This window comes from Mustela nigripes, chromosome 8 (assembly GCF_022355385.1).
Source record: "Mustela nigripes isolate SB6536 chromosome 8, MUSNIG.SB6536, whole genome shotgun sequence".
Taxonomy (NCBI): Eukaryota; Metazoa; Chordata; class Mammalia; order Carnivora; family Mustelidae; genus Mustela; species Mustela nigripes.
In genome coordinates, this window is record NC_081564.1 from 41,058,714 (window position 1) to 41,130,802 (window position 72,089).

A 72,089-nucleotide genomic window follows, 5' to 3' on the forward strand; every position below is an offset into this window, starting at 1 on the left:
GACCAAAATGAATCTCATTTCTACATAGCAGGAAAGAATATATCTATTGTTAAAAGACACTATTTTCAATAAACAAAAAATTGTGCCCCCCTCAGAGAATAGCCTTCAAACTTTACACAAGGGTTTTTTTTTTTAATGGAAATAACAACAAAACAGACAAAACTTGATCAAAATCACTGAAAAAAAGTGAAAGAATACAGAGACACATAATGTCCATGAATAGAAAGATTCAAATTCACATAGGTATCAATTGCTTTCAAATATGTCTACTTATTTAATATAGTTATAATGAAAAATCTCAACTAGAGTCATAAATTTGAGAATCTGATCCCCAAATTTCTATGTAATATATTTATACAACACATATAACTTATTAATAAAGTATGCAGAACATATAAAGACTTCCTATGAACCAATAAGGAAAACACAAATGATCCAATAGAAAAAAAATGGGCAAAGATATGAAAAGGCATTTTAAATTAGTGGAAACATGAGTATCCCATAAATGTGTGAAAGCTGTTATTAACTCACACCCATCAGATTAGAAAATATTTAAAGTCTAAAAATAGCAAATGCTGGTAAGGTTGGGAAGTGATGTTAATAAGATTACAGTGCTGATGAGGATACAAAATGCTACACATTGGGAATACACAATTTATTTGAAAGTCCATGGAATTATTTAAAACTTTTAAATGGGTGAAATAAATATTTTAAATGAATCTCTAAAAAAAAAAACTTTATTAAACTTCCCAAAATAGAAAGTTTTTATGAAAATCTGCAATAAAAACCAGAAAATAAAAAAGAACAAAAGTTCAATCAATAAATCTACAACCTTTTGTTATTTTATACATACATAGTAATTATTGGATAAAGTACATACTCAAAACCTCAATTATATGCTATTTGAAAAGCTAACAATGTGATATATGGCAAAACTGCACTCAGAGTTGTATTAACTATCATAATTTCATATATCACTTGAAAAATAAAAATCAATACAAATAAGTTTCACAATCCTAAGAAAATGACACATTTTTAATCAGTGAAATAACATTTATTTTTAAAGAGTAGAGCCAATATAAACAGCTAGTTCTTGGGCAAAAATAAGATAAACACAAATCTAATAAAAGAAAGACTAATTTAACTGAAAAAAATTACAAATGAAAACAAGAGTTTGACAGAGTTTATATTTTTAATATTAACCAAATATTATTTATAATCTTATGCTAATGAACTTGAAAATTCCAAATGGGTAAGTTTCTCTGACTGATTCAATAAGCAGTGGAAAACCTGAATAATTTAAGAATAATGGAAGGAGAAACCAAAAAACTCTCCATGGGTCAAACAATTTTCTCTAAAATGAGCTGAGTAGCCAGATGACTTACGCATGAGAGCTTTCAAACTTCGAAGGGGTTAGAATTCCCATAGCATATAAATTCTCACAGCATATAAAAACATAGAACATGGCACAATTTATTTTACAAAGGTTGTATAAGTTACACAATAAATCTTGACGAAGATAGCACAAAATCTAACCTGCAAAACAACCTCCTTTCTGAATAAATATACAAAAATGATATACTAACAAAATAACAGTGGGATTGGAGGGAAGGTTTCTGTAAGAAGAAGAACGTAATGAAGCGTCACTAAGACTTTATGGAGGACTAAAGCAGGAACATGGCTATAAAGCACCATAGTTACAGGTCAGAGAAATAAGAGAAACTTACTCTTTCGTGGAGGTACATATATCCCAACAGAGGAGATTAACTCAGATATGAATCCAGCTCTAGAACCAACTAGCTGTTCATCATTGAGCAAGTTGATTAATGTCACTACTTTTGCCTTTCATCCCTTGTGTTTCAAATGAGAAAGTCAGCACCTCAAAGGTATCCTGTATGCACTGAACTGGGTAAAACACATAATGCTTTTTATATAATTCTTGGGATATAGTATATGCTCATAAATGATAGTAATTTTTATCATTAAAATGACTAGCATTAGTCTTGAGAATAAAAATGGTACCACATCGGCACAAGAATCAAAAGACCAGTCAATGAATCAGAAAGCTAAGAAATAGAACAAGTATTTGAAATTACTCAGTTTATTTTTTTAAAGATTTTTTTTTTAAATTTATTTAGCAAGTGAGAGAACAGCAGCAGAAGAGCAGAGGGAGAGGGAAAAGCAGGCTCCCAGCTGAGCAGGAAGCCCTATGTAGGGCTCCATCCCAGGACCCTGGGATCACAACCTGAGCCAAAAGCAGATGCTTAACTGACTAACCCACACAGGCACCCCTGAAATTATTCAGTTTACTATAACCATGCTGGCAGATGTTGCTGAGTAAAAATAAGGATTATTTTTAAATGATAATGTGATAATACCAAATTTATTGGTCAATCATCTATTATTGCATCATTTGCCTTCATGAGGTTTAATGGCATCAGCCGTGCAGACCTGATTGAGAACAAGCTAAACATTTTTTTTCTTTTCTTTCTGTTTTTAGAGAGGCAGGTGGGGCAGGGGGAGAGGGAGAGGGAGAGAATTTTAAGCAGGCTCCACACCAAGCACAGAACCCAACATGGGGTTCAATCTCACAACCCTGAGATCATGAAATCAAGAATGGGAACCCTGAGCCGAAATCAAGAGAGCCAACTGAGCCACCCAGGTGTCCCAGAACAAGCTAAAAACTTAACAATATCCTTATCCAAGGTCTTATCATGATACCTGAACCATTTTTAGGACTTTGCAGAAGTTCTTACATAAAACGAATTCTTGATTTACAGAAGATAATATAAGGAAGATAAGTAAGAATTTTGTGGATAACTCAAAAAACTCAAAAAAAAAAAAAAAAAGTGAAAACTAGTAACAAAGCCCAGATCACCAGCCCGAATGATATTAGAATGATGTGCTCACTCCCTTTCTCTAGTAAGAAGTGTGAATAGGAGGACTATATTTTCTGTTTCTTCTCACTTGAGAAGATACTCTACCTCTCCATGGAGTTTACAAACCATCTTTATAGTCTAACTGGAATCCAGAAACACAGCGGACGTTTAGCTCATCTACAAAGCAGTGCTGTGCCCTCCTTATCTCTCCTCCTCTCTTGCCCTGCCTCCAGCTCCTCTGCTAGCTGACCCTGCAGTTAACAAATGGTAGAGCCAGGATAAGAACCCAGGCTCTCTGTCTCTAAATTCTGCACTCTGAACTGTGATAAGATGCATCTCCAAACGCACATCTGTGGTATCTATATTTTTGACATTAAATAGCTTACCATCTTTACAAGATAAAATCCAAACACTCAACATGGGCTCACAAAGCCTCTTACCTCTCCACACAACCCCACCTTAATTCCCCATCTCAACGTGCTGCACTGCTTCATTTCATCAGAACATGCGCTGCCTTCCCTGGCTTCTGGGCCCAAAGTTACTCCCTTTGCCAGGCATGCTGTCCTCTCTCCTCTTTACCTGGCTAACTCCTTGAGATAACTTACGACACAAATTAGATGTCACTTCTCCAAGAAATCTCTCCTGAGTTTTCTAAGACTGAACTGTGTGTCTGTCTAATCAAATGTGGCCATGTCACAGTCGGACAGAACTATAGTGATATGCCTTATTTGCTTTTCTTTATCTTCTACTCCAGGGACAGGAACCATGTCTGTCTGTCTGCAGGGGTAGCCTGGGACTGGCACAGCTCTTAATACAGAGTTAAGTGCTTTAAAATATTGGCTGAACTAATAATTATTAATAATAATAAATGAGAGGATAGAAAATAAACATTCACATTATGGTTTCAGAGGCCTCTATCTCTGTATCTGTGAGTCCTAGATTAAGTGGGGAAATCTCAAAGATTGAGTACCATGGAGCACCTGCATTGTTGGGTTTTATTTGCATCACTGGAATTGAAAAGAAATGAAAAGCATGGTGCTTCTTTTGTTGCAAAGCCCTTCCCAGCAAGGAAGAACAAATCCGAAGGAACTCTTTATATCTGTCAGTCCTAAAAATACAACAGAAAGTATGAATTGTTTTCATGAGAAGAGTGTCTGAATTGAAAAAGCTAAGAAATTACTAAAACTTTTCTCCCATATAAAAATCCTGCCTTTAAACACCAGTGTTTTCATAACCCTGCTATTCCATTAAAGAAGATAGATATGAAAGATTAAAAACCATGCGGAGAAGCTACATATTCTTGAAAGGATTGTTTGGGAAAGAAAAAATTAAAGAACTGACTCATCACATAATATCTGGGTCTCAAAACTTTTCTCTAATACTCTGATGCAGGTCATAAAGGAAACAATGGCTGCACCATCTCTTTCTACCAAGCTATTGCATGCAAGCACTTCTGACTGGATGCTACCAACTCCTGGGCTACATTTTTTTTTTTTTTAAGATTTCATTTATTTATTTGTCAGAGAGATAGAGTACAGGCAGGCAGAGTGGCAGGCAGAGGCAGAGGGAGAAGCAGGATCCCTGCGGAGCAAGGAGTCCAATGTGGGACTCGATCCCAGGACCCTGGGATCATGACCTGAGCTGAAGGCAGCCGCTTAACCAACTGAGCCACCCAGGCATCCCTGGGCTACCATTTTTTAAAGCACACTGATGCTAAAGAAGAATCCCTACTTACTAGTCACTGAGGGGAAGATACCAAAGACTAAGCAAAACCCCAGGCATAAGAAAAATGTTGCTATTCTTGATACTTAACAGGTGAAACATTTTCTGTACCTTGTCTTGGTACCCTCATGAAAAAAAGCCACAGCTGTTCACCTCTGCTCACTTAGGAACATTAGAGCTCTCTGACAACAGAAAAGAGGTTCAAGTCCTCTCATTCATGACATGAATGGCATCCACCTTCAAGAGGTTTGGACAAGAATCTGGGATAGAATGTAAAGGCCTTCCCTACTACGCTGACATTCATTGGATCACTGAAGAATTTCTTCACATTCATGATTCACCTCCTGAAAGATATTTCTTTTGTTTTGGAAAAAAAAAAATGTAAATTCCAGTCACAGAAACATTTGGTAAGACAGAGTGCTCTTTCACAGCTTAACTCTTTTAGCATATATTTTTGGCATTTTTCACAAAGTAAGTCTTGCTACTAAGGTCTGTAGAGTTTGATTACAGTGTTCTAAAAAATTACATTGCTTCTTTTTCCCCCACCAAGCATCTCTTTCTGCAGAAGGAAAATGCAGGAGGAAAACTCTGAACTTTCCAACGTTAGAGTGTATCTGCAAACAAAAGCCAAATTTAACAGCCTTCTAAATTTTTCTACAGGCAAGGAGCTATAGACTATCAGAAATATGCTTGAACTCTGCTAGACAAACTGCTCAGAGCTTAAAATTGAATGTGCCAACTTTGATGGAGAAGGCCTTATTGACTTTAGTAAAAGAAAAGATTACATGTGAATTCAACACCAAGTCTTACTAAACTCTGTTTTTCCCCTGGCGCAAACTACCTGTGTTTGCAGAGCCAGATTAAGAGGCAGGCCAGAAGTGACAGCTGCCACAGACATTTCTATCTCAATTTCTAAGGAAAACAGAAGCAACACTTAAATAAGGTTGGAAGCTGTTACCAATTATTCAGGTTTCCTGTGTAATTCCTCAAGTATTTGGTGAAATAGAAAATGATCCCATTTCTGCTGATGTTAAATTTTAAAAAGAAAGACACTCTTCTAAGAAGACTATCTCTATCGATATTTCTTTAGAATATTTCTGCTGTATTTCTGTAACACACAGATTTGAGGGACATGGCACGTCCGCCTTGCCTCCAGTACTAAACCTAGTCCCCTGAGATGGATCTTGAGTCAGCAGAAATTCGGCACTGGCATAACGCATGGTACAACAAGTGGAAACAAGGGATTCACATCAATCACAATATGTCACGTTGAAAGGATTTAATGTTCCTCAAGAACTTGCCTGGTTCTTATAAAAATTATTATTCGTATCACTCATGTTCTATTTTGAAGATAAAGTCAGATAATTTTTACTGAAAGAAAATCAATTTCTTCCCGTGCATACCGATCAGATATTGACTATTCAAGTAATATTACTTTGAGGAAGCAACAATTTATTTGCTTCTCATGGAGCACCTGTCTCCTCCAGGACAGCTTCTTTGCCCACGTAACTATAAGAATCTGATTGTGTTTGCTACTAAAGAGTCACAACAGCTAATTATCCAAACATCACAATATAACCATAATTTTTTTGTTCCTTAAAGTTACACTTTGAGTTACATGTTTCATCACTTCTTAGAAATTCCATGAAGTAGAAGGAATCCTAGATCACAGCTGTCCTGTATCATTCTAGATGTCTATATTGGCACCTGATGATAAATTCAGCTGTGCAATGGTGTCAGTCTTTGACACTGATTCATTCATTCTACAAATATTTTGTGTGCAAATCTTATGTTTTAGGTACTGTGGTAAGTGTCATCCAAATTAAAAATTCCAAGTCATCTGGATGTTGAAAATGATATGCCATGTCAAAGATGACTTTTTAATTTTAAGCTATTCAAGTCAGAACTCAACAATTTTCTTATTGAAAATTACAAAGAAGCAAATTTAGATTTTACTTTATCTGCATAATTTGTATTTATTGATATTTTTCTCTTTTGTCATTCTTTTTTGCTTGAAAAAAGAATTTAAAAGAAATAATTTTTTATGAAGAACAAAGTTTCATTAGATAGTGTTCTTGTGAAATAAGTGAGTTTTCAGTAGAACAAAATTCATTATATGCTAAATATTCTTTTACATATGGTTAAGTGCACTTCTTAAAGAGAAATCTTTCAACTCTTAACTGATTCTCATAAAGGTTTTGATTCATAGAATTTTAAAACCACGGTTTCTAGTTTTGACATTAAAAATCTGTAGAAAGAATTCCTCTACCAAATGGAAAACAGTAACGAAATTCTAAGCAAAAATTCAAGTAAGAAAATCATTATCAACAAATGTATGTGCATTTACATTCACTACCATATGCACAGTTAAAGAATCAATTAATATAACTTCCAATTTTTGAGGCTTCTGCAGAAATTCCTGAAACACAACTAATAGTGCACAACTAATAGTGCACAACTAATAGTGCACAACTAATAGTGCACAACTAATAGTTCAGTGTGCTTTTTGGTAAAACCATAGCATTCCCCTTGTTAAGACTTCCTTTTATTTAAAAATATCTGGAACATTTGCAAGTATTTTAAATCTATGTGTTTAGAAGTTCATGAACTGACAGTATTGAAATGTTTTAGTGTTCTAAGTCTTCACCCTTAATCCTCATTACCACAATGTCCAAAAGATATGCATGACAATGTATGTCAAAAACTCTGCCTAATTCACCTAATTTTGCTGTCATGCCACTCAGTTTCACATTTCTCCCACTGGTGCTATTTTAGTGCAGTATTTTATTAAAATCAAACTCAATTTTTGGCAATGAGCTTAATTTAATCCTTTGTAAATTGGTCTTAAGCATCTCTTCAACATCAATGAAATTTTTAAATCCCTTTTATTAAAATAGACTTCTGCATATTCTAAATGCTTCTTTTTCTTAAGATTTTGTTTATTTATTTGAGAGAAAAAGAGAAGGCACAAGCAAGGGGAAGGGCAGAGGGAGAAGCAGGCTCCCCACTGAGCAGGGAACCTGATGTACAGAGCTGGATCCTAGGGCTCCAGGATCATAACCTGAGCCAAAGGCAGATGCTTAACCAACTGAGCCACACAGGTGCCCCTCTAAAGGCTTCTTAATAAGAACTTCATGACCAGTTATCTTATTATGAAGTTGAGGAAACATCATTAACTTCTGAATTTTCATACCCTTATAGAAATCAACTAGGAACTCATAAATTAAAATGTGTCCTTTCGGGGCGCCTGGGTGGCTCAGTGGGTTAAAGCCTCTGCCTTCAGCTCAGATCATGATCTCAGGGTCCTGGGATCAAGCCCCACATGGGGCTCTCTGCTCAGCAGCGAGCCTGCTTCCCCCTCTCTCTCCCTGCCTGCCTCTCTGCTTACTTGTGATCTCTGTCAAATAAATAAATAAGTAAAATGTGTCCTTTCAGTTAGCCTAATCTATTTCCAATATCATGGGAAAACTAATAGATATGTAATCATAGAAGTAATAAGTTTATCATGCCTTCTACACTATGAATGATAAATTTCATATACATTCTATATTCTCTAACTTGTTTTTAGTAAACTGACAACTTTTTATTTACAATTCTATCATTATTTCAGAATTTTCTCCAAAATTCCTATGACTTCAGTACATATCACATTTTCTTAATTTTTCTATCCCCAGAAGTTCCTTCCCTATCAGACAATATTAATTTATCATATATGTGTTGGCAGAAAAAGAATAGAATTACTAATAGAATTTCACATTTGCTACAGCATTAGATCCAGCTTTTATAAGTTAATACATTGTTGTTATAATTTAACTTTTTGTACCTTAAAGCTAAATTTTAAGTAACATAATTCATCACTTCTTAGAAATACCATGGGGTGCCTGGGTGGTTCTGTCGGTTGAGTGTCTAACTCTTGGGTCATGGAATCAAGCCCCATATTGGACTCCACAGTCTACGCATACTCTGCTTGGGATTCTCTCTCCCCCTTTTCCCTTCCTCCCACTCATTTGCTTGCTCTCTCTCAAATAAATAAATCTTTAAAAGAAAAAGAAATAACATAGTGGAAAGAATTCTAGATCAAAGCTGTCCTTGTATGTATTATCCTGTATGTCTCTATTGGTACCTGATGACAAATCAGTTGTGTAACATTAAACCTCAATTGATAGCATCAGCTGATTCATTAAGTGAAATCTTAAATATTTGTGAATGATCTTAATATTTATTTTGGTATATTACAGTCAAAATATTACAACACTAAGAAATAAATCACAATGTAACACAGCTGAAATATTCAACCATCAAAGCATAATAAGAAATGTATGCATCACATGTACACAACCATAGGTAGTGCCATTTGGTAAAATATCAGAGAGCTAGACGTGGCACTATTAAACTAACAAGATCAACTGCATTTACCAAATGCCTTCACTTACTTTTTGATATTTGTCAATATTTTCAACATTGAATTTCAATTCAAAAGTTCTTGATGTTGTTCAATGAAAATTTATAATTTTTAAACTACAGATGAACAGATAGAACAATGATTTATGTTCTGCCATTTGCATATACTTTTGAAAGTGCTATCATTTTTAAGACAATGTCAAATAAGAGATTTTACCATCTGAGAAGTTGGGGGAAATTATATTATGCACCACGATTCTCAATATCTCTATTATGTCTTGCCTTTGACCCCCAGGGATAAATAAGGCTACTCTCTACTCTCTCTAAAATGTCAAGAATATCTAAGTATATAGACAAAATTAAACCTCCTTACGTTTTCACTAATTGAATTTCCATTTGACAGTCAATATGTTAATTCTGTAGCTAATTTAAATAAAGCCCCATGATAAAGATCTTTTATATTTAGTTTCAAATCCTATGCTTATGATCCTAGTTTCCCTCCTGATATAAACAAAATATGTTCTAAATTTATCAGATGATAGATAAATATAGTAAGTAATTATAAGAAATATCCAAAATCATAGAAAATAGGAGAGGTCCAGGAATAAAACAGTATATCTAGATGGTTGATTGGGGGAACACAGGTGCCAAATAAATTAAAATGGTGAGATTAGCGATAATTCCAGAAAAAAATTCTAAAATGGGTTATTTATGCAGAGTGGGTGACTTCTGACCATTTAAGAAAAGTATTCTTAAGTGCATCATTTGCTAAATAACTTTTTCATTTGTAATAGACTATTTCTATTGCATTTTTCCTAAGGAAATATCCAATTTAAACTCTGGAATTTTGAGGTCACTACTATTTTTCTTAGAGAGCTTTACCATGTGGTTATTAGCATGTATTTAGCTGAACCTAACTTTTAATTAAACTAAGGATTAAACTAAGGATTAAGAATTTACCATTTGAGAGACAGCTACCTGCACTACCCTCCTTCCAACATTATTGCATTATTTCAACTCTATGAGTCAACATTTTTCCTTCTGTTGTATTCTGATATCTAGATTAACCCAACTGGGATAATTCTTTTCCTCATTGTTTTTAAGTCTCATTGAAGAACAAAGACTTATTTTCTTATGTGTAACTTTAATATGTAGGTCAAAGGGAACTCTAAAAATTTAAAACAGAGATTTGGTGCCCTTCCATAAAAGAGAAGCTGAGGAGAAAACGCTATATGATGAGGAACAAGGAATATAGAGAAAATGTACCAAGAGGGAAAATTTTAGAGTTTGAATAAGAACATTTACCACAATTTCTCCCCAACTACTGCTGTAATTATTTCATAAAGTAGACAAAGGAAACAAAAGGTGATTGCTTTATTCCCCAAAGTATGTAGCCCATAGTTAGGTTCAAGTGGGAAAATTAGCTTGGCCCTGGCACTGAAATTGTGCTTCTTTCTCCTTTATCCAGGAACTGAATGTATTCACGTTAATTGCAGACAGAAGAGTTTGAAGAGAATAAGTCCAGATGCTACAGTTTTGTTTATGCATGGAAAATAAAAATGACACAGAGTCCTCGAAACTTACAGATGCTTATGGCATGAAATACAAAGAGAGAACATGAGAGTTTCTTAAGGTAGGCAGAAGGAAGGGGGCTGGATGCCTTCTGCCAATTCTGTCTTCTTTACTGACTCCTCTCCCATTAGTGAAACCTTGGAATGATCATCCTCTCCAAAAATGTCACCTGAGGAAGACTGAAAAAATCATTCCAGCAAACATTTTAATAAAATAGGAAGAGGAAAACAAAAGAGAAAGAAGGTATTTATAATATTTCATTTGAAATTAAGCAGAAAATCTGCTACCTGAAAATCTTTATATTGCTTTCACTCTGAGTTAACAAGCTAATCGCAATTACTTTAGATTTATCTGATGGATTAAGCAACCATTCCTTATCCATTCACTCTAGCATTCACCAAACAAGCAGCCTTTTAAAAATTTTAATAAGTATAATAAAGGCAATCTTTCTGGGGAGATACTGAAAAGTTTCTGGACAAACGTTACTTAATTTCTTTATTCCACTAGTGATGTGGGAAATGTTTGGCTAATTATTTAATTTCAATATATAGATATAGGTATATATTTTACTGTGCTTTGCTTCTCAAAATGTAGTCAAGGACAAGCAATATCAGCATCCTCTAGGAGCTCAACAAAAATGTACATTCTCAGGCCCATCCCCACACCTATGAATCCAAATTGGCATTTTAGCAAGATAAGATCCCTGGGTGATTCACATGTACATTCACAAGAAGCACTACTCTAATTTCTCAAAAATGACTTACGAATGGTCCAAATATACCTTTTATCCTCCATGAAAACATTTTTAAAAGAGTTGCCAGTGTTAAAAATAAAATACTCAACTTAATAAACCTACAATACATTTTACATATCTATATTATTCTCAAGTGAATGGGATCAGAATGTAAATCACCAAAGCAAATGATGCAAATCATTTTATTTTATATCTTCCACCATTCACTCTTACAGAAGAATTGAGTTACTATAATTGAGGACTTGAGAATTGGCCATTGAGAAGCACTCTCAGATTGTGTTAGGATGGAGAGTGAACCCAGACAGTTCTCCTAAGGTTCTCCTAAACTGTCTGCACCACGGTGTTTCCACCCGGAAGAGCAATAGCACAATATTCCCACAGGCATTTAAGTAGCAGTATTAAATAGAGATGCACTGCAGATGTATCCAGGACAAGGGGAAGGGAGGGGGAGGAAGAGAGACCAAAATTCCCAATGAAGGATCTAAGATGAATTTTCTCAAGAAAAGATTGAAGTTGCTTGATACTACAAGGAGATATGAAGTAAGAAAAAATAGATCTTTTTCTCAGAGCAGGTAAAATAAGATCATTGTTTAATCTACATCAATATATTAAGTAACTTCTCTAGTTTTTTTTTTTTTAAAGATTTTATTTATTTATTTGACAGAGATCACAAGTAGGCAGAGAGGCAGGCAGAGAGAGAAGAAGGGAAGCAGGCTCCCTGCTGAGCAGAGAGCCTGATGCGGGGCTCAATCCCAGGACCCTGAGATCATGACCCCAGCCGAAGGCAGAGGCTTAAACCACTGAGCCACCCAGGCGCCCCAGTAACTTCTCTAGTTTTATAGCATTCACCCTATCCTAGGGTATATTTGAATACTTACAATTTACAGGTCATAAGAGACAGTTGTCTCCAAGTAGATTGTAATGTTATCTCAAGAACAGTGCCCCAATTTTTTTTTTTAAATGAGACTACAACCAATTCAATGTTTAGCTGGTATCAAGTTGGTCCAAGAGTACAAACTTCTACTTTTAAGATAAGTAAATTCTGAAGATGTAATGTACAGCACAGTGATAATAGTTAATCATTCTCTAGTATATACTTAAAAGGGGCTCAGTGAGTAGGTCTTAAATGTCCTCACTGCAAGAAAAAAATGGGAGTTACCCGATACAATGGACCTGTTGGCTAGCACCACGGTGATCATCATTTTTCAATAGAAAAGTGTACCAAATCAACAAGTTACACACCTGAAACTTACATAATGTTATTTGTCAATTATTTCTCAATAAAGCTGGGGAAGATACCTTAAAACTGAAACAGTGTTTCTAATCATCTCACCACAATTGAAATTGCCTCCCAAATCCCAGGGAGGCTATTTGATGCCTACCTTGTTAATCAGGAGCTAGAACAGAGGAGCAGTTTGGCAAGGGCAGCTGTAGGACAACTGACAGCAAATAACATAGCACTGATTTTCAGCATGTTGGATTCTTATCAAATCTCGTAGCTTATAGCCCATGGATAATTAATTATCATTTCTCCAATATAAGAAAGTAAACCACTGACTTTATAATTAGACTCTTTAAATAAATGAGACTGATAATAAAGAAATCTATATTTCTACAAAAATTTACAGTGACATTCAGAGATTTTGTTGCTCTTGCATACTGTTATAGGCTGAATGTCTGTGTCTCCCAAAATTCACATGTTGAAGCCCTGATCCCCAAAGTGATGATATTTGGGGTTTTTTTGTTGTTTTTTAAATTTTTATTTATTTACTTGACAGACAGAGATCACAAGTAGGCAGAGAGGGAGTCAGAGAGAGGAGGAAGCAGGCTCCCTGCCGAGCAGAGAGCCCGATGCGGGGCTCATCCCAGGACCCTGGGATCATGACCTGAGCCGAAGGCAAAGGCTTTAACCCACTGAGCCACCCAGGTGCCCCAGTGATGGTATTTGAAGGTGAGCACTGCAGGAGTTAATTAGGGTTAAGTAAAATCATGAGGGTGGTGCTCTGATCCTGTCGGAGTCCATCAGCTGGTGTCCTTAGAAAAGGGTAAGTGAATTCTTGTTCCAGTTCTAATTCTTCCACTTTAAATTTCAAATTCGATAAAGTGTGGAATGTTCACCAAGTGCCTCATATTTGTACTTTAATTGTTAATGACTTTGGTTAATAATTGCAAGTCATTTAAACTCATAGGACATCAATATCTCATATGGAAAATTGATTTGCTATGGGAATGTGCATCTCCTTTTTGTCTTATGCAATGTTAGGACAAATAAAAATAGATTTTAAAATATGCCAATAGATATGTTAAAGGTGATGCAAGTCTATTTATTAAAATAACACAATTATCATCAACTGAATGCTATCATTAACCCCTAGAATCTAGAGGCCAAATCAATGATACTTTCTGTATATTACTTTCAAATATCAGGGCAATCACAGTGTATTTCAGCAATAAAATAAGCTGAAAAGCAATATCAAAGAAAAGGTAACATTATATTAGATAGATTAAAAAATCTTAATAGGAAAAAAGAATAAATACTGAGATATTCAACTTACCTGAGGGATCTATTTATACCTATTATTATAGGTATTATGAAGAAGTCGACTGGCCAAATAAAAATTGAAAAGAAAATTTCAGGGAAAAAAAATCAACATTAACAGTACTTTGAGAAATAAAAGTATCAATTTAACATTGCTTATTGCCTCAGAATTTTGAAGTGAAAAACTATATGCTCAACTAATCAAAAACATTATCTCCAGAAATTTTATTTCTTTTGACAACAGTCCTTCATCTCTAAAAGTGCACCTATTGCTAGCTAAGGGCATTACATTGTGAGCTCCTTGGAGGCAGGCATAGTACCTAGGTCATCATTGTATCTGATCCAATGTTCAGTAAATGTCTGCAGAGTAAATATGGCTGTGCTGAATGTGCTGGCCTTGTATCATTATTTGAAATGTGTTGCGCCGTTGTTTGTCACAAACCATTAAACTATCTCAGTAATTGCTGTGCATATCCAAAGCCTGCCCTGAGGCTCCTATCACATCTAGGAGAAGCAGAAAGTCCATTGTCAATTCAAATATTAGCAACATTACTAGGAATGTTCAATTCAATTCACTGAAGATTTGCTAGGCGCTTGCTATACCTTTTTCATATACTAGATTTTATAAGAAAATAAAAGCAGTCCATATTTATCCCCTCATCTATGTGCCATTAAAACTATTTTCCAAGGGAAAATATGCTTCAATCATCTCCAGTAAGTCCCTGCAGCTCTTTTATTAGGTAACACAAGTCATAAAAAGGGCATAAATGGCAAGTTTGAACAAGCAGTAAACTATAAAGGATCTAAAGGAGTCAAAATACTAGGTGAGCAAAGGAAGGAAGCAAGAAGTTAAGCAGCACCACAACTAAAATAATAACTAAGAATGAAACTACTATACGGAGAATACAACAATGAAAACTACTGCTTGAAGGGAAAAAAATGACCTGTATCTTACAGGTAGTGGGTTATTATTATTTTTTTTTCTTTCCTTCTAATCTTCTAACAGTGATTTAGAAAAAAAGTGAATAAAAAAATTGCCGTAGGAATTGTGAAAAAATAAGGTCCTGCCCGTGACTCATTAGCCAGAAGCTTCTGTAATAAACAAGGGTAAGAGGAAATATCTTGATGAAGCCAAGACATCTGCTCCCAGTTCTAATTGTGTTGGATAGTTTGACTAAAGGGAGAGGGGTTTTTATCTAAATTAGTGGCTAGCATTTGCATTTTAATAGAACTTGTTGGAGGGTGTAGTAACTAAAACATTTGAGCTATTTCCCCAGGGAAGGATATAGAAATTAAATTCATTTGAAAATTCTTTTTCTAAAAAGATTTTATTTACTTATTTGAGAGAGGGGAGAGAGAGAGAGAGAGACCGAGTGAGGGGAGGGTAGAGGGAGAACAGAGCAGGGCCCAACACCAACACGGGCTCAATCCCAGGACCCTGAGATCATGACTTGACCTGAAGGCAGATGCTTAATGGACTGAGCCACCCAGATGCCCCCATTTCAAAATTCTAAAGCAATTAAATATAAGAACCCATTCTCATAAGACTGAGGCATGCCTAGTGAACAATTCAATACCAAATCAATAAATATTTTTAAATAAGAGATTCTTGACATCTTAAATTATCTCATCATAATCGAAAGAAAAAAACTGGACCCAGATTTACAAACAAATCAGGCAGTTTGAATGTCTTCAAACGAAGCTCAACTCCATCCCCAGTGATGACTGTCTGGCAGTCTTCTGTCTCCATCCCCAGGACTGTATTCTAAAAGAGAAGGCATCTAGACCTGCTGACGAATTTTCTGCCTTGTACTAAGGTATAGGTGTTCTCTAGTTGCCACACTGCTAGTTTACTTTTTTTTTTCATTTTCAGGAATGCCCATGCAATTCTAGTTTTTTTTTTTTTTTTCTTGTTGATACACTTCAGGTTTATAACTGAAGAGATACAAAAGATTTTAAGAAGTATGTTGTTCTGACAGTTAAGCTATTTCTCTTGTATGTTGATAAATGGCTGTTTAACAGTAATTAACCTAACCAGTAAATTTCATAGGATAATAATAATAACAATAATACAGTAACGATTATGTTCCTATAGGAAGATCAAGTATTTTGAAAATCGATGTATGTGTCCTCATTGTGCTTTTTACACAGAAGACAAGAAGCAAAAGGAAGGAATATATTTATCCTTTTCCCATTAATTGTATAAACAATTCATGCAGAAGTCAAGAAGTCAAGTAATTCTTCCCAGTTTTCTCAGTGAGTCAGGGGCAGACTCATGGAGACTGAGGCAAGCAGAAAAGAGGTATGTAGAGTATGTATGTATGTAGAGTATAGCTTATTAAATCAAAGTGAATATGCTTTCAGTATTGATAAATTTTTTTTAATTTGCATTTCTGTTGGTAGTTTCCACTTGGACAATATATTCTTCCTCTTGAAATTTTAATGTCAATTCAAATATATGCCAGAGAGAAAAAGAAAAAGAAAAAAGTCTACTTTGGTTGGTTTGAAACCCTGAGATCATGGATTTATTATTTATGAAGGCATCAATCCTGGAAAGCAGGTTAATATTTGTCTCTATTTTTACAAGTGAAAGAAATGAAATGCACAAGAAACTTTAGCAGTGGGAACTCGGAACTCTGGAGGGAGCACAGTGAAACCCTCCAGCTAGACAGTCCATTAGGTCCTGCAGGTCGTGTTCTTAGTCATCCACACTACTTGGACTTTCTTATGGTTATCATTTCCTAAAGGTCTGAAACCAAGAGAGCCCAGCCTCAAAAGAGTCTCAATCTGTTGGACTAAAACCAAATGTGGAAGACAGGAAGGAGAGGAACTCTTCTAATGAGTATAATGGCAAGTGAGTCACTTAAGGACAGAAAGTAGAATGGGAACAAAAAGTTTCCATTTTTCCTGTAACTCTTGCTTTTTTTTTTTTTTTTCATTCTTTCTGAAGATCATGGTGGTGTGTTACTTGTTATCTAATAGGCTGTGGAACTCAGTACACCTATCAAAAGAAAGTACTACATTCGGATGTCTAAGCTGGGCACCTATCTCTCCCATGAGATCAACAATTATCATTAGAAAATGCACAGAGGGTAAAAGGTGACAAATACAGGACTCTAAGAACAATGTACAGCATCAAACATTGTTACTATCATTCTTCAAAGTTCCACTGGAAAGCTTTTGTGAACACAGTGTTCTAGGACCAGGATATGAGAAAACTGTGTACCTAATGGAAAAGACTAAAAGTGCCACCTTCTGCTTACCAACTCAGAGTGAAGTTATTGTGAAGCAATTACAGACTTTTGTTTTAAAATACTGATACAAGTTAAATGAAATTTCTAACTTCTGAGAGTTCCCAAAGAGGAAGAACTTTCTGGCCAATCTGATGAGATGACAGAGGACCTGTCACTAAGCCAAGATTGTGTTTATGCACACTTCCCTGCAGTGTGCTCACAAAGGAAGCACAAAGTGTGCCTACCCTTCATGTAGGCAGTTAGTGTCTGGGCTAGAAAAGTAACAAGATGGGTGACATTCCATTGATTATTTTTATAGCATTCAACACCACAGCACATATGCTCGTTAGCCTAATGACCACCACAAATGCTTTGAGGATGCGTGGGTGGCTGACAATATATCAAAGCTCTATACACTCTGCCATGAAGCCACAGAGATAACGGGAAGCAGGGATAGGAAAAAGGTAACATGCAAAGTAAATATGGTAAAGGAAAGAAAGCAAGGTGTTTCTAGTAGTCTGGAGCAGAGGCGGTTGAAAAGATAGGCACATACTAGTAGTCTATTATTACTAGTCACTGGGAATCCAAAGTCATCCTCTGAAAGATTATACTGCATAGTCAGACAAAAATAAGTATTTCTGAAATAAGTAGCATTTCAAAATAGTTGCACCTTGTACCTGACTTTCCTCTGGCTGGCTTCAGAATGTTTATATAATCCTTATGGTATTTCCACTCATTTCAGATAACCGCATGTGGAAAAGAGAGTAGCTTCCAGATTTCACAAAAACAGCTAGAGACTAGTTGAAAATTCCTGAATTCAAATTGTGGAATGAGAGGCATATATTCAGCTTCTCTATAATTACTCTAGGTCCTACTACAAACTTCAGAAGTTGGAGAGTGAGTTTCTTATATTAATTTTAATTTCCCTTTCCCTTCTACTAAGAAACTCATAAAAAACTTATAAATACCAAACTATTCTAGGATTCAAAATACAGCATGCTCATTTGTTACTCTATTATGGTGTTTCCCCAAGCATTTTCCATGGAACACTTTTCCCTTTTGATACCAAAGAGTAAAAGATTTCATCTCAACATGACAAGAAATGTTTGAACTTTGAACTTACATACTCACAGTGACTATGAACATGTTAAAAATTTGAGAAGTCCTGCAATTAAAAGGAATGTTTGCACCAGAACAAAACACCACAAGAAAAGGCAAATGCATACCATTATTTCTTATGAATATAAATGCAAAAAATGCTCAATGAAAGCTAGCAACATATAAAAAGGATTCTACACCGGGGCACCTGGGTGGCTCAGTGGGTTAAGCCACTGCCTTCGGCTCAGGTCATCTCAGGGTCCTGGGATCGAGTCCCGCATCGGGCTCTCTGCTCGGAGGAGAGCCTGCTTCCTCCTCTCTCTCTCTCTGCCTGCCTCTCTGCCTACTTGTGATCTTTCTCTGTCAAATAAATTCTTGGAAAAAAAAAAAAAGGATTCTACACCATGATGAAGTGATATTTGTCCCAGGAATGCAAGGTAGGTTTAACATCTGAAAATCAACTGATCTATTTACATAAAGTGTCCAAAATAGGCATATCTACAGAGATAGAATGTAGACTGCCAGCTGCCCAAGGATGAGGCAGAATAAGGAGGGTGACAGCTGCAGGGTATGGGGTTCCTTTAGGGAAATGAAATGTTCTAAAATTGATTGTGGTGGTGGTTACACAGCTCTGGTGAGTACACTAGAAACCAATGATTTAAAAATAAGTGAATTTCTTTATATGTGAATTATATTTCTGTAAAGGTGTTACCAAAAAACAAACAAACAAACAACAACAAAAAAAAAACCCACACACAAAACAAACAAACAAAAAAACCCACTTTTCAGGTTTTTTATATAATCTCACTAACAACCCTAGAGTGATAATTATGGCAAGTACTATTTTTGCCTTTGAAATATTTTTTGCCTTTTTTCAATCCTTTTTTGGTCTTAAAAACTTCTACTCCTTTATTAATAATCAGCCAAAATGCCACTACCACTATAATCCCTTCCATGATTTCCTATCATAAAAGACAAGTATCTTTGAAACATTTTTGGCCATGAGCCACACATGAGTCCTGAAGGGATAGATGAGTAGACAGATGATAGATAGGTCATTTAAACTATCTTTTACGAAGCAAATACTACTATATGCAGTTCATCTTCTATGCATTTTATTCAAGTCTAGTCTATTTCATTTTTAATTGTTTTCATGGCACATTAAATTAATGACACTCTAATGAGTGGCAAGCTACAATTTGAAAAAGACTGTTCAAGATGAGTGGATCCCATGTTGTACATTTTAATATAAGTATCCCTTTATGTGTCAGTTTGCAATAGTGAATAATCTTACCCCGTATTACTGTAGTAATATATCATAGTCATTGTCCATAGGCTTCCTTCATCTCCATTTTGAATATTAGGGCTCTGCTCCTCTTTTGAATATTCTAATCCTGGGCTACACATGGAAGTAAATTTTTTGTGCCAGGGAAATAATGCTTTTTTGCAGAAAAGCTGCAATCTTTTACATAAAAATGATACTTGGTTCAAAATGCCCTGCTGCATTGCTAAGAAAATTGTTCTCTCCAATATGCTCCACGAAATGATGGTTGACTGTTTTGTTTACTATTCTTGCAATGGCTTCTGAGCTGTAACTCTGTCTTTCCTTCACTATTCTGAGTTTTATACGATCTAAACCAGCCCTTTTGTGTCCTGTTCCATGTTTCCCTTTTAATGTGAGCAGATTAGAAACATAGTGAAAGCAACTTCAACCTAAGTAGAGATATGGGTACAAAGTTTATTCTTACTCCATAATGCCATTAATTGCATCCTATGAATGTCTATCACAAGTAATTTTATAACTGAAATGAGTCATGCCCAGCAATAAGTAGGCTACCCAAACAACACAGTCTCAGATTTTCATTTTTCTTATTTTTATGCCTACTTATGGTGATGATTATCATTTCTGTATCCATTTTAAAAACAATAACATCCAAGCTTTAGATAAGTAATTCACACAAAGGGGGAATAATAAGAAATAGATACTGAATTTGACAATCACTTCTTTCTTTGATATAACGCTAGAACAATATTGGACATAAGTACTTCTAAGTTTATTTAACATATGGCAATAAAATTTACTTCTCTAAGATAACAGAGTGTGTGTGTGTGTGTGTGTGTAAGATATATATATATATATATATATATATATATATATATATATAGGCAGATAGACGGAGAAACAGAATAGAGACAGAAAGACAGAGACAGAGTTTTAGAAGGACCAGAGCACTTTTAAACATTATAAGTCACATGCCCTAGGTATTAGGAATTATCTCCTTTGGGAATAATTCCAGAATAATTGTCCATACAGAGACACTTGGTAAAAATATTGGGCATAATGGGGGTAAAGTGGGTTAAAGCTTCTGCCTTCAGTTCAGGTCATGATTCCAGAGTCCTGGGATCGAGCCCTGCATTGGGCTCTCTGCTCAGTGGGGAGCTTGCTTCCTCCTCTCTCTCTCTCTCTCTGCCTGCCTCTCTGCCTACTTGTGATCTCTTTCTCTGTGTCAAATAAATAAATAAAATCTTAAAAAATATATTAGGCATAAGATTTTAGAAATGAGTGGCCTTTGTTTAAATCTCACTTTTGTTCTTAGGGGTCTCTTCTCTCTGCAAATACTAACCCCATTCTTATAACTCTGTTTGATTTATCTAGATATTGCCTTGCTATATTTCCTTCAAACTATAATTTCATGTCTCAGAGCTTCATATCCCTGTTTTTAAAGCATTCCTATGACTCCTTCACTCATTCACATACCTTGGAAAATGTCTGCAAACATCCTATCTTCACTCTACCCCCTTGGGCTAGTCCTGAAAACCACAAGCTTAATGAGCACTTATGACTTTTGTATGTGCTATAGATTCTTCATAAGGTCACCAACTTCAAGGGACATAAAATCCAGCTGCAAAGGCAAAATCATTAATACCTACCAATAAAGAAACAATAATAAGAATTTGTGGCACACAACATAAGTGCTACAGGAATTTAGAAAAGAGAAAGTGTACTCAGACTCCTGATGGTTGGAGATCTTACATAACAGCGAAAAATTTCCATGTTCACATACATTATGTGAACAGGTAGGAAAGGAAGTATATCCCAAACAAAGAAATACATGTAGGAGGCTGTGGGTTCTGGTGAGAGGGACTTAATGCATTTGATTTCAATTGCATCTATCCTTTCTACTTATGTTATCTTAAACAAGTTAATTAATATATCTAAGCCAATCTTGTTCTTACCTCTATAATTGAGATGAAGTACCTACAGTGCTCGGCAATTAGTAAGGAATCAATACAGGTTTATTGCCTTCCTCTTCTAAAGAGGATTAATACAAGGATAGCTGTAAATAAGAAACAATTGCTACTTTATGAATTTGGGCTAAGAAATGTTTTTTAAGTGTTCAATTCTACTGTGAACATCTTAAATATACAGATAACATGGTAACAAGAATGTGAGCATTTTAAAAATCCAAATATCATAGACATTTATATTCAAATGACACAACATATGGCACGATAGTGTCTCTTGCCCCTTTGCTCCTTTTTACTCATGGCATCCTCATTACTTATGGGGAAGAGACATGTTGGCATAATTAAGTTATCAGACTATTGCTGTGAAAGACAAATGGTCTTAAAAAGTAGATCCTCCACTCTGTAGAATGTGACAATCCATAATACACAGGAATTGACTGAAAGGTCAGACTAAGCTGCAGGGAAGAGAGAGAAAAAAATACAGAACAGAGAAAATTCAAGGTGAAAAGATCCCTGAGTTGATGAGAAGGCCATTTGAAAGATGAATAAAGAATGCCTTTACCTTCCTGAAGTCTGGGAATATATTCCTGGTTGCCAGAAGTAGTGTAGGAGCCCCAGTCATTGAATCTGTGTTCCTTTCTAACACATATTGAAATTAAGGGCAGAATTTCCTAAAAATACAACCAAAGGGCAAATGGAAATAGGTTTGGGATTCCCATGATACTGCTGGCCCTGGCCCACCTTTCCCACCCATTTCCTGCTATGACATCAATATGCTGACAGTTTCTATCTTTTAAAGAAAAGAAACCCTTATCAAAAGATCAGTGTTTAAAAATGTCCATACTATAAGGACTAGGAGTGATATAATAGAGCAATAAATTAAATTTTGTGAAACCTGAGCCAAAGAAGTAACAAAATCTGAATGCTTAAGAAAGTTTACACCGCACTTATTCAATAGTACATATTAGGCAGTAAGAAGAGGATGGACAAAAAAGAAGAAAAAAAACATAAAATGAAGAAAACAAGCTATTCTAAAGAATGTGTGGTTGGGTTGTTCATCAAGTATCCAAGAACTGTTAATTAATATCATGCCAAGTTCAGCTATTATTCACAAGATCACTTCTGTGCTAACCTCAACTTAAAGAAAATGAAAATTGCTTCTCTTAAAGGGACCTCACAAGCTAATCTAGAAGTTAAACTTATAAAAATTGAAATGTGTACTTTATGGCAAAAATTTTAGGGAACTGATTGGATTATTTGTTCTTTGGGTGTTGAGTTTCCTAAGTTCTTTATAGATTTTGGACACTAGTCCTTTATCTGATATGTCGTTTGCAAATATCTTCTCCCATTCTGTCAGTTGTCTTTTGATTTTGTTAACTGTTTCCTTTGCTGTGCAAAAGCTTTTGATCTTGATGAAATCCCAATAGTTCATTTTTGCCCTTGCTTCCCTTGCCTTTGGCGATGTTCCTAAGAAAATGTTGCTGCAGCTGAGGTCGAAGAGGTTCCTGCCTGTGTTCTCCTCAAGGATTTTGATGGATTCCTTTCGCACATTGAGGTCCTTCATCCATTTTGAGTCTATTTTCGTGTGTGGTGTAAGGAAATGGTCCAATTTCATTTTTCTGCATGTGGCTGTCCAATTTTCCCAGCACCATTTATTGAAGAGGCTGTCTTTTTTCCATTGGACATTCTTTCCTGCTTTGTTGAAGATTAGTTGACCATAGAGTTGAGGGTCTATTTGTGGGCTCTCTATTCTGTTCCATTGATCTATGTGTCTTAGCAAACTCAACACCCAAAGAACAAATAATCCAATCAAGAAATGGGCAGAGGACATGAATAGACATTTCTGCAAAGAAGACATCCAGATGGCCAACAGACACATGAAAAAGTGCTCCATATCACTTGGCATCAGGGAAATACAAATCAAAACCAGGATGCGATATCACCTCACACCAGTCAGAATGGCTAAAATCAACAAGTCAGGAAATGACAGATGCTGGCGAGGATGCAGAGAAAGGGGAACCCTCCTACACTGTTGGTGGGAATGCAAGCTGGTGCAGCCACTCTGGAAAACAGCACGGAGGTTCCTCAAAATGTTGAAAATAGAACTGCCCTATGACCCAGCAATTGCTCTACTGGGTATTTACCCTAAAGATACAAACGTAGTGATCCAAAGGGTCACGTGAACCCGAATGTTTATAGCAACAATGTCCACAATAGCCAAACTATGGAAAGAACCTAGATGTCCATCAACAGATGAATGGATCAAGAAGATGTGGTATATATACACAATGGAATACTATGCAGCCATCAAAAGAAATGAAATCTTGTCATTTGCGACAACATGGATGGAACTAGAGCGTATCATGCTTAGCGAAATAAGTCAAGCAGAGAAAGACAACTATCATATGATCTCCCTGATATGAGGAAGTGGTGATGCAACATGGGGGCTTAAGTGAGTAGAATAAGAATCAATGAAGCAAGATGGAATTGGGAGGGAGACGAACCATAAGTGACTCTTAATCTCACAAAACAAACTGAGGGTTGCTGGGGGGAGGGGGTTTGGGAGAAGGGGGTGGGATTATGGACATTGGGGAGGGTATGTGCTTTGGTGAGTGCTGTGAAGTGTGTAAACCTGGTGATTCACAGACCTGTACCCCTGGGGATAAAAATATATGTTTATAAAAAAATAAAAAATTAAAAAAAAATTTTAGGGAACTGGAAAAAATGGGAAAAATAAAGATATTAATGAAAACTGAAATGAACGTAACTAGATTGAAGTAACATCTCATGGTTATCAATAAGGACTTTCAAGTGCCAAACCCTTCAACTGATTCAGACAGACCTCTGCAAGTCCAAGTGGGCTCGTGTCAAAATCCAGCTGATTATCATAAAAATCACCTGGGGTTGTTGACATTAAATTCTGTCAGTAATAAGCAGACACTGTTAGTGATCATGCATAAAACATTGGGAATGAATCCAAGAAATTCTAAAAATCTTCCACAGCTTTCACATTCTCTGATTCGTGATACTGCATTTGCATTCAGAGCCTTCCATGAATCTCGCTCATCCCACCCTAGTGAACTCACATTAGTCAAGAATGCTATTTCCTTACTCCCTCTTGCCCTTTTTCTCTTCAATTTCCACTCACCCTTGAAGGATCATCTCAAATTTCCCCATTTCTAGGAAACACTTCCTAAATACCCAGACTAGATCAGAACCTCTTCATAATGTGTGAGAATGTGTCTCACACATTCCAATTGTTGAGATTCCTAGAACTACCTCTATTGCAACTAAACAATTTCTTGTGCAATTGCTGTTAAAAAATGTGTTTCTTCCCTACTAACATAAATTCTACGAGCTAAGGGACATTATTTGTTTTATTCATTGTGGATATCAAGTATCAAGAATTGTGACTGATCTGCAGTAAGACCTCAAAAATATTTGTTGAATGAGTAACTGTTCTACCTAAATTCCATTTTCTGAATTAAGAAAAATAAAGCACCATGATAGGATGATAGGAAATATTATAATCTTCAAGAAACTATGATGTGTTCATCACCTCAAAAGTCAATCATCCTTTCTCTTCCCCTCAAGCAGATGATTCTAGTGCAGTGAAAAGGATGATAATAAAAGGGAAAAAAGTCAAGGACAGTTAAGGCATTAGAATTAAAATAATGCAGGCAGTATCTGTACTCTGAAAACTATAGAACACTTATAAGAGAAATTGAAGAGGACACAAAGAAGTGAAAAAACATCCCATGCTTATGGACTGAAAAGAACAAGCATTTGTTAAAATGTCTGGACTACCCAAAGCAATCTACACATTTAATGCAATCCCTATCAAAATACCTCTAGCATTTTTCACAGAACTAGAACAAACAAAATGTAAAATTTGTATTCCAAATAGCCAAAGCAATTCTGAAAAAGAAACATAAAACTTGAAGTATCATGTCCAGATTTCAGGCTATATTACAAAGCTACAGTCATCAAAACAGTATGTTACTGGCGCACACACACTCACACACACACACACACAAACACACACACATCAATGGAACAGAGAACCCAGAAATGGATTCTGTATGGAACTGTCTAGTCAACTACACAAATGTATAGTCAACTAGTCTTCAACAAAGCAGGAAAGACTATCCAATGGGAAAAAAAGAGTCTCTTCATCAAATGGTGTTGGTAAAATGGTACAACATGCAGAAAAATGAAACTGGGCCACTTTCTTATACCATACACAAAAATAAATTCAAAATGGATGAAAGACCTAAACATGAGACAGGAAACTATCAAAGTCCTAGAGGAGAACACAGGCACCAACTTCTTTGGCCTTGACCATAGCAACTTCTTACTAAACATATTGCTTGAGGCAAGGGAAACAAAAGCAAAAAATGAACTATTGGGACTTCATCAAGATAAAAAGCTTTTTCACAGTGGAGGAAAAATCAACAAAACTAAAAAGCAGCCTATGGAGTGGGAGACAATATTTGCAAATGACATATCTGATAAAGGGTCAGGATCCAAAATCTATAAAGAACTTACCAAACCCAACACCCAAAAAACAAATAATCCAGTTAAGAGCAGAAGACATGAATAAACACCTTACCAACAAAGACATCCAGATGGTTAACAGACACATGAAAAGATGTTCAACATCACTCAGCATCAGGGAAATATAAATCAAAACCATGATGAGATACCACCTCACACTGATGATAATGGCTAAAATTAACAATGCAAGAAACAAGTGTTGCTGAGGATATGGAGAAAGGGGAACCCTCTTGCATTGTTGGTGGGAATGCAAACTGGTGCAGCCACTCTGAGGAAAATTTGGAGGTTCCTCCAAAATTAAAAATAGAATTACCCTATAATCCTGCAATTGCACTCCTGGGTATTTACCCAAAGGGTACAAAAATATAAATTTGAAGGGATACAAGTACCCCACTGTTTATAGTAACATTATCGACAATAGCCAAACTATGGACCAAGCCAAATACCCATCAACTGATGAATGGATAAGGAAAACGATATATATAATAATATATAATATGTAATAAAATATAGTAAGGAAGATGCTATACATATGTGTGTGTGTGTGTGTGTGTGTGTGTGTGTGTGTGTATAGTGGAATATTATTCAGCCATAAGAAATAATGAAATCTTGCCATTTGCAATAACATGGATGGAGCTAGAGTCTATTATGCTAAGTGAAATAAGTCAGTCAGAAAGACAAATATCATATGATCTCACTCATTTGTGGAATTTAAGAAACAAAACAGATGAACACATGGCAAGGGGGAAAAGAGAAGGAGAGAAGGAAATAAGCCATAAGCCACTCTTAACAACAGGGAACAAACTGAGGGTTGATGGAGGGAGGTGGGTGGAAGATGGGCAATGGATAGCGGGTATTAAAGAGGGCACTTGTGATGAGCACTAGGTGTTGTATGTAAGTGATGCATCACTGAATTCTACTCCAGGAACCAATATTGCACTATATGCTAACTAACAAAATTTAAATTAAAAGGAAAATAAATAAATTTAATTAAATAATGTAGGCAGGACATTAGAACCCTACTTCCTGTGAAAGGAGAAGAATTAGAATCATGCTAGGTTCTCATATGGTACAGACAAATTTGAAAACACCATTGATTTTCAGAAACTTGAAATAAATTTAAAATATTCTAAACAAAAAAAAATTCTAAGCCATAAAATTATGACTCCAGGTTGCTTTCTGTTCATTTAGTGGAAAAGGGATGTATATGCTTATATATAACATATAAAAGTAAAAAAGTATTTATTTAAAGTAAAATTTTTGTTTGGTTTAGCTTTCTGGTTATAGCAGGTTAATTTCTGGTGATTATAATATTCCTTTCTTTAGAAAGTTGTCCAAAAGAGAACTTGAGCACCTGTGTAATATCCTACCCAGGATTTCTGGTCTACCGCTCAGCTCTTCTCACCCCTACTCAACTGCCAATAACAGTAAAATTTACAATTTCCTTTTCATTCAGTGCAATTATTATTGAGAGACAACCCAGATGGCATATGGGATAGCATCGTTCCATAAGCCAGTAAAGTTCTGCAATTAGTAAGTTGCACTTGTTTTTAATGTAGAAGGGTTTGATTTAACCCCTGGAATACTCATGCTGACATAAGGTCATTGAAGCCCTCTCTATTCCCCAATCTTTTGGCCAATCTACCTTACTTTCTTCCTGCTTGGATTCTTGTTTCTTATCAGTGCTTCAAGTCTCTGCTAAGAATCTACACTTCCATCCCCTTTATACATTATAGTCTCCTTTCTGTCTCCACCATTTCAGATCTTAATCTACTTTTCATATGCCTCACAGTAACACAGATGGACCAATGTAGTTTATTAGTTTGGTACCCATTTCACCATTCTGTCCCAAACATGTTGCTTCTCTGTTTCAACTTTTATGTTCCAACAATTTCTTAGTGCAACTGGCTCAATATCTGGGGAAGGGGCTAACACAGTTATCCATTAACCGCTGTAAAGTATCACTTTGTGCTGTCTTTAGCTAACTTTCCAAATACTTATCTGTAGCAGCCAACACACCAAAGATCAGGGTCATGAACCCCATGATACTATGTTGGCATATAGTTCTTTATGATTTTTTTCTTCCCTAATTTTATCTTCCCTAATTGCTCATCCCTCTTTTTTTTTTTAAGGATTTTATTTATTTGACAGAGAGAGAGGGATCACAAGCAGGCAAAAAGGCAGGCAAATGGGGGGGGGGGATCAGGCTCCACACCAAGCAGAGAGCCCAATGTGGGGCTCAATTCCAGAACCCTGAGATCATGACCTGAGCTGAAGGCAGAGGTTTAACCCAGTGAGCCACCCGGGCACCCTGCTAATTGCTTATTCTCAAAGAGTTCTGGAAATTCTCTAGTACTTTGCTATGCTTTCTTGAACTCTACTACCTGAACATTTGCTGAATTGCCATTTCTATTAATAAAGTTTCAACTGTACTAGCATTTCAGCAAAGGATCCCCAGCTTCAATGAAGCCATGAAGCCATGTATTGCCTGGGTTCCTAACAATTTTGCTTTTTTAATATGTTTGTGAAACACTGAAATATATTTAGTTAAAATGATTAATAAGTCATAGAGCATAGAAGATTTTAAAAGACCTTCATTCCCACCAAAACAAACAAACAAACAAGATATTACCCATGAAATTAACAAAAAAAACACACTTTTAAAAAAAGGCAGTGAGGAAATATGGACAGAAAGAAATCTAAAATAAATGTACTTCAGATGGAGGAGCCTTTCCAAATGAACACAAATTATGTTTGAATTCCTGGAACCATATAGATAAGTCGTGAAAAGAGAGTAGCTTTAGCTCAGAGGAGGAGTAAAGGCTAAACTTTTGATAAATTTATGAGCACATGTCAGATTAGAACCTAGAGGAAACCTAATGCAAAGACGTCTCAAAATCTTACAGAAATACACTCCCATAATCTCACAGCATCTGTGTCTCACAGGCAGGGAGTTTCATCTCCAAATCTCTTATTAGGCAAATCTTCAGTTTGCCCATGCAAATAAATATTTATCTCAAATAAATATGGGCACTCCCATGCTCATTGAAGTCTTACTCACAATTCCCAAAATATGAAAACAACCTAAGTGTCTGTCAACAGAGGAATGGATAAAGAAAATGTGATATAGCTATACAGCGGAATATTATTCAGTCATGAAAGAGAAGGAAATCCTGCCATTTATGACAACATGGATGAACCTAGAGGACATTAGGCTAAATGAAATAAGGACACAGAAGGACAAATATTGTACAATCTTACCTCTATGTGGAAACGAAAAAGCCAAACTTACGGAACCAGAGTAGAATAGTTACCCGGAGCTGGGAGTAGGAGATGTTGGTCAGAAGGTATAAGAGTTAGGTTGTAAGATGAATAAGTCCTGGGAATCTAATGTATAGCACAATGAGTATAATTAATAATATTGTATTGCATATTTGAAATTTGTTAAAATAATAGATCTTAAGGCCTTTCAACACATACACAAAGAAGATAACTATTTGAGAAGATAAATGTGTTAACTAGCTTGATTGTGGTGATCATTTCACAATGTGTGTGTATATATACATGTGCATATATATATCACATTTTATACCTTAAAGATTTTATTTATTTATTTGATAGAGAGAGTGAGTGGGGGGAGGGGCAGGGTGGGAGAGGATCTTAAGCAGATTCTGCTGAGTGCCGAACCTGACATGTGCTGGATCTCACAACCTGAGATCATGACCTGAGACAAAATTGAGAATCAGATGCTTAACCAACTGACCCTCTCAGGCATCCCATCACATTTTATCTTTAAAAATCACACTGCAGGGATGCCTGGGTAGCTCAATGGGTTAAGCCTCTGCCTTAGGCTCAGGTTATGATCTCAGGGTCCTGGAATCAAGCCCCACATCGGGCTCCCTAGAGCCTGGCTCCCCTCTCTCTCTCTGCCTACTTGTGATCTCTGTCAAATAAATAAACAAAATCTTTTTAAAAAAATCACATTGCACAACCTAAATAAACACAATTTTTATTTGTTAATAATACTTCAATATTGCTGAAGGGAAAAAATATATTAGCCTCATGGTGGCACAAATATTTCAGGACTGGACTTAAAAGTAATGAGAAATCTTAAAACAACCATTGCTCAATTCCAAGGCCATAGAAGAGAGACTAAAGCCTATGTAAGTGCACAGCAAATATACTCAAATACTAATTGAACCAAAGGAAGCATTCCTTACCTAACATTAATAAGTCAGTTCTGAGAAACCATCAAAATGCGTGAGACAAGGAAAGAAGCAAGAAAATGTGAGTTATAGTCAAGAGATAAAAATAGTTAAATAGGGCGCCTGGGTGGCTCAGTGGGTTAAGCCGCTGCCTTCGGCTCAGGTCATGATCTCAGAGTCCTGGGATCGAGTCCCACATCGGGCTCTCTGCTCAGCAGGGAGCCTGCTTCCTTCTCTCTCTCTCTGCCTGCCTCTCAGTGTACTTGTAATTTCTCTCTGTCAAATAAATAAATAAAATCTTAAAAAAAAAAAGATTTAAAAATAGTTAAATATAGATAGGTTTATAGATTACCCAGATATAGGAAAAATTAGAACAAGTTTTTAAATCCAAGAATCTATGGTAACAGATTAATTTAATGGGGTAACAAATTGAAGAGATATTTGGAAATGATTTTAAAACACATGGAAATGATGAAAATATAAAATAGAATATTCTGAATAAAAGATTTACTGAATGATATTATTGTCATATTGAACATATCATAACAAAGGATTGGTGAATGTAAAGATTAGTCAAGAGAAATCCCTAAAACCTAAGCACAGAGGGGAAAAAAAAGTAAAAATATAATTAAAGGAGAGATGAATGGGACTATATAAAAATATTTAATATACGAGTAATTATAGTTCTAGAAGGATAAAAGATTTTTAAAAAGCAAAAATATATCTATATTTTTTGCAAAAATATTTTACATTTTTTTCCTGTATTTGATTTTTAAAAAGGAACCTATTGACTCAGAAAGTCCAAGAAACACTAAGAAAAAGAAGTATTAAGAAGGTATGTTATAGGGGGCGCCTGGGTGGCTCAGTGGGTTAAGCCACTGCCTTCGGCTCAGGTCATGATCTCAGAGTCCTGGGATCGTGTCCCGCATCGGGCGCTCTGCTCAGCAGAGAGCCTGCTTCCCTCTCTCTCTCTCTGCCTGCCTCTCCATCTACTTGTGATTTCTCTCTGTCAAATAAATAAATAAAATCTAAAAAAAAGAAGGTATGTTATAGGAGGGAGTCAAGATGGCAGAGAAGTAGCAGGCTGAGACTACTTCGGCTAGCAGGAGATCAGCTAGATAGCTTATCTAAAGATTGCAAACACCTACAAATCCATCAGCAGATCGAAGACAAGAAGAACAGCAACTCTAGAAACAGAAAAACAACCATTTTCTGAAAGGTAGGACCGGCGGAGAAGTGAATCCAAAGCGACGGGAAGATAGACCCCAGGGGGAGGGGCCGGCTCCCGGCAAGTGGCGGAGCAACAGAGCACAAAATCAGGACTTTTAAAAGTCTGTTATACTGAGGAACATCGCTCCAGAGGCTAAACCGGGGTGAAACCCATGCGGGGTCAGCATCGCCTCAGGTCCCACAGGGTCACAGAAGGATCGGGGGCGTCTGAGTGTCGCAGAGCTCACAGGTATTAGAGCGGGGAAGCTGGCTACAGAGACAGAGCCGACAGTGAGCTCAAAGCTCAGGGTTACCTTGAACCAGTCACAGGCTCGGTGAGCTCGGAGCGCAGCGGGAGGTCAGGCAGACGGGAGTAACTGGGCGCTGTTCTCTGAGGGCACACTGAGGAGTGGGGCCCCGGGCTCTCGGCTCCTCCGGGCCAGAGACCAGGAGGCTGCCATCTGAATTCCCGTCCTCCGGAACTCTACGGAAAGCGCTCAGGGAACAAAAGCTCCTGAAAGCAAACCCAAGCGGATTACTCAGCCCGGCCCCTGGTAAGGGCGGTGCAATTCCGTCTGGGGCAAAGACACTTGAGAATCACTACAATAGGCCCCTCCCCCAGAAGACCAACAAGAAATCCAGCCGAGACCAAGTTCACCTACCAAGGAGTGTGGTTTCAAAACCAAGGAGAGCAGCAGAATTCCAGAGGAGGAGAAAGCAAAGCACAGAACTCATGGCTTTCTCCCTGTGATTTTTTTTAGTCTTGCAGTTAATTTAATTTTTTTCTTTTTCATTTTTTGTTTTTTTTCTCGCCTTCTGGTAAAAATTTTTTTTAACTTTTACCCTTTTCTTTTTTAATGTTTTTTAACTACTTTATCTAATATATATATATATTTTATATCTTATATTTTTCTTTATTCGTATTCTTTATTTATTTAATTCTTTTCTTTACTTTTCTTTTTTCTTTTTTTTTTCTTTCTTCCTTTTTAAACCTCTTTTTATCCCCTTTCTCCCTGCTCACGATTTGGGATCTCTTCTGATTTGGTTAAAGCATATTTTCCTGGGGTTGTTGCCACCCTTTTAGTATTTTACTTGCTCCTTCATATACTCTTAACTGGACAAAATGACAAGGCGGAAAAATTCACCACAAAAAACAAAAACAAAAACAAAAAACAAGAAGCAGTACTGAAGGCTAGGAACCTAATCAATACAGACATTGGTAATATGTCAGATCTAGAGTTCAGAATGACAATTCTCAAGGTTATAGTCAGACTCGAAAAAGACATGGAAGATATGAGAGAAACCCTCTCAGGAGATAAAAAAGCCCTTTCTGGAGAAATAAAAGAACTAAAATCTAACCAAGTTGAAATAAAAAAAGCTATTAATGAGGTGCAATCAAAAATGGAGGCTCTCACTGCTAGGATAAATGAGGCATAAGAAAGAATTAGCAATATAGAAGACCAAATGACAGAGAATAAAGAAGCTGAGCAAAAGAGGGACAAACAGCTACTGGACCACAAGGGGAGAATTCGAGAGATAAGTGACACCATTAGAATAATTGGGATTCCAGAGGAAGAAGAAAGAGAGAGGGGAGGAGAAGGTATATTGGAGAGAATTATTGGAGAGAATTTCCCCAATATGGCAAAGGGAACAAGTATCAAAATCCGGGAGGTGCAGAGAACCCCCCTCAAAATCAACAAGAATAGGTCCACACCCCATCACCTAATAGTACAATTTCAAGTCTTAGTGACAAAGAGAAAATCCTGAAAGCAGCCCCGGAAAAGAAGTCTGTAACATACAATGGTAAAAATATTAGATTGGCAGCAGACTTATCCACAGAGACCTGGCAGGCCAGAAAAAAACTGGCATGATATATTCAGAACACTAAACAAGAAAAACATGCAGCCAAAAATACTACATCCAGCTAGGCTATCATTGAAAATAGAAGGAGAGATTAAAAGCTTCCAGGACAAACAAAAACTGAAAGAATTTGCAAACACCAAACCAGCTCTACAGGGAATATTGAAAGAGGTCCTCTACCTACAAGTGGTAGATCAGAAAGGAACAGAGACCATATACAGTAACAGTCACCTTACAGGCAATACAATGGCACTAAATTCATATCTCTCAATAGTTACCCTGAATGTGAATGGGCTAAATGCCCCTGTCAAAAGACACAGGGTATCAGAATGGATAAAAAAACAAAACACACCTATATGTTGCCTCCAAGAAACTCATTTTAAGCCCAAAGACACCTCCAGATTTAAAGTGAGGGGGTGGAAAAGAATTTACCATGCTAATAGACATCAGAAGAAAGCAGGAGTGGCCATCCTTATATCAAATCAATTAGATTTTAAGCCAAAGACTATAATAAGAGATGAGGAAGGACACTATATCATACTCAAAGGGTCTGTCCAACAAGAAGATCTAACAATTTTAAATATCTATGTCCCCAACGTGGGAGCAGCCAACCATATAAACCAATTAATAACAAAAGCAAAGAAACACAAAACAATCATACAATAATAGTAGGGGACTTTAACACTCCCCTCACTGAAATGGACAGATCATCTAAGCTAAAGATCAACAAGGAAATAAAGGCCTTAAATGACACATTAGACCTGATGGACATCACAGATATATTGAGAACATTTCATCCCAAAGCAACAGAATACACATTCTACTCTAGTGCACATGGAACATTCTCCAGAATAGATCACATCCTCGGTCCTCAATCAGGACTCAACCAGTATCAAAAGATTGGGATCATACCCTGCATAATTTCAGACCACAATGCTCTGAAGGTAGAAATCAACCACAAGGGGAAGTTTGGAAAGAACCCAAATACATGGAGACTAAAGAGCATCCTTCTAAAGAATGAATGGGTCAACCGGGAAATTAAAGAAGAATTGAAAAAAAATTATGGAAACAAATGATAATGAAAATACAACAGTTCAAAATCTGTGGGACACAACAAAGGCAGTCCTGAGAGGAAAATATATAGTGGTACAAGCCTTTCTCAAGAAACAAGAAAGGTCACAGGTACACAACCTAACCCTACACCTAAAGGAGATGGAGAAAGAACAAGAAAGAAACCCTACCCCAGCAGGAGAAGAGAAATCATAAAGATCAGAAAAGAAATCAATGAAATAGAAACCGAAGAAAACAATAGAACAAATGAACAAAACTAGGAGCTGGTTCTTTGAAAGAATTAATAAAATTGATAAACCCCTGACCAGACTTATCAAAAAGAAAAGAGAAAGGACCCAAATGAATAAAATCATGAATGAAAGAGGAGAGATCACAACTAACACCAAAGAAATACAAACAGTTATAAGAACATACTATGAGCAACCCTACACCAACAAATTTGACAATCTGGAAGAAATGGATGCATTCCTAGAAACATATAAACTACCACAACTGAACCATGAAGAAATAGAAAGCCTGAGCAGACCCATAACCAGTAAGGAGATTGAAACAGTCATTAAAAATCTCCAAAAAAAAAACCTCCAAACAAAAGCCCAGGGCCAGACGGCTTCCCAGGGGAATTCTACCAAACATTTAAAGAAGAACTAATTCCTATTCTCCTGAAACTGTGCCAAAAAATAGCAATGGAAGGAAAACTTCCAAACTCATTCTATGAGACCAGCATCACCTTGATCCCAAAAGCAGACAAGGATCCCATCAAAAAAGAGAGCTATAGACCAATATCCTTGATGAACACAGATGCAAAAATTCTCACCAAAATACTAGCCAATAGGATTCAACAGTACATTAAAAGGATTATTCACCACGACCAAGTGGGATTTATTCCAGGGCTGCAAGGTTGGTTCAACATCCGCAAATCAGTCAATGTGATACAACACATCAATAAAAGAAAGAACAAGAACCATATGATACTCTCAATAGATGCTGAAAAAGCATTTGACAAAGTACAGCATCCCTTCCTGATCAAAACTCTTCATAGTGCAGGGATAGAGGGCACATACCTCAATATTATCAAGGCCATATATGAAAAGCCCACCGCAAATATCATTCTCAATGGAGAAAAACTGAAAGCTTTTCCGCTAAGGTCAGGAACACGGCAGGGATGGCCATTATCACCACTGCTATTCAACATAGTACTAGAAGTCCTAGTCTAAGCAATCAGACAACAAAAGGAAATTAAAGGCATCCAAATCAGCAAAGAAGAAGACAAACTATCACTCTTTTCAGATGATATGATACTATATGTGGAAAACCCAAAAGACTCCACTCCCAAACTGCTAGAACTTGTACAGGAATTCAGTAAAGTGTCAGGATATAAAACCAATGCACAGAAATCAGTTGCATTTCTCTACACCAACAACAAGACAGAAGAAAGAAAAATTAAGGAGTCAATCCCATTTTCAATTTCACCCAAAACCATAAGATACCTAGGAATAAACCTAACCAAAGAGACACAGAATCTATACTCAGAAAACTATAAAGTACTCATGATAGAAATTGAGGAAGACACAAAGAAATGGAAAAATGTTCCATGCTCCTGGATTGGAAGAATAAATATTGTGAAAATGTCTATGCTACCTAAAGCAATCTACACATTTAATGCAATTCCTATCAAAGTACCATCCATCTTTTTCAAAGAAATGGAACAAATAATCCTAAAATTTGTATGTAACCAGAAAAGACTTCAAATAGCCAAAGTAATATTGAAAAAGAAAGCCAAAGTTGGTGGCATCACAATTTCAGACTTCAAGCTCTATTACAAAGCTGTCATCATCAAGACAGCATGGTACTGGCACAAAAACAGACACATAGATCAATGGAACAGAATAGAGAGCCCAGAAATAGACCCTCAACTCTATGGTCAACTAATCTTCGACAAAACAGGAAAGAATGTCCAATGGAAAATAGAGAAAAGACAGCCTCTTCAATAAATGGTGTTGGGAAAATTGGACAGCCACATGCAGAAAAATGAAATTGGACCATTTCCTTACACCACACACGAAAATAGACTCAAAATGGATGAAGGACCTCAATGTGAGAAAGGAATCCATCAAAATCCTTGAGGAGAACACAGGCAGCAACCTCTTCGACCTCAGCCGCAGCAACATCTTCCTAGGAACATCGCCAAAGGCAACGAAGCAAGGGCAAAAATGAACTATTGGGATTTCATCAAGATCAAAAGCTTTTGCACAGCAAAGGAAACATTTAACAAAACCAAAAGACAACTGACAGAATGGGAGAGGATATTTGCAAACGACATATCAGATAAAGCACTAGTGTCCAAAATCTATAAAGAACTTAGCAAACTCAACACCCAAAGAACAAATAATCCAATCAAGAAATGGGCAGAAGACATGAACAGACATTTCTGCAAAGAAGACATCCAGATGGCCAACAGACCCATGAAAAAGTGCTCCACATCACTCGGCACCAGGGAAATACAAATCAAAACCACAATGTGGTTGTCACATTGTGACATGTCACCTCACACCAGTCAGAATGGCTAAAATTAAAAGTTAGGAAATGACAGATGCTGGCGAGGATACAGAGAAAGGGGAACCCTCCTACACTGTTGGTGGGAATGCAAGCTGGTGCAACCACTCCGGAAAACAGCACGGAGGTTCCTCAAAATGTTGAAAATAGAACTGCCCTATGACCCAGCAATTGCACTACTGGGTATTTACCCTAAAGTTACAAACGTAGTGATCCGAAGGGTCACGTGCACCCGAATGTTTATAGAAGCAATGTCCACAATAGCCAAACTATGGAAAGAACCTAGATGTCCATCAACAGATGAATGGATCAAGAAGTTGTGGTATATATACACAATGGAATACTATGCAGCCATCAAAAGAAATGAAATGTTGCCATTTGCAACAACGTGGATGGAACTAGAGTGTATCATGCTTAGCGAAATAAGTCAAGCGGAGAAAGACAACTATCATATGATCTCCCTGATATGAGGAAGTGGTGATGCAACATGGGGACTTAAGGGGGTAGGAGACGAATAAATGAAACAAGATGGGATTGGTAGGGAGACAAACCATAAGTGACTCTTAATCTCACAAAACAAACTGAGGGTTGCTAAGGGGAGGGGGGTTGAGAGAATGGGGGTGGGATTATGGACATTGGGGAGGGTATGTGCTATGGTGAGTGCTGTGAAGTGTGTAAACCTGGCAATTCACAGACATGTACTCCTAGGGATTAAAAATATATTATATGTTTGTAAAAAATAAAAAATTTAAAAAAATTAAGAAAAGAAGGTATGTTATAGTCAAAATGACAAAAACAGAGTAAACAATTTTTAAAAACTAGTAAAAAAGACACTTTACACACAGAGATATTATATCTATATATGAATGACAATTTTTTATAGGAACAATAAAAGAAGAACAGAAAATAATTTTTAAAGTACTGAAATTCAAAACAAAACAAAACAAAGTATTAACAAAGAATTCTAGGGGCACCTGGGTGGCTCAGTAGTTTAAGCCTCTGCCTTCGCTCAGGTCATGATCTCAAGGTTCTGGGATCGAGCCCTGCATTGAGCTCTCTGCTCCACGAGGAGCCTGCTTCCTCCTCTCTCTCTGCCTGCCTGTCTGCCTACTTGTGATCTCTATCTGTCAAATAGATAAATAAAATCTTAAAAAATAAGAATTCTATATTCAGTGAAAATATCTTACAAAATGAATATATGATGTTTACTTTATGATAAATAGGAGTTGAGAGAATACATTGCCAACAAACCCACTATACAAGAAATATTAAACAAAAGTCCTCAACTGAAGTAGAATGATTCCATTTAGCATCTTTGATATACTGAAAATAAAGGTCACAAGAATTGACAAATATGAAAATAAATATAAAATGTCTCTTTACCATAATACACATATAGTATGTTCTAAAAAGACTTGATTACATAAAGCAAAACTAATACCAATGCATTAGTCTATCATATATGCAGGAGAAAAATAAAAAAACAAAATCAACAAAGGTAGGTTTAAATGAAATTTTTAAAATTAAATATTATTTTGAAGTAATTATAGATTTACATGTTTTCTAAGAAATAACACCGAGATGATCCTTGTACCCTTCACCCAGTTTCTACCAGTGGGTGACATCTTGCAACACTCTAGCACAATACCACAACCAGGTTGTTAGTAACATAGTAAAATTACAGAAGAGTTCCACCACCATGAAGATCCCTCATCTTTAGCTTTCAAAGCCACACCCACTTGCCTCCTCCCCATTTCCCTTCCTTAACCTCTGATGATCACTAATCTGTTCTCCATTTCTGTAATTTGGTCACTTCAGTATCTTCTATAAATAAAATCATACACTACTTAACATTATGGGATTGGTGTTTTTCACTCAGCATAATTCTCTAGAAATTTCATTCAGCTGGTTCTGTTTTTCAATAGTTTTCTATTACTGAGTAGTAGTACATGCTATGGATGTACCACTCTGTTTAAATCTGTTTTTATGCATATATGACAGAATGGTTTATATAAAAATCCTAAAATTTTATTTTTAAAACTCCTAGAATTTCTAAGTAAATTGAACAAGGTTTAGGGTACTTAGTATAAAAAGTCATATGAATCTCTATATACTAAAAACAAGCAACTATGGATTTTTTTATGAGATTATTGTAGTAATTACCACAAATTTGGGGGCTGAAAACAACAGAAATTTATTCTTCCACAGTTCTGGAAGTCATAAGTCCAAAATCAAGGTATCAGCAGGGCCATACTCTCTTCTTAGGACCAGAAGAAAGTCCTTCCTGGACTCTTCCTTATTCTGCTGGCATTCTTTGACTTGCAGCAATGTAAATCTATTCCATTTCCATCTTCACATGGCTTCTTTCCTCTGTGTCTTCTCCCCCACTACCTTTTATGCAGGCACTTTAAATCCAGGATGATCTCATCTCAAGATTATATCTGCATAGTTCCAAATAAGTTCACCTTTACAGGTTACAAGGATTAGGACCTAGGCATATTTGGGGGGGAGTGTGTGTCTACTCAACCTACAACAATTAATAAATTAAGTTTTTAAATACCATAAAACCCTAAAATATTTATAATAAATTTAACCAAGTAATGATAAATCTTTACACTGAAAACTAACATACACTGCTAAGAGAACTTTTAAAAGATACACACACACACACACACACACACACATACACACACACCCCATAGTCATGGGCTAGAATATTTGATATTAGTAAGATGATAACTTCCTCTAAATTTATCTATAGGTTCCACATGGCAATCAAAATCTCAATAGTATTTTTTTGCAGAATTTGACAGATGATCCTAACATTTATATTTCCTAGATTAGCCAAAAATAATCTTGAAAGAAACCAAGAAATTTGGAAAAACTACATTACCTGATTTTATGATTAATTGTAACACCACTATAATTAAAATAAGGATGAATCCACATAAGGAAAGATAAACCGGTTAATGAAAAGGAAGAAAGAGTCCAGACCCACAGGTACACAATCAAAAATATAGAAAAAATAACCTAATGGCAATCTGTGCATGCATCACTCAATTTTAGCATTTTGCCATATTAGCCTCAAGTTTTTTTATAAGACTTACAGGTGGTGCTCAAGAGTCATGTATAACCTTCACTAACTCTGTTTCCCTCCCTTCTCTTTCATTGTCCTAAATTTGGTGCTTATATGATCAGACTATAAATAACTTATGCATATATAAAAATGGAACCAAAATAACTAGCACAGTACATTGTTTTTTAATTCATGTAACATTAAACAAACTGCATATGCTATTTGATAGTTTGGTTTTTTTAGCACATGATTTTTTTGCACTTGGCTGTAGTGATAAATGTACCTCTAATATATTTATTTTATTGATGTATATTTTCCTACTGTATGAACACATCACAATGCACTACTCTTATGTCCTATTGAATAGGACAATATAACTAAATCATATTTATTTACATATTCTTGGATTTTAGTAAAAAACTGTGCATGTGAAGGGTTTTATGATTTATATGCTTGCTCCTCCTGGCTCCAACAAAGTTTCCCATATGTAGGTCTAGTAGTTTAGAATTTGCCTCTACCCAGCTGCTCCAACTCCAGAACCAGAGCTTTTAATGAATTTTTTTGTTTCTTCTCTGCAGTGGTTTTTGGGAAATTATGGAGCAAGATAACACTTGATGCAGTCCTCGGTCTTCCTGCCTCCTGAAGTCCACAATGGGCTTAAAACTCTATCCTAGAGAGGGGCCAACACAATTTTCTTTTGTTTTTGAGGAAACTTCATCATACCCTAAACCCTGGCTTCAATCATGGACTTAGCTTTGGACTTCTATAAAGTATTTCCATTCTCCTCTTTCCATAGAAATAACCCCATTCTGGCTACTCTTTTTGACTTATAGACCCAGAGCTCCAAATAGCCACAGCTTCAGGCATATTCATTGTGTGTGGTTTTCTGCTCCTCAGAATGTTTATCTTGCTCTCAAATCCAGCTATATGTCTTCAGTTTTCATATTTTATATAAATCACCCATTAATGGTATGTCTCTGGAACAGATGGAAGCATCAAACCAGCATTTTATGGAGGCATTTTGACCATAAATTTTCAGACTGAATTATTGTAGGACAAATTACAGATCTTTAGATTTTAGAGTAAATCCCTCCTGTAGAGAATAGAATGATACGATGTCAGCATGTATCAGTGCCGCTGGTCTTACTATGTGCTCAGAATGACAGTTGGTGTTTATATACATTGTTATTATCTGTATTTTATGAGTGGAGAAATAAAATAGATGAGTAAAATAAGCAATATCTCTGAGTAGTATTAAAACCCAGTTCAGTCTTTGTCCCCAGTGAATACCCTGTCCAACACAACAAATGTTTTTAATAATTAGAAAAGAATTCTAGGAGAAAGGAAAATAGCCATGTTCTTCATGATTAAAGTTTCAGCACTTGCATAAACAATCTGCAGAGAATTTTTAAAAAATGTTTATGAAATACTTTGAGAACTTCTGGTGAAATTCCTAACAGCACAAATCATTTTCTCCACACAAATGGATCCAGCTGTGCCAGCAGAAATTAGTTTTTCCAGGCAGCCTCAATGAAGTATAATTCCTGATATTCTGCCATTTTAACAGTATTTTTTGACCCTTTTAATTTTCTTGACTTACAGCGTGATTGATCATGATTTATCTCAACTGAGCATCAGCTCCCCGCCACTCACTGAACTTTCCCATACACAGAGCTCCCTCTAAAGGGCGGGAGAGAAATGAGACTCTTACTGGCTGTACTGGAACCCTATCACCAGAACACTCAATTGCTTTCTTTACAATTCAGTATCTTTCTTTGCAGACTCATTCTCCTTAACCAGCTTCTGTCTCCCTGATTCTCCTCCCAACCTTCTGACTTGTCCCTTTCTTTCTTTTTTTTTTTTAAGATTTTTATTTATTTATTTGACAGACAGAGATCACAAGTAGGCAGAGAAGCAGGCAGAGAGAGAGGGGGAAGCAGGCTCCCTGCTGAGCAGAGAGCCCGATGCAGGACTCGATCCCAGGACCCTGAGATCATGACCTGAACTGAAGGCAGAGGCTTAACCTACTGAGCCACCCAGGGGCCCCTCTCCCTTTCTTTACAATTCCGTGATGTCACTTTTTCTGTAATTTTGGGCAGCCCCCAAGTTCCATTTTTATTGTTTCATTGCTTTTCTTGCCCTCCGGTGTCTTTCTTGTAGATCTCACTTGCCTCCATGGCCTCAGCACTCTTCCTGCCGGTGATTCAGGGATTCCACAAGTGTCTGCAGCAATCATCCACAGCATTCCTGAACAACTGAGTTATTTTCTTAGATGTTCCAGCATTACCTCAAACCTACCTTGCCTAAAATGAACAACTGTATTTTTAATTAAGTTTTTTAAAATTTTAATTCCAGGGTAGTTCATGTAGAGTGTTCTATTAGCTTCAAGTGTACAATACAGTGATTCAATACTTCTACACATTACTCAGTGCTCATCATGATAAGAATACTCTTTAATCCCCATTACCTGTTTCACCCATCCTCCTACCCCCTCCCTCTGGTAACCATTTATTTGTCTATAGTTAAGAGTCTGTTTCTTGCTTTGTCTCTCTTTCCCTTTATATTTCCTTTGCTCATTTGCTTCTTAAATTCCACATATGAGTGAAATATTATGGTATTTGTCTTTCTCTGACTGGCTTATTTGCTTAACATTATACTCTCTAGCTCCATCCATGTCATTGTAAATGGCAATATTTCATTCTTTTTGATGGCTGTGTAATATTCCATGATATATCTATGATATATATCTCATATATATCATATATCAAATACATATATACACACAAAAATATAAAGTACCTAAAAACAGAACTACCCTACAATCCACTAATCTTAATCCACTACTGAGTACTTACCCAAAAAATACAAAACACCAATTCAAAGGAATACATGCAGCATGTTTATTGCAGCATTAGTTACAACAGCCAAACTTTGGAAGCAAGCCACACACACACATCTATCTATATACACACAAATATCTAATTGTATATATGTGTGTATTATATGGATGGATGTGTGTGTATACATATATGTGTGTGTGTGTGTGTGTGTGTGTATTCACATATGGCACATCTTCTTTATCCATTCATCAGCTGATGGACATTTGGGATCTCTCTACAGTTTGCCTAATGTTGAGAATGCTGCTATGAACATTGTGGTACATGCACCCCTTCAAAGCTCTATTTTTGTATCCTTTGGCTATCCTTTGGGTAAATACTTGGTATTGCGATTACTGGATTATAGGGTAGTTCTATTTTTAACTTTTGGAGGAATTCCTAGACTGTTCTCCAGAGTGGCTATACCAGTTTGAATTCCCACCAACAGTGAAAGAAGGCTTCTATTTTTCCACATCTTCACCAACACTTGTTGTTTCTATGTTTTTAATTTAGCTACATTCTGACAGGTATGAGATATCTCATCGTAGTTTTAAATTTCACTTGCATTTTCCTGATGATGAGTGATGTTGAGCATCTTTATGTGTCTCTTGGCCATCTAGATGTCTTCTCTAGAGAAATTTGTGTTCATACCTTCTGTTCATTTTTATTTAGATTATTTGGTTTTGGGGTGTTGAGTTGTATAAGTTCTTTATAGATTTTAGATACCAATCCTTATCAGATATGTCTTTTGCAAATACTTTCTCCCATTCTGAAGGTTCCCTTTTAGTTTTGTTGATTGTTTCCTTTCCTGTACAGAAGATTTTTATTTTGGTATAGTCCCGATAGTTTATTTTTGTTTTGTCTCCCTGGCCTCAAGAGACATGTCTAGAAAAAAGTTTCTATGTCCAATGTTGGAGAAATTATTGCCTGTATTCTCTTCTAGAATTTTTATAGTTTCATATTTCTCATTCTTTCCTCCTTTGTCAAAGATTGGCCATATGAACACGGGTTTATTTCTGGGTTATCTATTCTATTCCATTTATCTATGTGCCTACTTTTGTGTCAGTACCATACTATTTTCATTACTACAGCTTTGTAGCATAACTTGAAATCTGGAAATGTGATACCTCTGGCTTTATTTTTCTTTTTCAAAATTGTTCTGGCTATTTGGGTTCTTCTGTAGGTCCATACAAATTTTAAGATTTTTTGTTCCAGTTTTGTGAAAAATGTTGGTATGTTGAGAGGGATTATGTTAAATGTGTATATGGCTTTGGGAAGTATGGACATTTGAATAATATTTGTTCTTCCAACCCATAAGCATGTAATATATTTCCACTAGTTTGTGTCATCTTCAATATCTTTCATTAGGATTTTATAGTTTTCGGAGTACAGGTCTTTCATCTCTTGGTTAACTTTATTCCTAGGTATTTTACTATCTTTGGTGCAATTGTTTTTTAAAGATTTTGTTTATTTATTTGACAGACAGAGATCACAAGTAGGCAGAGAGGCAGGCAGAGAAAGAGGAGGAAGCAGGCTCCCTGAGGAGCAGAGAGCCCGATGGAGGGCTCAATCCCAGAACCCTGGGATCATGACCTGAGTCGGAGGCAGAGGCTTTAACCCACTGAACCACCCAGGCGCTCTATCTTTGGTGCAATTTTAAATGGGATTACCTTCTTAATTTCTCTTTCTGTTACTTCATTATTAGTGTATAAAAATGCCATGTATTTCTGCACATTGTTTTTATATCCTTTACACTTACTAATTTCGTTTATCACTTCTAGTAGTTATTTGGTGAAGTCTTTAGGGTTTTCTATATATGGTATCATGTCACCTGCAAATAGTGAAAGTTTTACTTCTTCCTTACCAATTTGGATAATTTTTATTCCTTCTTGTCTGATTGCTGTGACTAGTATTTGTCCATTACTGTTAAATAATAGTAGTGAGAGTAGACAGTTCTCCCTTGTTCCTGACCTAGGAGAAATGCTCTGTTTTTCACCATTGAGTATAATGCTTTTCATATATGGCCTTTATTATGTTGAGGTATGTTCTCTTTTATCCTACTTTGTTGAGGGTTTTTATCATGAATGGATACTGTATTAAAATATTGCTTCTTCCTCTCAAAAAATCATAGCTGTTCCTTCATGCCTGATAACTTCCCAATCATATAAAATAGAATTTATTTTTAATAGTAATCAGACTTCAAGTCCTACCTATTCTTTTTTTTTTTAAATCTGTTGCATCTGTGCTTCTTTTTCCCTACTAACATCATCCAAATTCAGATCTATCACCACATAGTATTATTTCCATAGGTTATTGACTTGCTATTGTGTCTTATCTCTTCAGGGCAACATGATCTAAACTCTGATACAGATTTGGCTTCATACTGTACTATTTCTTCATGTGATATCTCTGAGAATCTCAGTGTAATACCCCATCTCCCTAATTAGGCTTCCTCTCTTTAACATGACACTGAGGCCTTCCACAATGAATACAGACTTGATTCCATTTTTATAAGCATCCAACATTCAACAAATAAATGTGCCAGACCCTATGCTATGTGCTCGAGATAGGTCAGAGATTAAAAACAAGGAGAAAACCCTCTGGGCCTCAGTGGAGTTTTCATTCTTATGGGAGGTGACAGGCAATAAACAATAAACATAAAGAAAAAAAGCAGTAAACTATACAGAATGTTATAAGAAAAGGGTTAGTGACAACAACAACAAGAGAAGCTGAGGATAAGGGATAGTGTGGTGTGAGTTGCATTTTTTTTAAATTTATTTTTTATTTATTTTCAGCATAACAGTATTCATTATTTTTGCACCACACCCAGTGCTCCATGCAATCCGTGCCCTCTCTAATACCCACCACCTGGTTCCCCCAACCTCCCCCAACACCACTTCAAACTGAAGGGGCACTATTTTTGTTTTTTAATAAACATGTATAACATGATCAGAGTAGCCTTCTGTGAGAAGGTTACAATGTAGGCCAAGGTATAAAGGAAGTGGTGGTTCTCAAAGAACAGAATACCAGCATTACTAGGGAGAATTGAGGAAGGGAGAGAGTGGTAGGAGATCAGATGAGAGGTGGCAGATCTCTGATTCAGGACCTTTTAGGCTATTGTGGGAGTTTTGGCAGCTTTTACTCTGAGGGAAATGTGTGGGTGGCTAGGGATAACTTTGAAAAATCATTTAGACATCCAAGCAAAGCTATCTGGTGGAAAGATAAATATATCCATATAGTTTAGGAGATACATCTATGCTTGGGATATATTTGGGGAATTAGCAGTTTTAGGAAACACCATCACTATACTAATTTTCTTAATTTCATCACAACACCCCTACACTTACTTCCCAAATCTGTGTTTTTTCTTTTATGTATATATTTTCTGCTTTATTTTCAACTTGTGCTTGCTTTTAGCAGGAAGCCTCTATTTATTGTTCTGTGCTTGATTCTTGTTTAATCATCTTTAAATATATTCATCAAATATTTACTGATCACATTATATGTGCTAGGGACTTCCTGGAAATCAGGGATCCAATAACTTAAAGAGAAACAAGATTCTTGCCTTCTTGTAACTGACAATCTAATGAGGAAAAAGGTAATAAAAGTAGACACTTATAACACAGATCACCACTTCTTCCTCCTCAATACAGTCTCTTCAGTTTGCCATCAGCTTTAAGTTTTCATCTTATCTCAGCCTCTTTTTCAGTCCTCTTTGCTAGTGCCCGGATCTTCTCTCCATCCTCTTAGTATTAGAGAACTCCTAGCCTTGCTCTTCCTGTCTTTCCTTTCCTTCATGTACCATTACTCTCTTGATGTCATTAAGTCTCATACCTGGAAATGCCATTTACAGTCCTCTGACTCCCATAATCATACTTTCAGGCCAGATCACTCCTCCAAGTTCCAGACTCATTTTCAAGAATCAATTTCACATCTCTACTTGGATAGTCAAAGGACTTCTCAAACTCATTATGTCCAAAACTAAATAGCTGATCCTCCCCTTCAGACCTGCCCCCCAAATCACCTTCTCCATTTCTGTTAATGGCAAAAGTACCTTTGCTCAGGCCACAAACAGAGTCATTTTTCACTTGTTTCTTTAATTTATACATTACTTCCAATCATTGAGAAATCCTGCTGCCTGCACCTTCAAAATATATCCAGAATCCCACTAATTCTCAGTACCTCCACTGCTAACCACCTGTTCCACGTACTCATCCAATGCAACTTCAGTTACGACAATAGCCTCCTACCTGGGTTCAGTACTTCTCCCTGGAGCTCCCATCTCTTTTTCTCAACAAGTCACCACAGTGTTTCTCTTACACTATAAGTCCAATCATGTCAACTCTGTGCTTGCAGTAGTTCCCCATTTGCTGCAGAGTAAAAGCCAAAGTTCACACAAGGTCATCAAAGCCCTAAATAATCTCACAAGAACTCCCTGTCACCATTGATCTCATGCATTACTCTGCAGAGACCTGACCCCTGACTCATCCTCATGCCCATCAGACCCTCAACAACATCAGAATCACTAACTGGACATTCCTCCTTCCGGAATACTCCGGGTAAGAGATCGCAGTGGCAATCTCTTACCATCCTCAAGTCTTCCTTCAAATATTACCTGAAACTCTCAATTCTTTTTCCTGCTTTTATTTCTTTTAAAAAAATTAAAGTTAAAAGCATTCTAATATAGTATATAACTTATTCATTTAGTTTTAGTTTTATTATCTCCCCCATAATAGAATGTAAGCTTCGTGAGAAATTTCACCTATTTTTTTCACTTTGACAACAATGCCTAGAGAAGTGCCAGGCACATAATGGGTACTCAACACGTGTTTATTGAATGAATAAATGAAAGAAGAGTACAAATAAATGTTTCAAATTACATATTTTATAAGCGTTATGGAATAAACAAACAAGGGGCTGTGATAAACATGGACCCATTTTAAACAAGTTTTTTAGGGAAGGTCCAGCATAGAGATGAAACATGATAGGAGAGGTGCAGTGTCCAAAACAAGGGTGTAGGAGGCAGGTGTGGGGTCTTGTAAGTGGAAGAGGGAATTGTAAGGGAAAGCAGAGGGACAAGAAGTATTCAAAGAATTCCATCTACATAATGAACTTGAAAAGAAAACCTGTAACTGTTAGAAAGTGCTAAATTCACCATCCACTTGTAAAGTCACCTTCTGTCTTCAAATGATAAAATGTGTCAAATTATATTAAAGATGAGCTGAATGTGGCACACATTCTATACGCTTATTAGTGTTCATACAGGGTACTTGCTGCCAGAACTGGCTAAGTAATTTGCAGGGCTTCTTGTTCAAAAAGTGAAAAATTCAAGAAAGTGATGGCAGATGATTAAACCAATGCAGGACCATTTTGATCCCACTGGCCACATACCTGTGAAGCTGGCTCTCTTCCCTTGCTTTTTAAGTTTACCTTTCATAAGAGCAACATAGTGATACACCTGCCCGACAGTTGTTCAACATCACACAGGAGAAACTCTGAGCCAGGTAAGTATATCCCACCTCAGTGCAACTAAATATCTCCTCAAGGCAATGTATCTGGAGCCAGATAACTAAAATATCCACTGCCACTCTGTGTACCCTAACATGAAGGAAAGTGTGAGGAAGGGAAAGTTACAATGGAAAGAGAAAGGACTCTTAAACAATTTCAGTTTAAAATTCAGTTTAAATACCTCATATTTGCAAATTTACCAGGACACATGACTATTTAGGACATTTCTTGAGCCTCTGCCTAAGCTTAGTCTGGGTTTCTACAAGTGAAGAACACTGAGGCAAAATCTTGTAGCTTCACAGTAAACCCACATCTGAGTGTGGGCCTGGGTCATACCCACATGCCAAGATTCCAAGAAACACAGGTGTTTCCACAGCAGAAGGGGTTTTGTTACCACCCACTTTGGGGCCACTACTCTTTCCATGTTGCTGTCTGGGATGACCCAGTAAGTTAAGTTTCTAGTCACTGTTCTTTTAGGAGCCAGAAGAAAAAAAGAGAGATATTAAGTCAACAGTCTGAGGAAGGCTTCCCCATCCCATCACTTCCAGAATCTCTCTAAATCTGATTTGCATCCAGTCATCATGGAAGTTGGCTGGGTGCTAATGCCATGGTCAGTGATGAAATGCAATTATATGGTCTGGTGTTGTTCTTTACATATCTTGCAGCATATCTGAAATATTTTTACAGGTCCTAAGAGGTAGAGTTAGCATAAATTTTCTTACCACTTATAGCTTGTTTATCATAGGACTTTTTGACACTTGACACTGAAACACCAAGGCAGCAGTGAGTATAACTCTGCAAAATTCATGATTTGCCTCAGAAAATATCAATTATTAAATTTCACTCCCATCAAGTCCAATCAAGTTTCACATCTCCAATATCACAGGGGTTTGGGTTGAGGGACTTCTTGCAGAAGTCCTGAAAAATCCTAACTCCCCCAAATTTACCATCATATCCATATACTCTTTTATGATCTTTTTTCCCCATTTTATTTTATTTCTTTTCAGTGTTCCAGCATTCATTGTTTATGCACCACACCCAGTGCTCCATGCAATATGTGCCCTCCATAATATCCACCATCAGGCTCACCCAACCCCCCACACCCTCCCCTTCCAAACCCTCAGTTTGTTTCTCAGAGCCCATAGTCTCTCATGGTTTGCCTCCCCCTCCAATTTTTGTTTATGATCTTCTAACTAAAAGATTGGCTCGGAGCTGAAGATTGTACAGTTTGCTCTTTCCTGCAAGGGCTCAATGGTGAAGAATAATATTTGGTTTTATTTATCAAGTCAGATCCGTGACACACTCCTGACACAAGCATCAACAAGAACACCTTGTTCACAGAGCTATACTGCTAATAAGCAATTGATTTGTTTTTTTCAATCTGGTGAAAACGAAACCAATTCCTAGAAGTGTTCCAATTACCCAGCTCAATCTCCTGATGCCCTTGGTTAATGGCTTCCTCTATAGTTCTCATTTGAATGAGATCCCGATTTTTCATCCACGCAAAATACTCAATAAGAAACCCTCACTTTAACTTCACAAGAGAAACAATAAAATCATTGGTTACCACTTTTAAAACATATAATTAACCATCTAATATGTCTCATCAAGTTGTTATGCTAAGCTAAGTGTAATGCCCTTATTGGTTTCTAAATTGTAGGTTTCTCTTTCTCTCTGCCATTCATCATTACCCTTTGTCACCTTATTTGTTCTAGCCAATTTAATTCATTGATCTTCATTGTAAAGGCTATAATACTGCCAGTAATTTGGGACCTTCACAAGTTAGGTGAATACATGTTAACTGGTATCACTGTCAGCTTTATGGTTAAGAATGTATGTTACAACCTTTTCATTCTGGTTATGACTGTTGAGGCAGGGCTAGAAGAATGAACAAAAAAAGTCTGAGATCCATACCTTCCAAATAGGTTGGCACTCTGGAAATGTACTATTTTGTTTAAAGTACTTGAAAACATGAATTTAATTTTGGTTAAATCAGCATTCAACCAACATTTTCTGAGAACCTACAAATAGCCAGGTCTCTTGCTCAGAAGTAGTTTACAATTTAGTAGTGCTGATCGTAAAATATTATTAAAAAAAAAAAAAACCTAAATGTTCATGTACTATCATTAAATCGTAAACCACACTGAGATTAGGATCCTTAAATTATATTCTTGAGTACCGGTCATTAGTGCCAGTTCACACAGCCCCAAATACCAAGACTAAGATGCTGTAACATGAGAAAAACTCTCTGAAATCCAATATTCACCACCATTACAATGGAGCCAACTATTTACTCCAGGAACCAGAGCTCAAAAGGGAGGGAAGGAGGGAGGGTGGGTGGAAGGAAGGAAGGAAGGAAGGAAGGGAGAAAGCGAGAGAGAGAGGGAGGGAAGAAAAGGAACAGAAGGAAGGGAAGGAAGAAGGAAAAGGAAGGGAAGGAAGAAAGAAGGAAGAGAGGAAGGGAGGAAGGAAGGGTAGAAAGAACTATTTTTTCCCTTAGAGCTAGTCCTTTTGTTGAAAAGTCACTAGATTTTCTCTTTTCTTTTTTAAGATTTTATTCATTTATCTGAGAGAGAGAGAAAGATTGAGAGCAGAGGGAGGAGCAGAGGGAGAAAGAGAAAGAATGAATCTCCAGGAGACTCAGTGTTAAGCACAGAGCCTGACATGGGGCTTGATCCTTCAACCCTGAGATCATGACCTGAGCTGAAACCAGATGCTCGACAGACTGAGCCACCAGGTGCCCCAGTCACTGGAGTTCCTTAACAATTTTTAATATCTTCCTTACCAAAGCTTTTAACTAACACCAAACATTCTGTTTTCCTGATTGGTAAAAATAATATTTAAGATAAAATGCCTTGAAGCTAACAGTGGCATCTTGCTCATGTTTTTTGGAAATTACAGCAGAAGACTGTTCAAGACTAAAGAAAAATGTTGATTTTTATAGATTATTTATTTTAAAAATTGTTTTAAAAATTTGACTTACAGTGAGAGATAACCTCTATAATAATAGATATCACCTGGGAAATGGGAATGTAAATATTCCATATTTAACAGAAAAAAAAAAAAAACCCTTGAAGTTCTTTTTCAAAACTTCAGGTCTTCAGAAATTCATAATTCATAAAATGATAGAAATTATCAGCCAAATATTGCCACAATACAATTGCCACCTCCCTTCTCTTTTGTGTTGTCTAATTATTATTCTGTCACATAAATAACCCTGAGGAGGACCACAGTTGGATCAATAAGGTTTGGAAGGAATTTGGTGAAACTAAAAATTACATGATACCAGAAAGCTATTTATTTCAGCCATCCACAGATCTCAGAAAAATAACTATATTGGTACTTTCAGTAATCACCTATTAAAATGTAAGCTCCCTAAGGTTTATTCATTTTTATGTTTCCAATGCCTAGCATGGTACTGGGCACATATTTGATGCTCAAAATTGTTAATAAACAAATTGTTCTAAAGGGATGTAATGGACTTTAGAGAAAATATTCTCATCTTATATGAGATGCTAAGAATCAGTAATATGGTAAAAGCAACTTAGTCAACATAAAATTACTGAATGATTTTTAGGAGTCTGGCACAGTTCCAGTCGCAGGGGACACAGCAATGAACAAGTCCTATAAAAACCCTGCTGTTATAGAGCTTTCACTCTAGCCAGGGGGGAGGATAAAAGGTAGTATCTGTCATGTTGAAGTTTAGAGGAATTGCTAGGATCACGAATGACTGTGATTGTTTTTCTCTATTCAGCATTTATTCATCTAGTTATGTATTCATCCAGGCAAGTATGCACTGTGTCAGCTTTGTGTTAGGCACTGTGCAATGTTCCAGACACTCTTGGCTGAAAAGAGACAGACCTATGCTTAGAAAGGTCACAGGCTGTTGGGAAAGTAGTTGTGGTACATGAAACAAAAATGATTACAAGAAGGTGTTTATCTGCCACAATGAAGCTATATGCGGTATTGTAGAAATGTAGGAACTGGAGGGAGATTTGAAGTGCAAGTTCATTTTAAAGGAAGATTTGCAGAGCAAGTGGAAGGCAAATGGACCTGGAAGTGAGTGGGGAGCCTGAAAATAAAGGGAACAGCATATTCTAAAGGTTGGAGTCATTAGAGAACTTGAGAGGCTTTGTAAATACAAAAGGGATATAAAAGAGAATCAGATAAGAAAAGGCCCCCAAACAGGTTCAGATCTAGCATTTGCACTTTCAAATTGCACAAGTTACTTTACATCTCTAAAACTCACCCTGGCAGTGGGTATTATGGAGGGCATGTATTGCATGGAGCACTGGGTGTGATGCATAAACAATGAATTTTGGAACCCTGAAATAAAATAAAATTAAATAAAATTTTTAATAAGTTAAAAATTTTTAAAAAAGAAACCCCACCCTCCTCACCTGCAAAATTGGGATTACCAAGCCTCTTCACAAATCATTGTGATGAGTAAATAAAACACAGTATTTCCTATTTCAAGCATAGTACCTAAAATACAGTAAGTGCTCAGTAAATGTTAATTCATTCATTTTTCCTTCCTAACACTAAGGAAATTACTGTAGAAATTTTATCATAATGACATGGCACCTGACTAGAAGGTAGCATTTTTGAGAATGGTCTTGAAGGAAGCAGTATTTAGGAGAAGGAGATCATTTGCAAGAACAAAAATGAATGTTTGAACTCAAACTGGAAATGGAGAGAAAGACGTGAAGACTGCAAATATCCAAGAGGCAGAATGGCAGAATCCTAAATAGCAATCAGTTTCTTTGGGAAATGAAAGAGCTGTAGGGTCTAGAGAAATCTCAAAGCAGGATACTTAAGAAAAGGGATTGATGGTAGAAAATATAGACAGTGGGTTTAGAAGACAGACATTTTGAGGTCAGTCCTGGGAAAGCTTTTCAGGAGCCCATGGGACATCCATATGGAGTCAATACAAACATAGCCTATAAATATCTGGAGTGCCAAAAAAATTATGCTTTTTTATCTAGATACTAACTATCTAGATACTTAGATTTTGCAATTATTAGGTGAAAGTAAAAGTCCAAGGCATAGATAGGATCACCAAGGAAACGTTTTCATCACAGCTGACTCTTGAAGAACATGGGTTTGAAGTGCATGGGTTCCCTTCCACATGGATTTTTTTTTTAATGGTGGAATACTCTAAGTGTATTTTCTCTTCCTCATAATTTTCTTAACATTTGCTTTTCTCTAACTTAAAGTATTGTCAGAATACAGTAGATGATACATATGTCATACAAAATATGGGTTTATCAGCCATTTACACTATCAGTAGTCTTTTGATCAATGATACATTATTACTAATAAAGTTTTGAGGGATTCAAAAGTTATACATGAACTTTGGATTGCATGGGGGTCAGTGCCCAACTCCTACATTGTTCAAAGGTCAGCTGTATTTTCCAACTCCCACAGGTGAAACAGTATTCTCTTTATGCCTAATTATGTTGAATTTATGCTATGCATTTAGTTGGATGTATTATAAAACCAGAAACACTTACTTAATAAAATGGGTTAAATTTGTTGGCTAACAGGAAGTCTACTCACACTTCCTGCAGTCCTTTCCTTCACCCTCAGTCTATCCTCAAGGAGAAATGCTACTGTATATTTGTTACCTTGAGAACATTTTATTAGCCCATGTTTTGAAAGTACAAGTCAAGAAAGATGTGGTTGGCTGGCCTTCCTACAATTCAAAGCACTAACAGGGCTGGACACCAAAGCCCCTCTTGTTCTCTATGGCTTCTTCTCCTTTCTCTCGAACAAAGGTTTTAGTTTGAGACTGGTTGAGGGTTAAGCAAAATAGATATTCTGACTGACTTTCATTCTGGTGCTGGAGCTTATATAGACTAAGCAAGGAAGTAATCCAGAGATGCTGCCCAACTCCCTTGAATTGGACAATGTTCAGTAAATAATACCATGTACATTGACTTGTTTTTCTTCTAGAGGAATAAGTTGAAAAAGAAATTCAGAGAGTTCTAAGTCTGTGAACCAATTTCGTCCCAGTATAACCCTAATGCCCCCTTTCCCAATGGAACTGTGGATTATCTGAACACGAAACCCATCCAAATTGTCCATTCAGATCTGTATATTTACAATTTCAGTGGATATTGTTTTATTTGTACACTTGTAAGATGCATATAGTGAGAAACTATGACATCATGCCCAAGTTCAAGATAGAATTAGTTTAAATGAAAGCTGCAATTGAGAGTACTATAATCAGATTGCTACTTTGGACTATGTCAATTACAGCAGGTTCTTCAGGTTCATGTCACAAATCATTATCCTCAGCAAACTATCCTTGACTTAAAAACAAAGTTACATGTTGCATTCTTGATTTCAACACTCACCCTTGGACTGTAATAAATTGGACCAAAAGTGAAAAAGTGAATGCTCTGAATTTGGAAACACATTTTTGCCTGAAAAAAAAAAAAAAAAAAAAAACAACAAACAAACAAACAAAAAGCCTTCCAAATACTTAAACATGGTACATGGTAAAAATTCCAGTATCAACTCCTTTTTCTGGAGTTGGAATAAACATTTCAACCAGTGGGGAGCCTAAAATTGTAGGTCAAATTCTTATGTTCATATTCCAATAAGACTATCAGGTCTATATTATTGCTGCCCCTTCTCTTTTGAATATTGTCTTCATTCTATGCTCTATTATCCCCAGCTAAGTAACTAGAGAAAAATGATGAGGCCCAGAGCTTCATTTTAATCACTCAATGAAAAAAAAAAAAAATTCCCCAAATCGGTGTGTAAGGAAAATACACAAAAATAGAAATAGACTTCTTGAGCTTTCATTGTTATTTATAAAATAATCAGTTTCAGAAGAAATGCTGACCCCAATTCTAAATTTAAGTGCATATTCAATTTTAGACAAGTGGAATGAAATAATGGTCATAGCTAACTGCTAATATTTGTGGAGTGCTACCATATGCTAAGTGGTATTCTCATGCTTTGAGTCTGCTTATCTCACTTACCTTTAACAACCAGGTGATAGTAGCTATAGTTACCATCTCCATTTACAGATGAGGAAATTAAGGCACAGAGAAGTTAAATAAGATACTGGTGGTTTACAAAACTGGTTGTTTTTGACATTTAAAGCTACACTCAAATTATTTTAAGTTATATATCTATTAAAAATCCTAGAATTTACCTAATTTCATCTCACTTGGAATTTTTATTATTCCCTTGAGGCAGCTCTTCACTGGTTTAAATAGTAAAACCTTCAGAACAGAGACATTGAGAAATAATTTATCTTGTAGATTCTAACAATGAAACTTGCAAAGCAGGAATTTCAATAACCCAGATCTTTTCATCTCAGGATTCCTTTATATTCTTAAAAATCATTGAAGATACCAAAGAACATTTATTTATATAGGCCATATTACTTGGCATACCAGAAATAAAAACTGAGAGAAGTTTAAAACTCAAGAATACACAAGCACACATTCCATTAGTGGCAGAGCAATGGCAGTACCACATCAGGCAGTCACTGGAAAACTCCACCATGTACTTGTGAGAGAATGAGAGTAACAAAGGGAAGTAACATTTTAGGATTATTCTGAAAAGAATTTGGTCTCATGAATCCTTTGAAAGGACAATTTGAGAATGGCTGATCAAAAAGACATGGTTCTTATCCTTGCTATTTGCCTTGATAAATGCTTTTAAATTACTGATCAAAAATTACTGATCAAAAAAGGGAAAATATCCTACAAGATTATGATGTGGGTGATGGGGTTAAAGTTGATCTTCCGATATCTTTTGGTCACTCTACATACATACATACAAATGCCTGACCCTAGTGGCTAGTTCACCATCAAACCACAATGAGTGCACAGACGCCTACAGCTGCTGTTAAGTGACTATTAGCAAGGGGGCTTCATTAATCATATTGAAGTGGTGAGGTGACAAGGAATCAATACTCATCTCTCTCAGCAGGCCCTCTGTAGACACCAGGGCTATATTTGAGGTGGAGTTGAGTTCATGCCGGCTCTATCCAATGAAGCCAGGGATGGCAAGAGCTGAATTTAAGCCACAATCAATCAGAGTTGAGAACCAGATTCTATGGAGGGAGACTCAAAGTGTCTACTATCGTCAAGTCTAAGTGGTGGTCTAGAGGTAACATTAAATCTGGAGACTAAAAATTAGGCCTTAAATTATTCAGAAATAGGGTCAGATAAGGCAGGTCTAGAAAAAGTGAGGAGGATCAGTTACAAATAACTGTGGTACATTCTCGAATGACTTTTATCAGCCAGTGGCTCTCTCTCTCTGTGTAGTTAAGAGCAGGGTTCATTTCATGATGTAGGAAATGAATGCTAAGGTCTCATTCTGCTATTAACCAAAAACAAACAGAACAAAGAACCCTGATTCAGGGAGTACTTCCTACTTTGACCAAATCATTTTGCTACTTACAATTACAAATAACATCAATATTACTTTCCCTTTTTTTTTCTTTTTTGAGATTTTGTTTATTTATTTGACAGACAGAGATCACAAGTAGGCAGAGAGGCAGGCAGAGAGAGAGATGAGGAAGCAGGCTCCCCGCTGAGCAGAGTGCCTGATGCAGGGCTCCATCCCAGGACCCTGGGATCATGACCTGAGCCAAAGGCAGGGGCTTTAACCTACTGAACCACCCAGGCGCCCCTATTTTCACTTTTAAACCATGTACATGTAAGGCTATCACAGAACAAGAAATGTTTTCATTTTAAAACCGTGATTGTCATTTTGTCTTTAATCAATTCAGACGAACCTAGCATGCACGCATTCTAAAAGCTTGGAATTTTTGCATCAGAGTAAATTCAAGAATTAGCTTAAAAGTCCATCATTTCTAAATTAGATCACTTAATTATATTTATTTGTTTTCTATTTCTGTAAGTTCAGCTTACAAAAGAGTGCTGTATGAAAGAAAATTAATGGAATTGATGTTTTCCAAGTTTCATTACCAACTCCCCATTAAATGCATGCATATAAATGCATCTTCCTGAAACTGCCATGTTACCCTGTTCTTTCTCAAGCACTCACCTTTAGGTGAATGAGCCTCTGCAGACAAGATTTATATGACAGCATGACCTTTATGAAACAGCAGAGGCACCATTGTATTAGCAATCAGTGAATCCTAAAACAGCAGCAAACATGTTGATTAGATGTCTGTCATTCCCTAAAGCCCCAGTTGACAGTTTCCTGGAGTTCAGAGACAAATAAGCACATGCCACAATTTTACATTAAAAGGTTTTACTGCAGCCACCTTGAGGAAGCAATTTACTATTTGGCAAGTTATGCCTGATTCTCTTGGACTTCCCTATAGATACAATTAGACACACATATTTGGAAGAGGCCAAAGGGGAAGGGATAGACATTTCCCAGCAATGCTCAAGTAGCAATGTGTATATTTCTGCCACCCAGGAATATCTCTGACCGAAGAGACAGAGCTTCAGAACATCAACAGAAGAAACTGCTGGGCATGGCTGAGTTGCTTCCTGCACTTGATCTCCTTGCCAAAAACTACATCCTCATCTATCAAAACATACCAGAATGTGTCTGTCACCTGAAAATTATTCCAGCCAAATATCCTGAGCATTAGATAAGACTCAATCCACAAGAGGACGCTCTGCTTTTAATAGTTCTTTGAGTTCTATACCCTGATAACGCAATATTTTTTTTTAAAGATTTTATTGATTTCTTTGAGATAGAGAGAAAAAGCAAAAGAGAGAACAGGAGTAGAAAGCAGAGGGAAAGGGACAAGCAGTCTCCCCACTGAACAGGGGACTCAATCCCAGGACCCCAGATCATGACGAGCCGAAGGCAGATAGATGCTTCACGGACTGAGCCACCCAGGCGCCCCCTGATACGCAAGTTTTAACCTTACTTTAACTGCTGTTCCAAGTGGAAACTCTCAAAATACTAATTATTAAGGAGAAAATAGACAAATTTGCCCCTTTAGTTCTGAATTTAGAAAATTTCAAAGGGCAAGGAATGTTTTTAAAAGGTTCTACCCAAAACCCAGTGTTACCATGCCTACTGGTAAAGGCAATGTAATATGCAGAATACTAAACAGATGCCCTCAATGTCTCTTCCTCTTCAGAGGGGCTCAACCACACCAGTGGCAACTCTGCTCTGAAACTATCAACAGAAGGCACATGTGGTGGTTGATGGTGCCCTTGGACAAGACCACTCAGAAAAGAGAGCCTCTATAAAAATATCCTTCTTCCACTCTTGTCCTGATGTTAAAATGTTTGAAAACTACAGACTTCTGTTTGTTACCAAGGTAGAAGCTGATTTTATATTTGAGCTTGTCTCTTACTTTAACAAGGCAATCTTAGAATGACTTGAAAAGGCAACAATGATGTTAAAGTTCCAAAAGCATCCCCATAAACACTAGCAAAAGAAAAAGACAAGTTGAAAATTCAGATGGCACAAAATATGCCATTTCTGTTACAGGAGCCCTTGAATTGACATTACAGGATTTTTAAATATTTTGCTATTCACCAAGGTCACCTTCAGAAAAAAGGATGTGTTTCTGCTTCTCATGATTGTTCCAGACATTGCAGCTATATAAAATAGGAAAGCTATTTAAAATTAGTTGTTTACTGGAACATTTTCAGTCACATACTTTTATAATCAGGTATGGAAGTGATAAAGAAAGAGGTGATAGCCTCTATCAACAATGGTATTTGACAACTACTCAACTAACAGTTAAATTCTAGCTATTTCTTGAAATTCTTTATTCCTATGAAATATCCCACAATGTATGAATTGCTTCATGTTTTTAAAATATCAGGATAGTTTTCATTAAACACAAATAAACCTCCCTTGGCTCCTATATTCCATATCAGCTTCCATTTTTTATCCTACTTCCCTCTACCCCCCCACCCCCCAAAAATCAAAAGCATTGTCCACACACTGTGTCTCCTCTTCATCTTGCTTTCACTTTTCAGCACATACTGTCCTGGTCTGTAACACCACAACTCCACTGCAACCGTTCTTCCCAAGATTATTGATGACCCAGCCACTAAATTAGAGAACACCCTGTCCACTTTGATGTTAGTAGCATCTGGCAAAAATAGACACTCATTCCTCTTTTGAACATTCTTGCTCTTGCAATCAGTGCTACAACACTTCCTGGGTTTCCTCCTAATATTCTGGCCACTCCTTCCCAGATTCCTTGACAGGCTTCTCCTCCTTTACCACAATTCCATGGAGAGAAATGTTTGGGCAGTCCTTCACAAGCCCTCTCACTTTCCTCTATCAACACTATCCTAAGCAGGTTGCTGCCAGAACTATCTATACACTGACTCCAGATTACATCTCCACTCTACACTTGTCCTTGAGTCCCAGACTCAGAGGTAAATAGGAAGATAAATGATATATAGGCAGATAAATGATAGATGATGGATAGATATAAGATAGAGAGATAGATAATAGATAGAAGATAGATAGATAGATAGATGATAGATGATAGAGACAGACAGAGGAATTCAGATCTCCATTTAGACGTCTAACAGACGACATCTCAAATCTAAAATTCCAAAGTAGCAAGTCCAAAATGGAACTTGCTCATACCATCCAAATCTCCAAACCTGTTTCTCTCTCAATAGCACTAACAGATAATCATTCAATCCAGAAAAAGTGTCATTTTTGTTTACTTCTTTTCCCTTATTTTTTATATTTTGTCAATAATAAATCCTATTATACCATCTCCAAAAGTATCACTCTACTTCATGCACTTCTTTTTCCATTACTACCACCCTAACCAAACCCCCAATGTATCTGGCTTGAACTTAAGTGGAAAATAAACAATAGAATCTTAAGAGTTACCCCTGTTTCTACTTATTTTTAACCATAAATCTGATCATGTCTCTCTTTTGTTTATAAACTTTTCATTTTTTTCCATTACACCTAGAACAAAATCCCAACTCCTCATCATGAATCAAAATTCTGCATGATTGAGGCTCTGCCTCACCCCATGCCATTTTCTCCCCACTTGTTATCTTCTAACCATATTGGACTTCTTTCTTGATTTCCAGAATATGATTTTTCCTAACTCATGGTTTTTGCCACTGACACTGTCTTTGCCTGGAATCTTCTATCCACAACCATTCTAAAGGATATATATTAATTTTAGTTATTTTATCATATATCCATTTATGAATTGCAAATGAACAGTAAGTCCCATAAAGGAAGTACTCATGTCTATCTCGTCCTCATGATATGTTCACAGTAGGCCCTTACTGCCTGGCACAGAATAGACAATCAATGCTCACTTAATTCCTTAATAATTTAATTCATGTAGCATAAAGCAGAAGGATTTTATACTAAATTGGATGTACTCCTTCCATTATTCTTTTTCTTTCTCGCATTATTGATTTAATGTGCCACATGCTGGAAAGTATACCAGTTCAGCTATACTAGATAATGTGACTCAATCATATGAAAAATAGATACAACATCATCATAGATCCTTTCTTTAACTTATCTGGCTTTTGGAAAATAGAATAGCTGAAGATAAATTGGCTTAATATCACATAGATAAAAAATACTGAATCAACAATCATTAAGAAGAGTTACAGGATATAGGGAGTACTTAAGTGTTTATTGTATAATGATGGGTTATGTGATACACTTGATAGCATGTTAAACTTTCCAAAAATCGGGCTAAATAGACTGTCTTGTGAGGAGTTGAAAATAAAACTATAATTATATTTTTCAGAATATAAAACAAATAATAGAATCAAGGTATTTAAAATATTTAATGAAATAGTGAAGGAGGAGACTATGAGTGGAGAATGTTAAATCTCCTAATTCTGTTTTTAAGAAATAAAAAGAATTTCAGATGGTAGATGAACCAAAAAAGGTACTTTTGTTGGAAAGAATAAAACATTGTAGGAATAGAATGAAACAATCTGAAGACATCAGCAGAGGGATGATTAGACATTGTAGTTAAAAAACTACTACCAAAAAAATAACAAGGAGGTCAACACTGAAGAGTAAATAATTCAGTGGGGCCAAGTAAAGAGCATAGGTCCAAAGGGTTAAAATCCTTCTCTGATCTACATGGCATAATAATCTATTGTACAGTTAAGAGTTCAAAAGATGCTTCCATCAGCCTAGGGTTCTCTCTCTCCCTCATACTGAGACATAGTGATATTTCCTATATGAAAACCATGGCTCCAATCCACCAGATTAATGCCAGATACATGTATACATCAAATATACAAACCTCGTGAGAGTATTGTCAGACCACAATTCTTTATAATTTCTTTTCTTTATTTATTTTTTATTTATTTTTAAAGCTTTTATTTATTCATTTGACAGAGAGACAGCGAGAGAGGGAGTATAAGCAGTGGGGAGTGGCAGAGGGAAGAGCAATCTTCCCACAGAGCAGGGAGCCCGATGCAGGGCTTGATCCCAGGACCCTGAGATCATGACCAGAGCTGAAGGCAGATACTTAACGACTGAGCCACCCAGGTACCCTAATTTCTTTTTTTAAAGATTGTATTTATTTATTTGAGAGAGACAGAGCACGAGTGTGGGGGGTGGGGTGCAGAGAGAGAGGAAGACGCAGGCTCCTCACTGAGGAGGGAGCCCAGCGTGGGGCTCCATCTCAGGATCCTCGGATCATGACCTGAGCCAAAGGCAGACGCTTAACCAACTGAGCTACCCAGGGGACCTCAACATAGTTTTAACACCAGGGCCCACCAGTCTGTTCAGAGCCCTTCTCCATGGTTGTTTTGGTATGATTTTATTCACCTGAAGTTAAAACATTTAACAAAATAGGCAAAAATCTTAAGATATTGAAAGAAAAACATGGAGAATTGGAACAATTAGTTTTGGATTACTATAAATACTAATTATTACTAACATCAAACTACCATTACATTGGCTATTGTGACTTCATGCTGCTGTTTTGCCAGACCACTTATCCAATACCATGGCAATAATTACACGGTACATCCAGTACTTTCAAAACAAAAACAAAATAAAACAATGAAAAAAAAAAAAAAAAAAAACTCCATGGAAAATATTTATACTTGTTTCCACTAGACTGATAGAACTTTTGGTAAGTCTATCACTTGTATGGAAAGTACCAGGAAAGTGGGGTGCCTGGATGGCTCAGATAGTTAAGTGTCTGACTCTTGATTTCAACTCAGGTCACAATCTCAGGGTTGTGAGACTGAGCCCTGTGTCAGGCTCTGTGCTCAGTGGGGAGTCTGCTACTGAGGATTCTCTCTCTCCCTCTGCTCCACTTCCCCTCTCTAAAATAAATAAATAATCTAAAGAAAGTTAGAAAGAAAATTACCAGAAAAGAAAATAATATGTTTAATGAATATTATTTATGATCTCTTAGAAAACAGTCATGTCTTACATGAAAAAAAAAAAAAACTGGCTAGGCTCTTATGGAACATCTATAACATCTATTCAATTGGTTCTGCATTTTCTGCTTTGCTTAAAAAATATAAATAGAATATATCCATTCTCAGTGATAAGCCACTGGAGACTAGAATTGTTTTATAAAGGAAAACATAGGCTATTTTAGGAAAATGTAGCATTTTGGATGCTTAGAACAGATTTTAATTTTCCAACATTCAAATGTGTATTTTTGTGTACAATGTGATCTAAAATCTTCAGGTATCTTTTTATTTACTGTTATTAACTCAATAAAGATTGAGCTTTGACTAATGGCATTGTGCTAGATGACAAAAACACAAAAACAAATAGTAAATACTCTTCAGAAGTGCACAGATAAGTTTCTTTGTGAAGGTGGCAATTATTTGTTCAAATAATGTCATCTAACAGAAAATATAATTTGTGTTTCACCAAAACTTTCATACTTTGAGTAGTAGTATTTTCTTTTTTTTCAATTTGAGAGAGAGACACAGAGAGAGCATGAACAAGGGTAGGGGAAGGAGTGCGGGGAGATGCAGACTCTTCACTGAGCAGGGAGCCCAACTGATGCAGGGCTTGATCCAGGACTCTGGGATCATGACTTGAGCCGAAGGCAGAGGCTTAACCAGCTAAGCCACTCAGGCGCCTAGTAGTTAGTATTTTAAAAAAATGATCCTATATTATCTACTGGAAGAAAATTTTAGCTTAAAGATTCCTAATAAATGTTCTATAAGACAGCAAGTCTTCAGCAAGCCAAGGGCATAACAAGGGGGAAAAATGTTGTATTTAACAAAATTAAACATAGTCAAAGACTTTATTGATTTTGTGACATCCCAGGAGTTCTATCATACAAGTATTCTAAATTCCTCAGGAAATGTATCATTTGGCATTCCCTGAGTTTATTTTACAGTGAAATTTTATTTCATAAGAAAAATACAAAAATCAAATGTAATAGACCACATTTTGAAATTCTACATAAGTAAGATATAATTTAATTGGTTCACACTGGGTCAACAAGTAGTTATTTCTAATGTACCCTATTAACCAACCCACATTTATTAATTTATCTTAGAATTTTCCCTAGAAATTTTGAGCTCAATTTACATTTAAAATGATCCTTTATATAAAATTTGAGCTTGTAAGAGAATCAATAACAGTTTATATATATATATATATAATAAAAAATATAGAGATCAGTTTTAATAGATGTCTTCCTTCTCTCCTCTTCCTTTAAGAATCCCTGTGCCAGACTCCAAACCAGTGAGGATAAAATGTTAAGTGTAGAAAAAAAGTCAGTGAATGAGGAAAGAGGAATGTTTTGACAAAAGTTATACAGAGACGGTTTTGATTTCTCAGGAGGAGACTGTAAAACCCACCAGAAAGAGCTAGAATATTCTTCTCAGTGAATAACCATTTCATAAGAATAAGTATCTATGATTGTCATATGTGAAAATAAAGTGATACACAGAAATTCACAGCTTAAAGAATACAAAAATAGAGACCCTGAGGCCCAGGAGTTTCAGTTTGGGGTTGGTTTTTTGTTTGTTTGTTTGTTTGTTTGTTTGTCTAGAATCTTAGGTAGGTCACTTCATTTTCCTATGCCTAGATCTCTGCATTAGAGAAAAGCATAGACCCTCTCACATAGACATTGGATAGGTAAGACAAAGTAGAAGCCCTAAGTTTTATTTTTTCCATAGACATTTTGACTAAAAAACAACTGTAAAAGTGATGACCTGCTTTTAGGTAAGTGGAAAATTTTACCTTTCAAGAGAGCACAATAGATTCAAATCAAATGTTATTTTTTCAGAAAGTCAACTTTTAACATTAGACTGCAAAATTAGTTTAGGATTTTAGTGTGAGGTACAGCTCACCTATCATATATTCTGGGAAGATAACCCAAATGAATTTTATTCTTGACTAGTAGAGTAAATTCCCAGAGTGTTTAACTGACAGAAGTATTACAATGACATCATAAAACTACATTCTGCTTTTATTCAGACTCTTGGCAATACTCTATCACATCAAGTTTTGAAAGTAAGCTGAGGGGGGGAAGATGACTTCTGCTCAAACACAACCAGACAAAAAGCAGACGGAAAGGAGACATAGTACAGAGCATGACAGCACATTCTTTTGAACAGCACAATTATGGAGGCATCTGTTCTGAAAGCACAGGTTTCTACTGCGTCTTTGTTTTACCTGATGGATGAAAGAGCAGAAGCATTTTAAATTGTGAGGATGACAAAGCTATATGTTACTTATATGCAGGAGCTGTTAATTTAATGATGTCATGGACAGGGTTGATTAACAGCTCCTATCCTGAAGGGTATATCTATAGCCAGAAAAGTCATCCTGCGACCAATGACTTACTGCTCCAGCTCCAAGCAGAGGGCAGGTCTCAACGGCTTATGATACCCTATTCCTAGGCAGTGGGTGAGGGGGGACCCACAGAGCACAGTTTTTCTTAGGCCCTGGCATATTTCTGCTAGTTGCAGAGTGATTTTACTGGCATGAGTCAGAAGGCATGTGAGTCATCTGTATAATAAATGAGACAACTTTATTTCATTCAGCTTATGCTCACTTCATTATGGCAAGAGCAAGTAAGGAAAATTTCTGTTCTCTGTCAGGTTTTCCCAAAATGATCAGTCACTGATGGCTCACATGTCCCCATCAGAACTATATGAGGCTATGGATCTATACACGGCTTCTACTGCCAGCAACCCAGGCAGGGACGTGGTTGCCAAGCACACAAGCTCCTGCAATGATTTACCACTTCCAAATGTTACGTTTGACAACAAATCTAAGAAACTCAGCCTTCTCAGCGAGAAGCTTCCCAAGTTAGATCTTGTGTCACCGCTACTTGGCTTTGGTCTCTACATGAAGGGCCCATCAGTTTTAGGCATCTCTGTTTGCCAGAGCTGGTCCCATGATTTGGATGCTGAGCTCCAGACTGCCTTCATCTTCCCCTTTTAACCAAAAGGCCAGTCAAATCCCAAATCTCAATGAATTAACTGGTGCACCTCAGTTCTCCCAAGAGGGGTGGGGGAGAGCAAACTAAACAGTGTGTTTGTTGAGTATGGATGGGGCTAAGGTGAAAACCACTTCTCTGAGGATAGGCAATGCAACACAAACAGGAACACAGGAGACTTTCTGCAACTTGTTATCTGCCGTAGAAGAGAGAATGTGAAAGATTGCCAAAAGCCCCGTTGGAGCCAAATCACAGCTTTCAAATTGAGGGTTAAGATAAAAATTTATAATATTTGAGAGTGATAAATGAGCTCAGCAGCTGTCTAATCCCCTCATCCAAGTGATCTGAAATAGCCTCAACCATAGCTTTGCAGGCCTTCATGAAGTCTCTCTGAATCATCTCAGTCACTGGGAACTCACTAACTCACAAGATAGCCCATCTTTTTAACAATCAACCTTTTGATGACTGAAAGCTATTTCTTGGAGTGAGCAGAAATTTGTCTCTCTGAAACCTCCCACTACTCCTCATTCTAGCCATTTAATGGAACTGGCTGAAAGCTTATCTAAGAAATTGGTTTCATAGTTTACACCCCAGCCCACTCTGATTCTTGCACTTTGAATTATACCAGTCTGTTCATGACTCTGATCAGCATCCTTCTAGCCCAAATACTGCAGTTCTTGGCTGTGCTCCTGACTTGCTTTGCTCAACCACACGTGTCAGTCTAGTAAATTCTGTTGGCTAACCCATCCACTTGACCATAATCTTTGTTTAGATAATGAACCCTGTGCAGGGGTTTAATACTTGGTTCTAATATCCATCTTCTCTTCATAGGCCCTGTACTGCCCAACTCCTAGTCTATCTCCAGAGTCCTCCAATGCACTCGGTCAATTGTGTATTCCAATTTAGTTCTTCCTAACTGCTCTATCTTTAAGCCAGGCAAAAATATGATGGCAGCCTGAATTCAGGCAATGAAAAATAGATGATACAGAAGATATTAAAAGCTAGAAATTGTAGAATTTGGTAACTGGATTGATTATATTCACTGAGGAGTGTGTATGTAAGAATAAAGAACATGAAATTATAAAGCAAAGAGGATTACCATTCACCCAGACAGATGATATAGAAGGATTTGGGCAGAAATTAATGATTAATTTTTCAATGTGATTGATTCAAGGTGCCTGTGGGCTTCCAAGTTCAAATATTTATTAGGCTGTTGGAAATATGGGCCTGGAACTTAAAAGAATTCTTGATTAGATTTAAGAATCACCCAAATGTAAAGGAAATATTGAGATAAGATTTTAAAAAAGATATTGTAGGAATTATACAAAGAATATAGTCAATGATACTGTAAAAGTGTCATACCATGACAGATGGTGGCTGCACTAGTAGTGAGCATAGCATAATGTAAAAACTTGTCGAATCACTACATTGCACACCTGAAATTAATATAACTGTGTGTCAACTACACTAAAAAATTAATAAACTTTTTTTTTAAAGATATTGTAGGAATTATGTTTGAAGCGAAATCTCAGAGAGATGACAACAGAGTCCTTTGGAATTATGACTTTGACTTTTAGACTGAGCAGAGAAAGAACAGTTCTCAAGAAGGATCTAGAATCAACGGCTAATAAGAGTAGAAGAGATTATTTGTTTTTTGGGTGTTGAGTTTTATAGGTTTTTTTATATATATTTTCTATACTACTAATGCTTTATCAGATATGTAATTTGCAAATATCTTCTCCCATTCCATAGGTTGCCTTTTAGTTTTCTTGATTGCTTCTTTTACTGTGCAAAAGCTTTTTATTTTGATGAAGTCCCAATAATTTTTGTTTTGTTTTGTTTGGAGGTTTGTTTGCTTGTTTGCTTTTGTATCCCTTAGCATCATTATCTACAGTAGCCAAATTAAGGAAAGAGCCCAAATGCACATTGACTGATGAATGTATAAAGATGTGGTATACATATTCACTGGACTACTATTCAGCTATAAAAAAGAATAAAATCTTGCCATTTTCAACAATATGGATGGAGCTGGAGAATATTATGCTAAGTGAAATAAGTCAGTCAGAGAAAGACAAACACCATACGATTTCACTCATTTGTGGAATTTAAGAAACAAAACCAACAATCATGGGGTGGGGGGAAGAGAAGCAAACTAAGAAAATATGGAGATCAAACTGATGGTTACTGGAGGAGAGGTGGGTAGGAAGATGGATTAAATGATGGGGATTAAGGAATGTAGTTGTTGTGATGAGCACTGGGATTGTATGTAAGTCTTAAATCACTAAATTATACACCTAAAACTAATATTACACTGTAAGTTAACTAACTGGAATTTAAATAAAAGCTTTTAAAAAAGAGAAGGGAGAAAATATGAAAATTTGGATTGTAAAAATCAAAGAGGAGACAATTTCAAGTGGTTAATTACAAATGTCCATACAAGTATTTAGTGTTATGATAAAGTAAAAATTCCATTTTTTTGGTACTTTGGAGACCAATAATTCCAATAACAGAAACTGGTTAGCTACTCAGGAAACCTCCTTCCTCCTTCCTTAGGGCACACTGGCAGAAGTTTTCTGCATGATTTGCCATTAGGTGTTGTCATCCGAATGAACTCTGGCCAAGAGTGTGTGCAGACATGATGAATGCCATGTCCTGTTTGACCTATAAAAAATATTATGTATAAGTCTCACTCCCCTTGTCTGCCAGTAACATTCAGAAGATCTAGCAAGGACTCTAAGGTCCTAGAGAAAGAAAGAAGGAAAGAATGAGATGTAAGGAGTCCATGTTCTTAAATCACTTTTGGAGCAGTTTAATACTCTCTTCAATCCTCTCTATTTCCCCCAAAGCCTCCAATTGGACTTTATGAAAACAAAATTAATTTCTGTTAAACCACTGAGATTTGGGCATCATAAATTACAACCACTAGATTACCTTCACTAGTATAAAGACTTTCAAAAGTTCTTTGAGTGAAATTTTCAGTGCAATGATAGAGTCAGGAAAAGTAAAGTGGAGATAAGCACGTGTACTGGTGATTTCATGACAAATACTGTTATTATTTTTGATCCCCATGCAAAAGACAAAAGAAGCCACAGTGATGTTTAGCATTCAGGTAGCACATCTGGTTTTTAAATGCTCAGTGGATCAAAATTAACGTGCTTGGCCATAAAAAGAGACTAGAGTACTAAGAAGCAGTACTAAAGCTGAACTGACGAAAGGAAGCTGCTGTCAATGCAGCTTAGGATTTCATAATCTTGGGACTGTTCAAAAGTTAGAACTGCTTCATGGAAGGGAGTAGAGTAAAACATTTAATTCGAAGTAGAGTAAAAATATTTAATTTATTCACTCACCAATTTTTATTGAGCATCTACTATGTGCTATTCTAACCAATGGGCATACAAATCCAGAAGTAGGACTGCATGTCATACGTTCAACATTTCACAACACCAAGAGTAGTAATTCTCTAATACAGTTGGGTCACTCTTTTTCGTAGACAGATGGGAGATGCCAATGGATGGTTGGGTGGATGAATGGATGAATGGATGGATGGGTGGATGGATGGATGGATGGACAGATGGATAGATTATGCATAGATTTATGCATATTTATGGATGTATAGATTTAAGCATATCTATATATATCTATGTCTACTCCCATGTACTTTGTTTATAGAGTTGCAACTTTCTTCTGCTTAATCCTTCAAAAATCAGCCCTGTTCAAATTCAAATAGCTCTTTAGTCTTTAATGATAAATTTCCAAGGAAAATAATAACTATTCCTTTGTTTGATGCAACTAACTGGTCTCCAAATTATAGGACCATGATTTTATCAAAGGAGCTATAGATCACAGTGTCATCAATCATTTCTGCAGCTATCAATTCAACTCCTATAAATGTACTGCTTTTTGATGATCTGGAAAAGATGGCGCCTTTGAGCCAGGTGTCCTGAGGTTTTGTTTTAAAGACAAGTCTTGGTATTCCAACACAAAAATGATTTTTTATACAAACACACCTGCCTATTTTTCTAAGGGGGGAGGAAGATTCAAAACTTTCCAATTAAATTATGAAATAAATTAATTTAAAAATGCACTTCCACAATTGGGAATTAGGGTTAATATTGTCTAATGAGGTTTATTTTTAAATAATTACACAAAATGATGATGCTAAACCCAGCAGAGACACAATTTGGGTAATAAAGATTATAGACCAGATGAGTATATGGTGTTATTGAATGAATAGTGAACAGTGAAAGCTATGATGAACAGATAACATAAGAGCATGCAATGATAATGCAAAGTTTATCAGTGTAGGAAAACATATCTGAAAAAAGAACTGTATCATATGTGTCAAAGGCATATTTTATCACCTACTGCATTATTGGCTATGATTAGATAACATTGGCTTTTTCTTTCTTTCTCCTCTAGAACTCTAGCCCATGTCAGTAGGCAGAGCATTACCGTCACCATAGACAGCCTTCTCACATCACAGCCCTCCCAAAGATAACCACTATTCTGACTTTCAGTTCTATACTTTATTGTGCCTTTTATTGATCTCTAAGTAAGTTGAATGTACTCTTTTATTTCTGGCTTCTTTGATTCAGCATTGTGTTTCTGAGTTTCATTCATGTTGTTGGATATAATTATAGTCTGCCCATTCTTATCTCTGCTTAGCATTCCATTATGTGAATATACAAATATTATTTATCCATGTATATTTGGATATTTGTGTTGTTATCAATTTGGGACTATTATGAATAAAACTCTTCTCTACAATCGCTACAATCTTACATGCATTTTTGGTGATATTATGTAGATATTTCTGTTGAGTACTACCTGGAGGGGGAATTCTTCAGTATGTATCAGAAGTTTCCCAAAATAATTGTATAATTTACATTCCCATTTGAGAATTTTAAAGAGTTGGATGTTCCACATCCTCTCCAACACTGGTATTCTCTCCCTTCTTCATCTTAAGTCTTCTGGTATCTGTGTAGGCCACTGTGGTTTTAATTTTGATTTTCCTGACAACTAATAATGTTTTGTGTACCTTTTACACATGTATCAACCATTTCAATATCTACTTTTTGTGAAGCCCTTCTTCGAGTCTTTTATTCTTTTTTTCACCTTTGCTATTGCTACCTACTTACATTTTTTAAAAGATTTTATTTATTTGAGAGACAGAGAGATCACGAGCAGCGGAGAGGGAGAGAGGGAGAAGCAGAGTCCCCACTAAGCAGGGAGCCTGATGCAGGACTCAACTCTAGGACCCCACAATCGTGATGAGAGCCGAAGGCAGATGCTTAACTGACTGAGCCACCAAGATGCCCAGCCATTTACATTTCTAAATGAGTTTTAGATTGAACTTATCAGTTTACATACACACACACACAACCCTCAAGATTTTTATTGGGGTACACTGAAGTTATAAACAAATTTGGAAAGAACAAACACCTGTTAGAGAAAAAAATGCAATTTTCCATAGTCATTCTTTTGAAATGAAAATGCACAACTCATCCTATCAAGTTTGCTCAGCCTCTGAATCTGGGCAAGGCATAGGACTTGTTTTGGATAAAAAATGCAATGGAAATGACATTGTGTACTGTCATGGTTGGGCTTTAAGCAGCCTTGTGTTTATTCTCTTTCTTTTGGAACCCTGACAATATTAATAAACTTAGGATTGTCTGCTTAATTATAGGAGACAAATGTCCCTATAACACCTGTTGCCCGTGTTAAAGCCACACACACACCAGTATGTGAGTGAAGTTATTCAGGACCACCCAGGCTCAAATTCATCTGCCAGATGATCACAGAAGTATTGTGAGACAGGTCAAGATCTGCTGGGAATGACCTAGATCAAGAGACTTTTCCTTATTTCTAGTAGACTCAGTAGTAAAAATAAGTGATTGTTATTTTAAGTCACTAAATGGGGTGCAGTTTCTTACACAATAATTTCTAACTGCAAAAAAAACCACATTTTACAATACTATGTCTTTCAATCCATGAACATGATGTATTTCTTAATTTATTTTATCATCTTAAATTTCTGCCAGGTGTTCTGCCAGGTCTGGAGGTCCCTTGTCTTTCTATTTGGTAATTTTTAATACAATTGACAATTATATTATTTTTTTAAATATATTTTTTAGTATTTGTTTCTCATTTAAATTTTAAAATTTGTCTTTGCATAGTGTATTCTATAATTATGGTAGCTCTACTTCATTCATTTTAATAATTTACCTGGAGAGTCTTTGAGACTTTTTAATGTACAATCCTATTTTCTGAATTTAGTTATACCTCCAATCCTTAGTCTTTTTTCTTCTTTTACTTGCCTTTTTGCTCTATGTAAAGTATCCAGGAAAATACTGAAAAGAGCGAGT